The sequence below is a fragment of the Conger conger genome, chromosome 2 (genome assembly GCF_963514075.1).
Source record: "Conger conger chromosome 2, fConCon1.1, whole genome shotgun sequence".
In the NCBI taxonomy this organism is placed as follows: domain Eukaryota; kingdom Metazoa; phylum Chordata; class Actinopteri; order Anguilliformes; family Congridae; genus Conger; species Conger conger.
The window spans coordinates 88,819,387-88,888,035 of NC_083761.1; the positions used below are offsets into that span (position 1 = coordinate 88,819,387).

Genomic DNA, 68,649 nt, shown 5'->3' on the forward strand with positions numbered 1-68,649 from the left:
AGCATCAAATTAAACGTAAATAAAGCCAGTTGAACAGCTAGACTAGATGTGGCCATAAAGTAACAAAGTTACATTAACAATGCTAATCTGCGGCCGACATTATCTGGCGGAAGAATAGTTGCTTGGTAAAAACCATTTTATAAAAGCAATACGTCTCTTGAGGCAATGGTTTTGCCGCCACTCCGCATGAGCACAGTGTGATGCTTCTTCTCTCTGGTACCGTAATGGCGGAGCTCAAGCAGAGTGGGGGAGCCAAATACTGGGTATTCACAATGTATTTATTTCCTATATTCCCCACATCGACCATACGAGCCAGGTCTCACGGCTTCTATTCTACATTTACATATACGACTAGTGTCTACACGTCAAACATCACCGTTAGAAAACATAACAACATAACAATAAAAGAGAAAATATAGAATGTGTAATAGCTGTCCTCTTTGTAGGTAGGCGAACTGCCAACAACTTCGACTTACGCGCCAAGCGCGGGGCAGTGACGTTGCTCACACACGCAGCCCAAACGTCAACTCTTAAAGAGACATACCACATTTCTTGACCGTTACAACAGGTAGCCTACGTTTAGCGCTACTGGCGCAGGAGTAAGCAGAGCAGGGAGATGAGGGAGGACAGTCAGCACAGCGAAGAAAGACCGCCTCGCTAATTAGGCTACTTACCTTTTTTAAATAGAGCTGTTGTCCGATACTTCCAGATCAGCGTCTAACATGTATGAAACAAACTAAAGCCCATTTAGAGTTTATCCGCATTATGAATGTCGAACCGTTGAACCAGATGGTCTTTCTAGATATTGATAAATTCGGCAGTCATGGTATCCGCGCTAAAGAAGTAATCGGAGACTGAGAATTTGTGTACCAAACATATCTTTTAGAACAAAGTGCGCGCCCAAATTCAAACAGGATGACATGACTTCCATAGTCCCCTCCCCCAAGGAAAGGCGCCTTTTTAAGGTGTGGCGTCCAGATGTGTTGAAAAGAAACCATCCACACAGTAGTGTTTCCATAAAACATGAATACAACTTGTCGAATGAGGGGACATAACAGGCGGAGGGCAAGTAGGTAGGGTTGCCACATTTGATTTGTGAAAAACCGGAAAATTTGACGCGCGACGCGGGGCGTTAAACCACATTTGCAAATATACTTTGTTAACAGTTGTAGGACTCCCTATTGCCTCTCTTACCTCTATTTGTCCTGACGTAGATGCACTATATGGCAACCAGAGGGGGAATCAGGGAGATATAATTTAGTGAGACACAAGACCGTTGCAGTTTTAAGCACTCAAGGGTGCGTTTATTCATAAAAAGGAGGCTCAAACAAAAATAAAAAACATAGGTTCTTCCCCTCTTCTGAGGGTATTAAGGCACCGATGCATTTTATAAAATAAAAAATAAATAAATCAGAAGTATTAGGCGATTACCTCTAGGCTAGGAGCTAGCTGAACTTTCCGATGGTGGAGTCGTTGAAGTGAATGCACGCGCCAGACTGACAGCCCGTGCAGCAGTTGCTAGGTGATAAGGTAAGCTTTCGTATTTCTGCTACCAATTAGATAGAAATATAGGCATATGGCCAATCGTCTGTGTTTTACTCATTTTTACCTCTTTACAGACACGGGATTGGATGTCTAAACATAAAGAGGAAAAAACAGAATAGCAGTAGAAGTATTTGGTTTGATTTGGAACTCTGACATTTAGTAGTACAAAAAAACCTGTTCTATCGTAATTAGTTGTAAGTCGCGGCGGCCAATTTCACATAAATCGATGTTTATGTAAAAATATTTTAGGTTTTCAGCTTAATTATGTGGAACATTGCTATTGTTTGAGGGTTTCTGTTCCCAAAGGGAGTCGTTTACCTCATGCTATTGGGGGTTTTGGGCTGATATGTTGAATTCCCTTCTGTTACTCTGTAAATAGTAGCTACTGTCTTCTGTGAAAAGTGCTATACAAAAATAAATTAAATTGAAGATTGCACAATGTTACGACTGGACATAACAGGGATATGCTGACCATGGGAGGAGATGGTGTCCAGGGGATTTATAGGATTATGCTCTGTTGTTTTTACCTCTAATCTGTAGATTTTATTTTCATAAACGTCTTCCTAACTCATACAATGTGTCTCTTGTGGGTGTTGGACACAGGAGCAATGTGTGTAGGGTGAATGGTTCAAATAGTACCCTCCTACTCTTTCCTCTACATTACATTACAGTCATCTGGCAGACTCTTACCCAGAGCCACGTACAATAAAGTGCAAATCAAACCCTGGGATTCGATCAAGTAGGCAAGTCAACAGAAACACTGTTGACATTTTTTCCTGATGCAGCCAAGAGGTGGCCTGTTTATTTAATGTGGCAATGAGTAATTTAATGAGTAATACCAAGAGGAGGAGACCATTTGGAGATCTGTCTCTAAAAACCTCAGTCTTCTGATTGAAAAAGATCATGAAGTCATTGCTACCGTAATTGGAAGGATAGATTGCAGATTCTGATGAGTGTTTCTTTGTTAACTTGTTTACAGTGCTAAACAGAAATTTTGGCTTATATTTGCTTTGGTCAATTAGTTTAGAGAAAAAGGAAGATCGAGCAGATGAAAGAGCTTACTTGTACTTGTACTTGTACTTGACTGCTTCAGGGCACGGGTGGTATCACTGTACCAGGGAGTATAGTGCTTCCTATGACTTTTTTTCTTCTTCTTACCTTATCAAATGTGTTTCAAAGAGTAAGAGTTAACTGGTTAGTCAATTGTTCCAGTGATGCGTCACCTGCTATTTCTTTGCTGGAGAGGAAAGACTGGCAGCATATTCATAAACTGTGGAATGGCTTCAGGGGAACCAGCTTCACTTGACGGTGTGGGCTAGAGTTCAGTCAGCGTGGGCAGAGTTCAGTCAGCGTGGGCAGAGTTCAGTCAGCGTGGGCAGAGTTCAGTCAGCGTGGGCAGTTTATTCAGCGTGGGCAGTTCAGTCAGCGTGGGCAGTTTATTCAGCGTGGGCGCTGGGCAGGGTTTGATCAACGTTACGCCAAATGGCAAGACGTGCCAGGGAGTGGTGGCTGTAGCACTCTCCTAAGTCCCGGCCTTCTCCGTCTATAGGAGGCACTTCACACCTGACCCACCTGACCCTCGAACAGCTACCCCCTATTCTAGCTATCTTTGTCGCCGGCAATCTTAACCGACTGCGAACGACCCCCACCTGCCGTTACAGCGAGAGTGCCAAGCCCCAGTCTTCTGTCTCCTCAGTCTCCCACACTTGCAATCAGACACACCTGTATTCAATTCAGTTCAGTCATGTTCATTCATTGATTAGTGAGTCGCCCAGTCCATTCACATCACAGAACTATAAATCTAAACTATGGTTACAGTAATCAGTGGGCCCACACACATACTGTACAGAATACAGACTAAGACCACCTCTGATCTAATGTATGGTTCTCTCTGAACTCCCGCTCATGACTACTGTCTGTTCTAGCTCCACGGTGCTGGAGCCAGAACTCAAACTGGACCCAAACTCCTCACTGGCTTTGGTGTTGGATAAGGTATAATGCTCCGTTAGCCCAGCAGTAAGTTCATGCTTAACAGATACATTCAGCGCTAATATCAGAGAAGGAATTGCTGTACATATTCCATACAGAGCAGGGGAGACAGCGACAGGGAAGGTTACTTTTTCTCAGGGGAAACATGAGTTTGATAAGTTTTTTTAATTAAATAAATGAAACGATTTTTAAAAAATCAGTTTTTCATTTACATATGTAGGTACCCTTTATCCAATATAACATTTTGACTAAATATCTGAAACCATCCAGTGTCAAATATGCAATAATAGATGAAATCAGGAAGGAGTAAATACTCTCACAGCACTGTATATGCGTCTGAAATATGAGTGTGTGAACGTGTGTTTGTGTTTGTGCGTCAGGCTGTGTCAGATTGAACCAAACAGGCTGTTTTTGTTACGCCGGGGGGAACAGAAGAACCAAAAGCAGGCAGGGGTGCAGAAAAAATGGCAGGTTTAATTTCAAAAGCAGGGGCAGACAGAGTGGAGTCAAAAAACAGGCCAGAGTCAAAAACCAGGCGGTCAGTCCAACAAGGCAGAGGTACAGATATCCAAAACAACAAAAGAATAGTCCAGGGAAGCAGGCAGGGGTCAAAACTGGAAATCCAGACAAACAAGGGCAAGGACTCAGGAACAAGGAGGCTAGAACCGGGGGAAGGAATAAATGGCTCGGGACTCAAGAAACAGGACAAGTACAGAAACATTACACCATCGCAAGCTGCTTTTACAAAACAAAATCAAAATGGACAGTAATTAAAATGTAATTAGTAATTATGAAAGCATAAAAGTACAGTAAACTGATGTGGTCCTTTCTCCGTCTGCTTTCTACCAGTCTGAACAAAAGCAGAAAAATACAGAAGGGCAAACTCTTTGGTCCCCATTAAAATAAAGCATAGTAAACCCACATCATGTGATCACAGCATCCACAGGGACACTGCCCATAGCATCATGTGATCACAGCGTCCACAGGGACACTGCCCATAGCATCATGTGATCACAGCGTCCACAGGGACACTGCCCATAGCATCATGTGATCACAGCGTCCACAGGGACACTGCCCATAGCATCATGTGATCACAGCGTCCACAGGGACACTGCCCATAGCATCATGTGATCACAGCATCCACAGGGACACTGCCCATAGCATCATGTGATCACAGCGTCCACAGGGACACTGCCCATAGCATCATGTGATCACAGCATCCACAGGGACACTGCCCATAGCATCATGTGATCACAGCATCCACAGGGACACTGCCCATAGTATCATGTGATCACAGCATCCACAGGGACACTGCCCATAGCATCATGTGATCACAACGTCCACAGGGACACTGCCCATACCTGACTCCCAACACGGTAAAGAGCAGAAAAACAATCTCAGGTAAGATAATGTGCAAGATTTCCAGAGTGGTTTCTCTAGTGGCAAGTCATTCGCTTGAAAAGGGAAAAAAGGAGTCTCCTAAGGTCAACAAACATTTCGTTTTAACAAACCAGGATTACCTTCCAGAGCTATTCCCATGTTCAAATTCTCCACAGACAAATTTAGGGAAGGTAGGAACTATAGCCAGCTGGACAGCACAGACAGTCGAGCAAAACAGGCTCATGTGTAGAAGCAGGGCAATAATGTCCCATCATGCCTCAGAGCTGAGTCTGAAGAACAAGACTTTTACATTACATTACATTAATGGCATTTGGCAGATGTACAGTTGATTAGACTAAGCAGGAGACAATCCTCCCCTGGAGCAATGCAGCGTTAAGGGCCTTGCTCAAGGGCCCAACAGCTGTGCGGGTCTTATTGTGGCTACAATGGGGATCAAACCATCAAACTTGTATGTCACAGTCACGTTCCTTGACCACTACGATACAGACTTCCCCAAGAGCTCTTTCCAATCGCTCCTTGTGTAGCAGGCTTAACTCTGCTAGCTCACTAGTAAGTCAAATTCTGTCAGGATCAGTACATAACAGCAGATCTAAAACTGACTCCCCTCTTGCAGACAGACTCACTCACTGTGCCCAGGCATGAGCTGGTCGACTTCTGGAATTTCTTGCACATTAAGATTTTCTTTTACACCGAGAGCCACACACCCAGGAACCTATCCCAGCATGCACAGGGACAGCGAGTTGCCCTTATTCAGTTTAAACCCAGGGTAGAGGGGCTGGGTGAAGGTGCTGTGGAAAGTGTGCAGGAGGGTACGTGTGTCAGAGGAGACGCTGTAGAAGGACAGAGTGCCGGCCGGATAGTCCAGGTACACCCCTACTCTGCAGGAAGGGGGGGCAGTAGGTATGTCAGTGGAGATATTTATGTGAGCGGCAGAGTACTTCTGTTTAGAACAGCACAGACTCCAGGACTTGTCATTGTGTCCAAACTGCATTTCAGCACCCCGTCCTTTCCTGCCAAGCGTTTCATAGGCCACTGCGAGACAGGGCCATTTCCCACCCTTCTCCACCCTCCACTCTGCCTCCCAGTAGCAGCGCTCAGACAGCCCCTCCTGGCACAGCACCTGGAGATACATGCTAAATCGCTTTGGATGATCAGGATATGGCTGCTCATTCCCCCATGTCACCCTCCTGTTCCCCTCAGACAGAGACAGCTTTCTGTGTACAGAGCTGGGGTCCAGTGTGAGTGCAACAGCATCTGCAGTAAACAGAGGTTAGAGCAGACAGCATCAGTACTAGGATCCAACATGCAGAATAACTCATAATGAAGTTTAAATCACGTCCCTGTCCTTCCAATGCTCGCCAGTGCATGTGCTGTCTCCATGTCACAGGATTCAGGGCAGAGAGACTTACATTTCCTCAGTCCTGGTTTCAGCCTGATCTCTCCTCCATGGTCTACACTGTAGGGACAGAAGGACAAACAGACTGACTGAGGGCGGCCTGTAGCGTAGTGGTTAAGGTATCCGATTCAAGGCCCTAGTGTTGGCATTTCAGGCTGCTAAGGGGACTGCCCCACCTTGCATACAATCCTTGATCACTCCCTACTCCCCAGCTAGACCACTCCGGTCTGCCAGCTCTGGTCGCCTTATGGTTCCCTCTCTACGAGCACCTGGCGGTCGAGCTGCACGTTCACGCCTGTTTTGGTGGAATGACTTGCCTTTCACTGCAGAATGACAGCAGAATCCCTCCCCCTATTTCGACGCAGACTCAAAACACACCTTTTCAAACTCTACCTTAGTCCTCCCTCCTGATTTCCCCTGCCCCCCCCCCTTTCTGATATCCCTCTCCTCCTTGTCTACCCAAAAAAAAAAATAAAAAAAAATAAATGGCACTTATGATGACGAATATTCCAGCATTCCATGTGTATTTTCCTAGTTATGGATGTGATGCTTTGACTTGTGGTAGGACCTATGCACTTGTAAATTGCTTTGGATTAAAAGCGTCAGCCAAATGACAAAAATGTAAAAAATGTCAAAAATGGTAAATGACTGGGACAGGCAAGGTTGGTGGTTCTAATCCCGGTGTAGCCACAATAAGATCCTCACAGTGGTTGGACCCTTGAGCAAGGCCCTTAACCCTGCATTGCTCCAGGGGAGGATTGTCTCCTGCTTAGTCTAATCAACTGTTTCTTTGTTCTCAAAAAGTTTCAGCGAACTTATCCCTGGTTATGGGTATGCACTTTGTTGTATGTCGCTCTGGATAAGAGCATCTGCCAAATGCTAATAATGTAATGTAATGTTTACATTTACATTTACATTTTAGTCATTTGGCAGACGCTTTTAATCCAAAGCGACTTACAAGTGCATAGGTTCTACCACAAGTCAAAGCATCACATCCAGAACTAGGAAAATACACCTGGACTGCTGTTCTAAACATATAGTCGTCATCATAAGTGCAATTTTTTTTTTTTTTTTTTTTTGGGGGGGGGGGGGGGGGTTAGACAGGGATAGGGGTATCAGAAGGGGGGGGCGGGGTAAATCAGGAGGGAGGACTAAGGACTAATGTAACTGTACATCGCTCTGGATAAGAGCGTCTGCCAAATGTCAATAATGTAAATGTAATGAGAGGCTCAGCTCTGAGCCAATGGGAGTGCTTGCTCTGGACCAATGGGAGAGCTCCACACACTGGCAGGACTAGGTCTGAGCCAATGGGAGAGCTCCAAACACTGGGAGGACTCTCACTCCTGACTCCCCTGGGTGATTGTAGCCCAGGTGTGAGTGTGTGTGTACTTACAGCAGTGTGTGTGTACTTACAACAGTGTGTGAGTGTGTGTGTACTTACAGCTGTGTGTGAGTGTGTGTGTACTTACAGCAGTGTGAGTGTGTCCAGTTTAGCAGCAGACAGCGCTCTCACTCCTGAGTCTCCAGGGTGATTGTAGCTCAGGTCCAGCTTTCTCAGGTGTGAGGCGTTTGAACGCAGAGCTGAAGCCAGAGAATCACAGCCTCTCTCTGTGACTCCACAGCCTGACAGCCTGCAGAGAGGAAAGCAGGAGGTCTAAGGTGCTCATTTAAAGGTGAACCATTAATAGTCTCAAATAAATTAGTGTATGACGACTATGTGGCTACACTGCTCACCCCAGTCTCTGCAGTTTACAGTGTGGGTCCTCCAGTCCAGCAGAGAGCGCTCTCACTCCTGAGTCCTGCAGCTCGTTGTCTCTGAGCTCCAGATCACTCAGCTCTGAGTGAGGAGAACGCAGGACTGAGGCCAGAACATCACAGCAGCCCTCTGTGAGATAACACTCCCTGAGCCTGAGAGAACAGAGACAGACAGACAGACAGACAGACAGACAGAGACACACATAATGTTATTTACTAATATTTTCATACACTGTGCCCTCCAAAAGCATTGCCGTTTTTGTGGTGTATACACAAGAAATTGAAATTCAGATCAAACAAGTCATTCATTATCTAACATTAACAAACTTAGACGAGGGCGGCAGCATCGTAGCCTCTGACTCACTTCTCACCTTGTCCTGCAGCTACGTTAGAGAGCTGGCTGGGTTAGGTAGCAACAGAGCCAGCAGCTACGTTAGCGAGCTGGCTGGGTTAGGTAGCAACAGAGCCAGCAGCTGCGTGTTTTTACATAAAAAAGTCATTTATAGAACTATTAATTGAGTTTGAGTAATGTGTTGGATGGTCAAATGGTGCAGGGTAAAATGTGAGTTAAATGAGTTAATCTGGACTTGGAACATCACACCTTACCTCAAAGTCTGTAGTTTACAGTTTGTGCTCTTCAGTCCAGCACAGAGCAGCTCCACTCCTGAATCTCCCAGGTTGTTGTTGCTGAGGTCCAGCTCTCTGAGGGGGGAGGAGACTGACTGCAGGGCGGAGTCCACGAGTTTAAGAGATTTCTCTGTGAGATTACAGCCACTAAGTCTGGAGAAAAGCACAACAGTGCATCAGAATCTCAGCTCAGGGTTACGGTTTAATACCTTGTTTTCTATCGGACAACCAACTGTCTCCTATCACTTATTATGGGATGTTATCGGTCAGCAAAATGTTGGTGGCTGGTGGATGCACAATGGGATGTTTACATACCAGCAGAATATTGACCACAACTACCTCCAAATATAATGCAAGTTGAATTTGATTAATCTGATTTATTTTAGACCAAATATATCACGAATATTGATAAATGTTATTGATTGATGCTAAACATGAACAGTGTTATCTATGATAGACCGGGGTTGAGATTTCGATGGTAGATTATAGTAGTGAGCTCCGGGTTAATACTTACACAGCCTTCTTGCAGCACTTCACAGCTGGGACCAGTCGCCTTCGCCCCTCTTCTGAGGTGTTGTACCGTCTCAGGTCAAATGTATCCCACGCCTTTTCCGATCTGAGGAGTGTATAGGCCAGGATGGAGCAGTGCGCAGGTAAGAACTTTTGACTGGAATGCTCCAACTTTTCGGTTTCCATCAGAATTGAATCATCATTGAGTTCAGACAAACAATGAAACAGATTGATGCATCTTTCTGGAGAGGGATCTTTCTCTTTAAAGACCTTGATGTGCTGAACTGTTTTCTGGATGCTCTCAGAGTTGCTTCCAGTCTCTGGCAGTAGACCTGGGAGAAGGCGCTGATTGGAGTCCAGTGAGAGGCCCAGAAGGAATCGGAGAAAGAGGTCCAGATGTCCATTCTCACTCTCCAAAGCCTTCTTAATAGCTTTCTTGTGCAAATCATGGAGTGGCGCTAAAGTCTTTAGACCAAAAAAATTCTTCAATGCCCTGAAGTTCTTGCTGATGAAGGAATGAATCACATACAAAGCAGCCATGTACTCCTGCAGGCTCAGATGCACAAAGCAGTAGACTTTCTTCTGATGCAGCACAGGCTCCTCTTTAAAGATCTCTGTGCACACCCCAGAGTACACAGAAGCTTCTGTGACATCAATGCCACACTCTTGCAGGTCCTCCTCATAAAACATCAGATTGCCCTTCTTCAGGTGTTGAAAAGCTAGCTGCCCCAGTTTTAGGAGGATTTCTTTCTCTGACTTCTCAGATCTGTCCTCATATTTCTCATTCTTGAAGTCTGACTGAATGAGCAGGAAATGTGTGTACATTTCAGTCAGAGTTTTAGGGATTATTTCCCTGTCAGTTCCACCCAAAAGTCTCCCCAGAACAGCGGCAGACATCCAGCAGAAGACTGGTATATGGCACATGATGTGCAGACTCCTGGATGTCTTTATGTGTGAGATAATTCTACCAGCCAGATTCTGATCTGCGTATCTTTTCCTGAAATACACCTCTTTCTGTGCATCATTGAACCCTCTGACCTCTGTCAGTCGGTGGATGCATTTTGGAGGGATCTGATTGGCTGCTGCTGGTCGGGAGGTGATCCAGAGGAGAGCATAGGGAAGTAGATTCCCCTTAATGAGGTTTGTCAGTAGCACATCCACTGGGGATGTCTTCCTTGCATCAGACAGGATCTTATTGTGTCTGAAATTCAAGGGATGTTTGCTTTCATCCAGACCATCAAAGATGAACAAAACCTTGTAATTTTCAGGCTCAATGTTTTCAAACTCTTTCGTTCCAGGGTGAACGACGTGCAGAAGCTCAAGGAGACTGTGCTGCTCATGAAGTAAGTTCAGCTCCCGAAAAGGAAGGACAAACATGAAATCAATATCCTCATTAGCTTTTCCTTCCACCCAGTCAAGAATGAACTTCTGCACAGAGACCGTTTTTCCAATACCAGCGATGCCCTTGGTCATTACAGTTTTGATGGGTCTGCCTTGTCCAGCTAAGGGTCTAAAGATGTCGTTGCATTTAATTGCAGTGTCTTGTGTAGGCTGTGTCCTGGTTGCTGTTTCAATCTGCCACACCTCGTGTTCATTATTGACCCGTTCACAGTCCCCCTCTGTGATGCAGAGCTCTGTGTAAATGCTCTTGAGGAGGGCATGTTTTCCTGGCTTAGCAACCCCTTCATATATGCACTCATACTTCTGCTTCAGAATCAACTTCAGGTTCTTCTGGACACGTTGAGCACATTGGTCTGTAAAAACAGTCATTTAGACATTCATACGAGAAGCTGTTGCAGGACTCTCAATTATATTGTTTTGCAACCAGTCATAAATAGTGTAAAAATAAGTTACTTTTTTCTGTGTCCAGATCCTGGTGATTGGAGCTCAGGAATGCATCAACAGTCAGGGACGGCTGAGAAATAAATACAACAGATAAAGCACACCTGCCACTGAAGAATACAGAATCTAAAATAAGAAATGAGCAAAGAAAGAACATGAAGCATTAAGGTGAGTGAATATAAAACACAAAGCATTAAGGTGAGTGAATATAAAACACAAAGCATTAAGGTGAGTGAATATAAAACACAAAGCATTAAGGTGAGTGAATATAAAACACAAAGCATTAAGGTGAGTGAATATAAAACACAAAGCATTAAGGTGAGTGAATATAAAACACAAAGCATTAAGGTGAGTGAATATAAAACACAAAGCATTAAGGTGAGTGAATATAAAACACAAAGCATTATGGTGAGTGAGTGAATACAAGTATAGACTCAGGTGAGCATGAAGGCCTTACCTGTGCCCCTCCCTGCTGGGTCTCAGACACAGGCTCTGCATTCAAGCTCCTCTCGCGCTTCCTCTCAGGGCTGTAATCACCGGCTGCAGCTGCAGAGCTCAGATCCTCCCTGACAAGGCAAGGACTTCAAATACATTTTCATTTAAAATTATTACAATTATTATTTTTGTCCTGCAGGCCGCAGTGTCTGTAGGTATTCACTCCCAACTGTGCGTTACACCACCGGATTTCATCAATTGCTTCACCTGCTTGGTTCAGATAATAAGTGGAGTAGTTAAATCAGGTGGTGTAGCGCACGGTTGGAGTGAATGCCTGCAGACCCTGTGGGCCACAGGACCAGGAGTTGAGTAGAGCTGCCTTAAAGGGTAGATTCTGTAGAGGGTGTGACTGACAGGGTTGAATGGACACTTACCCTGATCGTTTCCTCACAGTCTGCCTTCTGACTTCAGCACCTGCAGAGAAAGGAGACGCGTTACAATAGGAAAGTCATCCACTCTGAGGAGGATGGTATACCCCTGAATGGGGCAGCAGTGGTCAGAGCGGTTTCTTTCACAGAGTCAAGCTCCACTGAACATGAGTGAAAGGATGTGTGGTATTTAAGGCTTATAGGCCAGTAAACAACGTGGAACCTGAGATGGATCCTGAGATGGATGCATCTTACCACTTTCCAGATTTCTCTCCAGTCTCTCAACGAGGTCATTTCTCGAAATCTTCCTTAAGATTTCCAGTGTGACCTGCACCATCTTGTTGCCATAGGAACTCTTCATCAAGGTGATGACACCTGTCACACCTTGGTCCTCCAGTCGACCCTGTGGGATGGGTCTACATCCTTCCAGCACCTCTTCATTCAGATACAACTTCAACTTTAAAAATTCTTCTTTTGTCAGGTCCTCCAGAATCTCCAAGACCTGGCCAGCCATCAGAGACACCTACTCTAAGAACAGGTGTGAACTCAGTCAGGTGTGTTCAATTGCTTCATTGCAACAGGGTATAAGAGGGCTTTCAGTATCTAGTCTTGATTCTTGGCTTTTGATTGCTTATGGAGTCTGTTATTGGGTTGACATGAGGACCTGAGTTGTGCCAATGAAAGTCAAGGAAGCCATTTTGAGCACCTGAGAAATAAGAAAGACAATCAGAGATATAGGCCAAAGAATAGGCTTACCAAAACAAACTGTTTGAAACATGATTAAGAAGCAAGAGAGCAATGGAGTATGTTTGGGACCATTGCCTTGTTGTGGGATGAAGCAACGTCCAATGAGTTTGGAGGCACTTGAGTTGAGCAATGGAAACATCCCTCTGTACATTTCAGAATTCATTCTGCTGCCCTATTCTGTGCAGCAGCACATGCCAGAACTATATCACCCCCACCATGTTTCACCGGTGTAGAGGGGGGAGGGGGCTTTGGTTCTTGGGCTGTTCTTGGGCTTGCTCATTCAAATGTAGGCATGTATCTATTTATATCTCAGTGCAAAATAAAGGAGTACCATTTTTAGGAATATAGTATAAACTAGTAGTCTGTATTGTAAATGGTACAAGTGTTTTTCTTAATTTAAGCCATTTCTCAGATCTCTGCACTACTCCCCTCTGGAGTTATAAAGCCTTAAATGGGTACTATTAAGCAAAAATTGGTTGAGATAGCCATATTTCGAATCTGCGTGAAGGGGTTAAAATATTTATATTGACAATGAATCCACCCCTGCTTTGAGTCTGTCTCCTCACACAAGCCACACCCTGTGGAAATAACCGCTCTGCTTCGATCGCGCATCTTATTTCACATTATAAAATGGGTCGTTTCGATCCTGGAAGCCGATTGGCTGAGACCGACATTTTACCATGGCAGTACAAATCAGAATGTTCGTAAAAAGAGGTTGCTTCCGCTAACTCAGAACGTTACTTCAACATCGACTGAACCAGAGCGTCGTAGAAACAGTTAGCTAGTCAACAATGGTGAAATCTGGTTGTGTTTGGGACTGCAATGCCAAATGTAATCTGGTACACAGTGGATTGGGCTTTTTCCGATTCTTAAAAGGGAGGATAACCCAGATCCTACAGTCCGTTTACAGGGCGGGCTCAGCTGCTTGGCAGTCAATGACAGCGAAACAGAGACGCCCTACATGAGTTTCAAAAGTGTCAGAAACATGGGGGGGGAAAGAAAACCGGAACTTCTAATTGTGTCCATCACAAACAGCTAACATTAGCCAATAAACACCAGATGCTCATCGGCAGCCTTACAGAGAAACACTGGGATGATAACTTTACAAACATGAAACATTAAAACCGACCTTGCCTGTTGTAAAACTAGTTAGGTAGCTTTGGTGGTAACGTTACAGTAATAGGGTTTCCAATAGCGCTAGCTAGTTTGCACTGGATATTCATGTTAATGATGTTGGTTAGCTAATGTTAGCTACACTTCACAGAACAAGGTGTTCTTCCTCTGTTTTATGACAAATCAATCACAAGTCAAAATCAGACTAAACCGCCAAACCATTAGAATTGAGCACGCTGGTTCCTCCAAAACTCTTAAAGTTTCAGGCCAAGTGCACCAATATGTATGCGGCCTATAATCAATGTATCACATGTATGCTGCCTATTACTCAAATAATCAATATGTAATCCAATGAACCTATATCATTAATTACAGATAAGCTTATGGAAACGCAAGAAACCACAGTGTCAACTGTAGAAAATGTAATTCAATGAACCTATGTCATTCATTACAGATGAGCTTATGGAAACACAAGAAACCACCATTAATCAAATGTTAAAGTATGATTAAGTAGGCCTATATATTTTCAAACTGATTAACTGCTCATTTGTGCTAGAAGTATAGTGACCCATATGTAACCTGAATTGATTAAAATAATGTGTATGCTTAAGAAAAGTTGTAAAGTACTGAATAACACCATGTTTTGCATGATTCACTTTTTTATGATTCCTCTGTTAGAAAACTGCTTGCAGGGCAGGATGCCTGGTGTTGTGGGGGTGGGCTATCGATGTCAAGGACAGTTCACGTATGAACCGTGCAGGACAGTAAGTCTTGTGTGGTGGGGGTGGGCTAACTTTGTCAAAGACAGTTTGCAGAACAGCTGTATGCCTGTACAATGCGGTAAGAACATTATTTTTAAATATAGCCTGTGATGCAAAATGTCATTTATTTTTGAATGTTTGATGTAACATGTCATGTCAATTATTTTTGATGAGAACAAAATTTGTGGAGGGCAGTTAGTATGCCTGCACAATGAGATAAGAGCAATTGCTTTCTTAAGATCAAGCTGACAAAACAAACGCCATGTTTAAAGAAAAGTTATTTTTAGAAAATAGCATACAAAGCGAAATTATCATTTGGGCGATTGCCACAATGATGAATCATTGGGGCAGGACAGAGAGCAGCTGGTATTTCTGAGGAGGAGTTATGTTGAAAGAAGTGTATAAAATGTGTGTGAAACCAACAATCGAGGTCCACTTCTGCAGAACTGGTCTGGCTTTGTGCATTTGTGCTAATAAAGTCTGATTTTCCTGAAGAGCTAGCTGCCGTGGTATCTTTTCCCTCGTGAAGTTGTTTTCGACAAATTAGAGATTGGACTTAGAATTCTGTCGTTTCCTAGACACGACACAATGTTAGGGGATATTTAATCAGGCAATCAATTAATCAGCAACTAAATGCATAAAGGCATGCAGTCTACAGTCTATAGCAATGCATGCCCATACCACGCTGTAAATTCAGCAACAATTGCTGGGAACATGATTTCACGGAAATGACTGTTCAATGCTAAAGATATGAGTTGATAGAGTAAATGTACACCCCCTTTTATTTGGTAACAATTTATAGTTTTTGAACAATTAGCTATGCAAGCAGCTGGTTGTGCACGGACAGTGTATAACAATTAAGTATGCCTATATATTTTCAAACTGATTAACTGCTCATTTGTGCTAGAAGTATAGTGACCCATATGTATAACTTAAAACAGGTTTTATAGAAATGCAAGTACTTCTTATATTTATAATATTATATCCAACTTTATTAATTTTAAAATTAAAATAAACGAGAAAATGACAATGACGATAATTTTATTCACAAATCAACTTTTACTTTGATACATGCTAACCGGAAGTCTCCGATTATTGGCATCACTCCGTCCGTTATTTTGCGGTTCTCTTCAGGCTGAAAAAATTGAACATTTCTTTCAGTTGCTGTACAATTAATGGCAGCATCAAATTAAACGTAAATAAAGCCAGTTGAACAGCTAGACTAGATGCGGCCATAAAGTAACAAAGTAACGTTAACAATGCTAATCTGCCGCCTACATTATCTGGCGGAAGAATAGTTGCTTGATAAAAATAATGATTTAGAAGATTAAGAAATATTCTGTCATCCATTAAGTGTTTACAAATGTTGTGACGATTTTATAAAAGCAATACGGCACTTGAGGCAATGGTTTTGCCGCCACTCCGCATAAGCACAGGTAGCCTACGTTTAGCGCTACTGGCGCAGGAGGAAGCAGAGCAGGGAGATGAGGGAGGACAGACAGACCACAGCGAAGAAAGACCGCCTCGCTAACTTGGCTACTTACCTTTCTTTAAATAGAGCTGTAGTCCGATACTTGCAGATCAGCGTCTAGCCTGTATGAAACAAACTAAAGCCCATTTAGAGTTTATCCGCATTATGAATGTCGAACCATTGAACCAGATATAGGTTTTTCTAGATATTGATGAATTCGGCAGAGTCATGGAATCCGCGCTAAAGAAGTAATCGGAGACTGAGAATTTGCGCGCCCAAATTCAAACAGGATGGGCGTAGATTTAGTGGGGGCAGGGTGGACATGTCCCCCTCAATATTTAGAAGAGGTGAATTTGTCCCCCCCCCCAAAACATAATGAATGATAACCTCCTTCCCAGTACAGGTAAAAATAACAGCACAGGGGGTGTAAACGCTTAGATATCCTTCTTACCTATTTTGCAATTATTTCATACACCCCTACTGGACCTTAACCTTGCTGGGTCTGCCGGCCACGCTGACTCGCAGTTGCTGTATGTCTACCGTTGCGGAAGCGTGATAGTCTGGTGTATGTAGCTATCACGCTTGTTTTACCTTCAGTGTTTCTGAATGAGAGTATCTGCGGATGAAACGCTAACGTTATCTAGTTTATAACTTGTGCCTGAAGTTATCTGAGGTGCGTTAAAGTTCAGCAAACAGATTTGCGGCGAACAATGAGGAAGCTGGACTGAGGGAAATGTGAAGATTTCGATTTGGAATGTTCTTAAAAGCCATCGAACAGTCACTATATGGGTAGCCTACCTGAATTATGTATTATCCTTTACATAAATAAAATAAATTTACACAATAAATTGATGCAGAAGAGGAGCAAATTGGTTCATAGAAATTCACCAGAATGCAGGAAATTAAGTGAGAGATGCTCAAAATGTCCTGGGGGAGAACACCCACACCCCCCACTTCATGTGCCCCCCTAATGTTGAAATGAAACCTAAACCCCTGCCAGGATGACATGACTTCCATAGTCCCCTCCCCCAAGGAAAGACGCCCATGTGTGTTCAAAAGAAACCATCCACACAGTAGTGTTTCCATAAAACATGAATACAACTTGTCGAATGAGGGGACATAACAGGCGGAGGCAAGTAGGTAGGGTTGCCACATTTGATCTGTGAAAAACCGGGACATTTGACGCGCGTCGCAGGGCGTTAAACCATATTTGCAAATATACTATGTTAACAGTTGTAGGACTCCCTATTGCCTCTCTTACCTCTATTTGTCCTGACGTAGATGCACTATATGGCAACCAGAGGGGGAATCAAGGAGATATAATTTAGTGAGACACAAGACCGTTGCAGTTTTAAGCACTCAAGGGTGCGTTTATTCATAAAAAGGCTCAAACAAAAATAAAAAACATAGGTTCTTCCCCTCTCCTGAGGGTATTAAGGCACCTATGCATTTTATAAAACCGACAAAATAAAAAAAATAAAAATCAGAAGTATTAGGCGATTACCTCTAGGCTAGTAGCTAGCTGAACTTTCCGATGGTGGAGTCGTTGAAGTGAATGCACGCGCCAGACTGACAGCCCGTGCAGCAGTTGCTAGGTGATAAGGTAAGCTTTCGTATTTCTGCTACCAATTAGATAGAAATATAGGCATATGGCCAATCGTCTGTGTTTTACAAATTTTTACCTGTTTACAGACACGGGATTGGATGTCTAAACATAATGAGGAAAAAACAGAATAGCAGTAGAAGTATTTGGTTTGATTTGGAACTCTGACATTTAGTAGTACAAAAAACCTGTTCTATCGTAATTAGTTAAAGTCGCGGCGGCCAATTTCACATAAATCGATGTTTATGTAAAAATATTTTAGGCTTTCAGCTTAATTATGTGGAACATTGCTATTGTTTGAGGGTTTCTGTTCCCAAAGGGAGTCGTTTACCTCATATGCTATTGGGGGTTTTGGCCTGATATGTTTAATTCCCTTCTGTTACTCTGTAAATAGTAGCTACTGTCTTCTGTGAAAAGTGCTATACAAAAATAAATTAAATTGAAGATTGCCCAATGTTTTGACTGGTTTCCTCACTTCTTTGAGGAGTACATAACGGGGATATGCTGACCATGGGAGGGGATGGTGTCCAGGGGATTTATAGGATTATGCTCTGTTGTTTTTACCTCTAATCTGTAGATTTTATTTTCATAAGCGTCTTCCTAACTCATACAATGTGTCTCTTGTGGGTGTTGGACACAGGAGCAATGTGTGTAGGGTGAATGGTTCAAGTAGTACCCTCCTACTCTTTCCTCTACATTATATTACAGTCATCTGGCAGACTCTCTTACCCAGAGCCACGTACAATAAAGTGCAAATCAAACCCTGGGATTGGATCAAGTAGGCAAGTCAACATTACATTACATTATTGGCATTTCGCAGACGCTCTTATCCAGAGCAACATACAGTTGATTAGACTAAGCAGGAGACAATCCTCCCCTGGAGCAATGCAGGGTTAAGGGCCTTGCTCAAGGGCCCAACGGCTGTGTGGATCTTATTGTGGCTCCACCAGGATTAGAACCACCGACCTTGCATGTCCCAGTCATGTACCTTAACCACTACGCTACAGGCCGCCCTACACTTTCCACTTCATATTAATTATTTTACTCAACTTTAACACATGGGTCACTTATGCACTTCTAACACAAACTTATCAGCAGTAAATCATTGAAAATATACAGACATACTAAACATTTGATTAATATTGATTAAAATGTATGTTGCATTCTTTCCATTCTTTGCTCTTATTTCAACAGTTTTCACTGGTTTCTTGCGTTTTCATAAGCTCAGCTCATAAGCCCCCCCCCCAGCTGGCTGCTTTATTCAACTCCGGTTACATATGGGTTCACTGTGTAATTCTAGCACAATTTAGCAGTTAATCAGTTTGAAACTATACAGGGTACATATCATACTTTAATATGGATATATTAATACACTTTTAGCACACATCGTCGAGAGTTTTGGAGGAACCAGCCTGCTCATCAAGGTGGAGTCTGATTTTGACTTGTGATTGTTTATCATGCTTTTAGGAGGGATATCTTTTGTTCTGTGAATTTTCCCCTACAGCATGTAAAAGACTGAGAATCTTTTCCCTTGTTGAAATTACGTCCCTGTCCTTCCAATGCTCGTCAGTGGATGTGCTGTCTCCATTTCACAGGATTCAGGGCAGAGAGACTTTTCCTCAGTCCTGGTTTCAGCCTGCTCTCTCCTCCATGGTCTACACTGTAGGGACAGAAAGACAAACAGACGGCCTGTAGTGTAGTGCTTAAGGTAAATGACTGGGACAGGCAAGGTTGGTGGTTCTAATCCCAGTGTAGCCACAATAAGATCCGCACAGCCATTGGGCCCTTGAGCAAGGCCCTTAACCCTGCATTGCTCCAGGGAAGGATTGTCTCCTGCTTAGTCTAATCAACTGTACATCTCTCTGGATAAGAGCGTCTGCCAAATGCCAATAATGTAAATGTAATGAGAGGCTCAGCTCTGAGCCAATGGGAGTGCTTGCTCTGGACCAATGGGAGAGCTCCACACACTGGCAGGACTAGCTCTGAGCCCTTCCTGTTCCCTACATACTCCCCTCTGTACTTACAGCAGTGTCCAGTCTAGCAGAGAGCACTCTCACTCCTGACTCCCCTGGGTGATTGTAGCCCAGGTGTGAGTGTGTGTGTGTGTGTGTGTGTGTGTGTGTGTGTGTGTGTGTGTGTGTGTACTTACAACAGTGTGTGAGTGTGTGTGTACTTACAGCAGTGTGAGTGTGTCCAGTTTAGCAGCAGACAGCGCTCTCACTCCTGAGTGTCCAGGGTGATTGTAGCTCAGGTCCAGCTCTCTCAGGTGTGAGGCGTTTGAACGCAGAGCTGAAGCCAGAGAATCACAGCCTCTCTCTGTGACTCCACAGCCTGACAGCCTGCAGAGAGGAAAGCAGGAGGTCTAAGGTGCTCATTTAAAGGTGAACCATTAATAGTCTCAAATAAATTAGTGTATGACAACTATGTGGCTACACTGCTCACCCCAGTCTCTGCAGTTTACAGTGTGGGTCCTCCAGTCCAGCAGAGAGCGCTCTCACTCCTGAGTCCTGCAGCTTGTTGTCTCTGAGCTCCAGATCACTCAGCTCTGAGTGAGGAGAACGCAGGACTGAGGCCAGAACATGACAGCAGCCCTCTGTGAGATTACACTCCCTGAGCCTGAGAGAACAGAGAGACACACACACACACACACACAATGTTATTTACTAATATTTTCTTGTGTAATATATACACTGTGCCCTCCAAAAGCATTGCCATTTTTGTGGTGTATACACAAGAAATTGAAATTCAGATCAAACAAGTCATTCATTATCTAACATTAACAAACTTAGACGAGGGCGGCAGCATCGTAGCCTCTGACTCACTTCTCACCTTGCCCTGCAGCTACGTTAGCGAGCTGGCTGGGTTAGGTAGCAACAGAGCCAGCAGCTACGTTAGAGAGCTGGCTGGGTTAGGTAGCAACAGAGCCAGCAGCTACGTTAGAGAGCTGGCTGGGTTAGGGAGCAACAGAGCCAGCAGCTACGTTAGAGAGCTGGCTGGGTTAGGTAGCAACAGAGCCAGCAGCTACGTTAGCGAGCTGGCTGGGTTAGGTAGCAACAGAGCCAGCAGCTACGTTAGAGAGCTGGCTAGGTTAGGGAGCAACAGAGCCAGCAGCTACGTTAGAGAGCTGGCTGGGTTAGGGAGCAACAGAGCCAGCAGCTACGTTAGAGAGCTGGCTGGGTTAGGTAGCAACAGAGCCAGCAGCTACATTAGAGAGCTGGCTGGGTTAGGTAGCAACAGAGCCAGCAGCTACGTTAAGAGCTGGCTGGGTTAGGGAGCAACAGAGCCAGCAGCTACGTTAAGAGCTGGCTGGGTTAGGGAGCAACAGAGCCAGCAGCTACGTTAGAGAGCTGGCTGGGTTAGGTAGCAACTGAGCCAGCAGCTACGTTAGAGAGCTGGCTGGGTTAGGTAGCAACAGAGCCAGCAGCTACGTTAGAGAGCTGGCTGGGTTAGGGAGCAACAGAGCCAGCAGCTACGTTAGAGAGCTGGCTGGGTTAGGTAGCAACAGAGCCAGCAGCTGCGTGTTTTTAAATAAAGAAGTCATTTATAGAACTATTAATTGAGTTTGAGTAATGTGTTGGATGGTCAAATGGTGAAGGGTAAAATGTGAGTTAAATGAGTTAATCTGGACTTGGAACATCACACCTTACCTCAAAGTCTGTAGTTTACAGTTTGTGCTCTTCAGTCCAGCACAGAGCAGCTCCACTCCTGAATCCCGCAGGTTGTTGTTGCTGAGATCCAGCTCTCTGAGGGGGGAGGAGACTGACTGCAGGGCGGAGTCCACAAGCTGAAGAGATTTCTCTGTGAGATTACAGCCCCTGAGTCTGAAGAAAAGCACAACAGTGCATCAGAATCTCAGCCCAGGGTTACTGTGGTTCTCCAGGGTTACTGTGGTTCTCAGATTTTTATCACGTTTCAGATTATGATGTTGTATAGAACAACCAACCAGCTACTACCACCTCATCCAACAGCAACCACAACAAACCGCCTCTTTTAAAGGAGCAGGAAACAAACTTCACCAGTCTCCGATCACTTATTATATTGTAAAACCTTTCCTTATAATTACTAGTTTCAAAGAGTACAAGGAGTTTCACAATACCCTGATATTATATTAATAGCCATTAAATATTAGAACGTTGGTGTTAGACATAAACAGTGATATCTATGGGAGACTCATCTAAAGGTGAACCATTAAAAGTCTCAAATAAATTAGTGTATGACGACTATGTGGCTACACTGCTCACCCCAGTCTCTGCAGTTTACAGTGTGGGTCCTCCAGTCCAGCAGAGAGCGCTCTCACTCCTGAATCCTGCAGCTTGTTGTCTCTGAGCTCCAGATCTCTCAGCTCTGAGTGAGGAGAACGCAGGACTGAGGCCAGAACATCACAGCAGCCCTCTGTGAGATTACACTCCCTGAGCCTGAGAGAACAGAGACAGACAGACAGACACACGCACACACACACACACAATGTTATTTACTAATATTTTCATACACTGTGCCCTCCAAAAGCATTGCCGTTTTTGTGGTGTATACACAAGAAATTGAAATTCAGATCAAACAAGTCATTCATTATCTAACATTAACAAACTTAAACGAGGGCGGCAGCATCGTAGCCTCTGACTCACTTCTCACCTTGCCCTGCAACTACGTTAGAGAGCTGGCTGGGTTATGGAGCAACAGAGTCAGCAGCTACGTTAGAGAGCTGGCTGGGTTAGGTAGCAACAGAGCCAGCAGCTACGTTAAGAGCTGGCTGGGTTAGGTAGCAACAGAGCCAGCAGCTACGTTAGAGAGCTGGCTGGGTTAGGTAGCAACAGAGTCAGCAGCTACGTTAGAGAGCTGGCTGGGTTAGGTAGCAACAGAGCCAGCAGCTACGTTAGAGAGCTGGCTGGGTTAGGGAGCAACAGAGTCAGCAGCTACGTTAAGAGCTGGCTGGGTTAGGTAGCAACAGAGCCAGCAGCTACGTTAGAGAGCTGGCTGGGTTAGGGAGCAACAGAGCCAGCAGCTACGTTAGAGAGCTGGCTGGGTTAGGTAGCAACAGAGCCAGCAGCTACGTTAGAGAGCTGGCTGGGTTAGGTAGCAACAGAGTCAGCAGCTACGTTAGAGAGCTGGCTGGGTTAGGTAGCAACAGAGCCAGCAGCTACGTTAGAGAGCTGGCTGGGTTAGGTAGCAACAGAGCCAGCAGCTGCGTGTTTTTAAATAAAGAAGTCATTTATAGAACTATTAATTGAGTTTGAGTAATGTGTTGGATGGTCAAATGGTGAAGGGTAAAATGTGAGTTAAATGAGTTAATCTGGACTTGGAACATCACACCTTACCTCAAAGTCTGTAGTTTACAGTTTGTGCTCTTCAGTCCAGCACAGAGCAGCTCCACTCCTGAATCTCGCAGGTTGTTGTTGCTGAGGTCCAGCTCTCTGAGGGGGGAGGAGACTGACTGCAGGGCGGAGCCCACGAGCTGAAGAGATTTCTCTGTGAGATTACAGCCACTGAGTCTGGAGAAAAGCACAACAGTGCATCAGAATCTCAGCCCAGGGTTACTGTGGTTCTCCAGGGTTACTGTGGTTCTCCAGGGTTACCGTGGTTCTCTGATTTTTTATCACGTTTCAGATTATGATGTTGCATAGAACAACCAACCAGCTACTACCACCTCATCCAACAGCAACCACAACAAACAGCCTCTTTTAAAGGAGCAGGAAACAAACTTCACCAGTCTCCTATCACTTATTTTATTGTAAAACCTTTCCTGATAATTACTAGTTTCAAAGAGTACAAGGAGTTTCACAATACCCTGATATTACATTAATATCCATTAAATATTAGAACGTTGGTGTTAGACATAAACAGTGATATCTATGGGAGACTGGGATGGAGATTTCTATGGCAGATCATTGTAGTGTGCTCCAGGTTAATACTTACACAGCCTTCTTGCAGCACTTCACAGCTGGGACCAGTCGCCTTCGCCCCTCCTCTGAGGTGTTGTACCGTTTATGGTCAAACTCTTCCAGCTCCTTCCCAGACACAAGGAGCAGGTGAGCCAGGGCAGAACAGTGCATAGGTGAGATCCTTTCACCCAACGGACTTCCTGAGCTCAAGTACTCATGGGTTTCCTTCATAATTGAATCATCGTTGAGTTCAGACAGACAGTGAATCAGATTGAGGCACCTTTCTGGAGAGGGATCTTTCTCTTTAAAGACCTTGATGTGCTGAACTGTTTTCTGGATGCTCTCAGAGTTGCTTCCAGTCTCTGGCAGTAGACCTGGGAGAAGGCGCTGATTGGAGTCCAGTGAGAGGCCCAGAAGGAATCGGAGGAAGAGGTCCAGGTGTCCATTCTTACTCTCCAAAGCCTTCTTAATAGCTTTCTTGTGCAAATCATGGAGAGTTGCTAAAGTCTTTTGACCAAAAAAAGGCTTCAATGCCCTGAAGTTCTTGCTGATGAAGGAATGAATCGCATACAAAGCAGCCATGTACTCCTGGAGGCTCAGATGCACAAAGCAGTAGACTTTCTTCTGATGCAGCACAGACTCCTCTTTCAAGATCTCTGTGAACAGCCCAGAGTAGACTGAAGCTTCTTTGACATCAATGCCACATCCTCTCAGGTCCTCTTCATGAAATATTGGTTTGTGCTTTTCTATGCATTGAAAAGCCAGCTGCCCCAGTTTGAGAAAGATTTCTTTAACTGACACCAGAGGTGTCTGTGGGTCTGTCTCATGGTATTGATATTTGTGATGCTTGATTTCAGCCTGAATTAAAAGGAAGTGTGAGTACATTGCAGTCAGTGATTCAGGGATTTCTCCCCTCTCAGTTTCCAAAGGTCGCTCCAGAACAGTGGCAGACATCCAGCAGAAGGCTGGTATATGGCACATGATGTGTAGACTCCTGGATTTCTTTATGTGAGAGATAATTCTACCAGCCTGACTCTGATCTGTGAATCTTTTCCTGAAATACTCTTCTTTCTGTGCATCATTGAACCCTCTGACCTCTGTCAGTCGGTGGATGCATTTTGGAGGGATCTGATTGGCTGCTGCTGGTCGGGAGGTGATCCAGAGGAGAGCAGAGGGAAGTAGAGACCTCTTAATGAGGTTTGTCAGTAGCACATCCACTGGGGATGTCTTCCTTGCATCAGACAGGATCGTATTGTGTCTGAAATTCAAGGGATGTTTGCTTTCATCCAGACCATCAAAGATGAACAAAACCTTGTAATTTTCAGGCTCAATGTTTTCAAACTCTTTCGTTCCAGGGTGAACGACGTGCAGAAGCTCAAGGAGACTGTGCTGCTCATGAAGTAAGTTCAGCTCCAAAAAAGGAAGGACAAACATGAAATCAATATCCTCATTAGCTTTTCCTTCTGCCCAGTCAAGAATGAACTTCTGCACAGAGACCGTTTTTCCAATACCAGCGATGCCCTTGGTCATTACAGTTTTGATGGGTCTGCCTTGTCCAGCTAAGGGTCTAAAGATGTCGTTGCATTTAATTGCAGTGTCTTGTGTAGGCTGTGTCCTGGTTGCTGTTTCAATCTGCCACACCTCGTGTTCATTATTGACCCGTTCACAGTCCCCCTCTGTGATGCAGAGCTCTGTGTAAATGCTCTTGAGGAGGGCATGTTTTCCTGGCTTAGCAACCCCTTCATATATGCACTCATACTTCTGCTTCAGAATCAACTTCAGGTTCTTCTGGACACGTTGAGCACATTGGTCTGTAAAAACAGTCATTTAGACATTCATACGAGAAGCTGTTGCAGGACTCTCAATTACATTGTTTTGCAACCAGTCATAAATAGTGTAAAAATAAGTTACTTTTTTCTGTGTCCAGATCCTGGTGATTGGAGCTCAGGGGTACATCAACAGTCAGGGACTGCTGAGAAATAAATACAACAGATAAAGCACACCTGCCATTGAAGAATACAGAATCTAAAATTAGAAATGAGCAAAGAAAGAACATGAAGCATTAAGGTGAGTGAATATAAAACACAAAGCATTACGGTGAGTGAGTGAATACAAGTATAGACTCAGGTGAGCGTGAAGGCCTTACCTGTGCCCCTCCCTGCTGGGTCTCAGACACAGGCTTCCTCTCAGGGCTGTAATCACCAGCTGCAGCTGGATCCTGAGATGGATGCATCTTACCACTTTCCAGTCTCTCAACGAGGTCATTTCTCGAAATTTTCTTTAAGATCTCCAGTGTGACCTGCACCATCTTGTTATGATAGGAACTCTTCATCAAGATGACGACACCTGTCACACCTTGGTCCTCCAGTCGACCCTGTGGGATGGGTCCACATCCTTCCAGCACCTCTTCATTCAGATACAACTTCAACTTTAAAAATTCTTCTTTTGTCAGGTCCTCCAGAATCTCCAAGACCTGGCCAGCCATCAGAGACACCTACTCTAAGAACAGGTGTGAACTCAGTCAGGTGTGTTCAATTTCGTCACTGCTGCAGGGTATAAGAGGGCTTTCAGTATCTAGTCTTGGTTCTTGGCTTTTGATTGCTTATGGAGTCTGTTATTGGGTTGACATGAGGACCTGAGTTGTGCCAATGAAAGTCAAGGAAGCCATTATGAGCACCTGAGAAATAAGAAAGACAATCAGATACATAGGCCAAAGAATAGGCTTACCAACTGTTTGAATGGTAAATGGCAGGCATTTATATAGCTCCTTTATCCAAAGCGCTGTACAATTGATGCTTCTCCATTCACTCATTCATACACACACTCACACACCAACAGCGATTGGCTGCCATGCAATGCCCCGACCAGCTCGTCAGGAGCATTTGGGGGTTAGGTGTCTTGCTCAGGGACACTTTGACACAGCCCGGGTGGGGGATCAAACCGGCAACCCTCCGACTGCCAGACGACTGCTCTTACTGCCTGAGCCATGTCGCCCCGACATTGAAACATGATTAAGAAGCAAGAGAGCACTGGAGTATGTTTGGGACCATTGCCTTGTTGTGGGATGAAGCAACGTCCAATGAGTTTGGAGGCACTTGAGTTGAGCAATGGAAACATCCCTCTGTACATTTCAGAATTCATTCTGCTGCCCTATTCTGTGCAGCAGCACATGCCAGAACTATATCACCCCCACCATGTTTCACCAGTGGGGGGGGCTTTGGTTCTTGGGCTGTTCTTGGGCTTGCTCATTCAAATGTAGGCATGTATCTATTTATATCTCAGTGCAAAATAAAGGAGTACCATTTTTCATAATTTAGGAATATAGTATAAACTAGTAGTCTGTATTGTAAATGGTACAAGTGTTGTGCTTAATTTAAGCCATTTCTCAGATCTCTGCACTACTCCCCTCTGGAGTGATAAAGCATTAAATGGGTACTATTACATTACTATTACTATTTACAATGACCGACATTTTACCATGACGGTACAAATCAGAATGTTCGTAAAAAGAGGTCGCTTTCGCTAACTCAGAACGTTACTTCAACATCGTCTGAACCAGAGCGTCGTAGAAACAGTTAGCTAGTTAACAATGGTGAAATCTGGTTGTTTGGGACTGCAATGCCAAATGTAATCTGCCACACAGTGGATTGGGCTTTTTCCGATTCTTAAAAGGGAGGATAACCCAGATGCTACAGTCCGTTTACAGGGCGGGCTCAGCTGCTTGGCCACATGAATTAGGTTTGAAAGAGCCAGGGCTGGGAATTTAGCCAGGACACCGGGGAACCCATTACTCTTGGCGAAGTGTCATGGGATCTTTAATAACCACAGCGAGTCAGGACCTCGTCGTATAAATAATATAAATAAAACAATTTCGTTAATTTCTCTTATATTACATTTATATTCCAACACTGACTTGGTTAAATGACACAGAAAACACTGCCTGCTATTCATATTCCTCAACATCAGTAGGCAGCAGAGCCGTTAGCCACCCGGAAGTAAGTTAGTTGCTGTTGTGACGTCATGTTGGCTTGTCCAGTAACAGTAAATCAAACGGCCAGCTTACAAGCAATATAACTCCAGCTCCGTGAAGCTAACAACAATTAGACTTCCTGTACAGAACTTCCTGTCTAAAATTCATGATTTTTCTTCTCCTTTTTTAAACGTAACGATAAATAATTAGGTAGGTAGATAGACCTGTAAACCAGATTGTTAATGCAAATATTCAATCAGGTAATCAATTAATCAGCAATTAAATGCATAAAGGCATGCAGTCTACAGTCTATAGCAATGCATGCCCATACCACGCTGTAAATACAGCAACAATTGCTGGGAACATGATTTCACAGAAATGACTGTACAATGCTAAAGATATGAGTCGATAGAGTAAATGTATACCCCCTTTTATTTGGTAACAATTTATAGTTTTTAAACAATTAGCTATGCAATCAGCTGGTTGTGAACTGACAGTGTGTAACAATGCAGCAACAAGTGCTGGCAAACAGGTTTTACAGAAATGCAAGTACAATCTATTTTTTATTTATTTTTTCTCCCAATTTGTTAGCCTATTTTACCCCGTCCGATTTAATTAGAGTTAGTGTTAGATACACCGTCCACACCCGCCTCCTGGCAGGCCGAGGAAGAGCGACACGCCTTCTTCAAGACGTCTCATCTCTCTTGCTCGTGTCCGTGATTCCAAGGCGCCCGAGGTGCTTTATTGCGCGGCGATCAGCTAACCCTGCCAAGTCCCTCTCTCTGGAGCGGCGAGCCAATTATGCTGCTCGACGTGAATCGAACCCCGGTGTGCAACTGCAGTTTCTGTTTCACTAAACCGGTCTAAACCTGTTGCGCCACTGCCTCCCTAAATGCGCGTAGTCTTATATTTCATGCAATTACATCACAATTATATCCAACTATTAATTTAAAAAAATAAACGACAAAATTACAGTTCATACATCATTTTATTCATAACGATGCTAATCTGCGGCCTAAATTATCTGGCGGAAGAATAGTTGCTTGATAAAAATAATGATTTAGAAAATTAAGAAATATTCTGTCATCCATTAATTGTTTACAAATGTTGTGACCATTTTATAAAAGCAATACGGCACTTGAGGCAATGGTTTTGCCGCCACTCTGCATGAGCACAGGTAGCCTACGTTTAGCGCTACTGGCGCAGGAGTAAGCAGAGCAGGGAGCACAGCGAAGAAAGACCGCCTCGCTAATTAGCTACTTACCTTTTTTTAATAGAGCTGTTGTCCGATACTTCCAGATCAGCGTCTAGCCTGTATGAAACAAACTAAAGTAGCAATCAGAGACTGAGAATTTGTGTACCAAACGTATCTTATAGAACAAAGTGCACCACCAATTTGAGTTCAAGCAGGATGAAATAACTTCAGGAAGTCTGATGTGTTTTTATACAGTCTATGGTCCCCTCCTCCAATGAAAGGCGCCTTTTTAAGGTGTGACGTCCAGGTGTGTTAAAAAGAAACCACCCACACAGAAGTGTTTCCATAGAACATGAGTAGAACATGTCGAATGAGGGCACATAACAGGCGGAGGGCAAGTAGGTAGGGTTGCCACATTTGATCTGTGAAAAACCGGGACATTTGACACACGACGCGGGGCGTTAAACCATATTTGCAAATATACTATGTTAACAGTTGTAGGACTCCCTATTGCCTCTCTTACCTCTATTTGTCCTGACGTAGATGCAGTATACGGCAACCAGAGGGGGAATCAGGGAGATATAATTTAGTGAGACACAAGACCGTTGCAGTTTTAAGCACTCAAGGGTGCGTTATCTTTTTTTTTCTTACCCTATCAAATGTGTTTCAAAGAGTAAGAGTTAACTGGTTAGTCAATTGTTCCGGTGATGCGTCACCTGCTATTCCTTTGCTGGAGAGGAAAGACTGGCAGCATATTTATAAACTGTGGAATGGCTTTCGAGGAACCGGTTTCACTGGCCAAGCCCGTTTTTTGTCTCCTCAGTCTCTCACACTTGCAATCAGACAAACCTGTATTCAATTCAGTTCAGTCATGTTCATTCATTGATTAGTGAGTCGCCCAGTCCATCACAGAACTATAAATCTAAACTATGGTTACAGTAATGAGTGGGCCCACACACATACTGTACAGAATACAGACTAAGACCACCTCTGATCTAATGTATGGTTCTCTCTGAACTCCCGCTCATGACTACTGTCTGTTCTAGCTCCACGGTGATGGAGCCAGAACTCAAACTGGACCCAAACTCCTCACTGGCTTTGGCGTTGGATAAGGTATAATGCTCTGTTAGCCTAGCAGTAAGTTCATGCTTAACAGATACATTCAGCGCTAATATCAGAGAAGGAATTGCTGTACATATTCCATACAGAGCAGGGGAGACAGCGACAGGGAAGGTTAAGGGGTAATAACTTTTTCTCAGGGGAAACATGAGTTTGATAAGTTTTTTTAATTAAATAAATGAAACGATTTTTAAAAAATCAGTTTTTCATTTACATATGTAGGTACCCTTTATCCAATATAACATTTTGACTAAATATCTGAAACCATCCAGTGTCAAATATGCAATAATAGATGAAATCAGGAAGGAGTAAATACTCTCACAGCACTGTATATGCGTCTGAAATATGAGTGTGTGAACGTGTGCTTGTGTTTGTGCGTCAGGCTGTGTCAGATTGAACCAAACAGGCTGTTTTTGTTACGCCGGGGGGAACAGAAGAACCAAAAGCAGGCAGGGGTGCAGAAAAAATGGCAGGTTTAATTTCAAAAGCAGGGGCAGACAGAGTGGAGTCAAAAAACAGGCCAGAGTCAAAAACCAGGCGGTCAGTCCAACAAGGCAGAGGTACAGATATCCAAAACAACAAAAGAATAGTCCAGGGAAGCAGGCAGGGGTCAAAACTGGAAATCCAGACAAACAAGGGCAAGGACTCAGGAACAAGGAGGCTAGAACCGGGGGAAGGAATAAATGGCTCGGGACTCAAGAAACAGGACAAGTACAGAAACATTACACCATCGCAAGCTGCTTTTACAAAACAAAATCAAAATGGACAGTAATTAAAATGTAATTAGTAATTATGAAAGCATAAAAGTACAGTAAACTGATGTGGTCCTTTCTCCGTCTGCTTTCTACCAGTCTGAACAAAAGCAGAAAAATACAGAAGGGCAAACTCTTTGGTCCCCATTAAAATAAAGCATAGTAAACCCACATCATGTGATCACAGCGTCCACAGGGACACTGTCCACAGCATCATGTGATCACAGCGTCCACAGGGACACTGCCCATAGCATCATGTGATCACAGCATCCACAGGGACACTGCCCATAGCATCATGTGATCACAGCATCCACAGGGACACTGCCCATAGCATCATGTGATCACAGCATCCACAGGGACACTGCCCATAGCATCATGTGATCACAGCGTCCACAGGGACACTGCCCACAGCATCATGTGATCACAGTGTCCACAGGGACACTGCCCATAGCATCATGTGATCACAGTGTCCACAGGGACACTGCCCATACCTGGCTCCCAACACGGTAAAGAGCAGAAAAACAATCTCAAGTAAGATAATGTGCAAGATTTCCAGAGTGGTTTCTCTAGTGGCAAGTCATTCGCTTGAAAAGGGAAAAAAGGAGTCTCCTAAGGTCAACAAATGTTTCGCTTTTAACAAACCAGGATTACCTTCCAGAGCTATTCCCAAATTCAAATTCTCCACAGACAAATTTAGAGAAGGTAGGAGCTATAGCCAGCTGGACAGCACAGACAGTCGAGCAAAGCAGGTTCATGTGGAGAAGCAGGGCAATAATGTCCCATCATGCCTCAGAGCTGAGTCTGAAGAACAAGACTTTTACATTACATTACATTAATGGCATTTGGCAGACGCTCTTATCTAGAGTGATGTACAGTTGATTAGACTAAGCAGGAGACAATCCTCCCCTGGAGGAATCTTTTTTTTTTTTTTTGCCCTTGCTGATTTAAAAAGGCTGGGGGTTCAAATCCCCTTGAGTCATCTGGTATTTCTCCAGTTTTTAAAGTCAAGTTTTAAGCCAGTGGTTTAAAAATGATTTCACTTTCTTGAGAACCCTTGGGAATATGCCATCAGGGCCCGCTGCCTCTGCACTCCGTCATATAGCTTTATTCCTCCACTTTCTTAGCTTACCTTTCCGTACCTCTGGAATGAATTGTGTACACTGCACATCAAGTACAACCATTTTGAACCTGCCCCACTTTTCAATCACAGTTCTGCAATTCAGAAGTTTCACCCAGTCTGCATTACTCAAATTTCATCACTTTTGAAGTTGACACGTCTAAAACTCCTGTACTTGGATGCGTTAAAAAAAAAAATGAAAAAAAAAAAAAAATCCCAATCCTGGAATGATCACTCCATTACCTCTATACTGCAAATTCTGTCAGGATCAGTACATAACAGCAGATCTAAAACTGACTCCCCTCTTGCAGACAGACTCACTCACTGTGCCGAGGCATGAGCTGGTCGACTTCTGGAATTTCTAGCACATTAAGATTTTCTTTTACACCGAGAGCCACACACCCAGGAACCTATCCCAGCATGCACAGGGACAGCGAGTTGCCCTTACTCAGTCTAAAGCCAGGGTAGAGGGGCTGGGTGAAGGTGCTGTGGAAAGTGTGCAGGAGGGTACGTGTGTCAGAGGAGACGCTGTAGAAGGACAGAGTGCCGGCCGGATAGTCCAGGTACACCCCTACTCTGCAGGAAGGGGGGGCAGTAGGTATGTCAGTGGAGATATTTCTGTGAGCGGCAGAGTACTTCTGTTTAGAACAGCACAGACTCCAGGACTTGTCATTGTGTCCAAACTGCATTTCAGCACCCCGTCCTTTCCTGCCAAGCGTTTCATAGGCCACTGCGAGACAGGGCCATTTCCCACCCTTCTCCACCTCCCACTCTGCCTCCCAGTAGCAGCGCTCAGACAGCCCCTCCTGGCACAGCACCTGGTGATACATGCTAAATCGCTTTGGATGATCAGGACATGGCTGCTCATTCCCCCATGTCACCCTCCTGTTCCCCTCAGACAGAGACAGCTTTCTGTGTACAGAGCTGGGGTCCAGTGTGAGTGCAACAGCATCTGCAGTAAACAGAGGTTAGAGCAGACAGCATCAATACTAGGATCCAATATGCAGAATAACTCATAATGAAGTTTAAATCACGTCCCTGTCCTTCCAATGCTCGCCAGTGCATGCGCTGTCTCCATGTCACAGGATTCAGGGCAGAGAGACTTACATTTCCTCAGTCCTGGTTTCAGCCTGATCTCTCCTCCATGGTCTACACTGTAGGGACAGAAGGACAAACAGACTGACTGAGAGGCTCAGCTCTGAGCCAATGGAGAGAGCTCCACACACTGGTTTGACTAGCCAATGGGAGAGCTCCACACACTGGCAGGACTAGCTCTGAGCCAATGGGAGAGCTCCACACACTGGCAGGACTTCCTCTGAGCCAATGGGAGAGCTCCACACACTGGCAGGACTAGCTCTGAGCCAATGGGAGAGCTCCACACAGACAGGACTAGCTCTGAGCCCTTCCTGTTCCCTACATACTCCCCTCTATACTTACAGTATCTTCAGTCGACACCTGGAGTCCTCCAGTTGTGCAGCAGACAGCGCTCTCACTCCTGAGTCTCCAGGGTGATTGTAGCTCAGGTCCAGCTCTCTCAGGTGTGAGGCGTTTGAACGCAGAGCTGAAGCCAGAGAATCACAGCCTCTCTCTGTGACTCCACAGCCTGACAGCCTGCAGAGAGGAAAGACAGCTCATCATCATCACTGGATAAAAAGCAAGAGAAATTATCTGACTCTCAGAGCTTAAGGTGCTAATCTGGTAAATGGTTGGCATTTACAGGTGCATCTCAAAAAATGTGAATATAGTGGAAAAGTTAATTTTCCGTAATTTAATTCAAAGTGAAACTTTCATATATTCTACATTCATTACACAAAGTAAAATATTTCAAGCCTTTTTTTGTTGATTACGGCTTACAGACAAAAATCCAGTATCTCAAAATATTAGAATATTACCTAAGACCAATCAAAAAAAGGATTTATAATACAGAAATGTCGACCTTCTGAAAAGTATGTTCATTTATGCATTCAATACTTGGGTCGGACAATCATGGGGAAGACTGCCGACTTGACAGTTGTCCAGAAGACACTCAATGACACCCTCCACAAGGAGGGTAAGCCACAGAAGGTAATTGCTGAAAGGGCTGGCTGTTCGCAGAGGCTGTATCAAAGAATATTCATGGGAAGTTGACTGTAAGGGAAAAGTGTGGTAGGAAAAGGTGCACAAGCTACAGGGATGACCGCAGCCTTGAGAGGACTGTCAAGCAAAGCCGATTCAAGAACTTGAGGGACCTTCACAAGGAGTGGACTGAGGCTGGAGTCAGAGCATCAAGAGCCACCACGCACAGACGGGTCCAGGAAATGGGCTACAAGTGTTGCATTCCTAGTGTCAAGCCACTCCTGAACCAGAGACTACTTCAGAAGCATCTTACCTGGGCTAAGGAGAAAAAGAACGGGACCATTGCTCAGAGGTCCAAAGTCCTCTTTTCAGATTCAAGTAAAAAAAAGAATTTCAGGTGAAAGTTTTGCATTTCATTTGGAAATCAAGGTCGCAGAGTCTGGAGGAAGAGTGCAGAGGCACAGAGTCTGGAGGAAGAGTGTGGGCGGCCTGTAGCGTAGTGGTTAAGGTACATGACTGGGACACGCAAGGTCGGCGTTCTAATCCCGGTGTAGCCACAGTAAGATCCGCACAGCCGTTGGGCCCTTGAGCAAGGCCCTTAACCCTGCATTGCTCCAGGGGAGGATTATCTCCTGCTTAGTCTAATCAACTGTACGTTGCTCTGGATAAGAGCGTCTGCCAAATGCCAATAATGTAAAAGAGTGGAGAGGCACAGATTCCAAGTTGTTTGAAGTCCAGTGGGAAGTGTGAAGTCTACCAGGAGATTTTAGAGCACTTCATGCCTCTGTCTGCTGACAAGCTTCATGGAGATGCTGATTTCCTTTTCCAGCAGGACTTGGCACCTGCCCACAGTGCCAAAACTTCTAGTAACTGGTTTGCTGACCATGTTATTACTGTGCTTGACTGACCAGCCAACTCACCTGACCGGAACCCCATAGAGAATCTGGAGTGCCACAGGCTGACTGCCTCCATGCCACGCCGCATTGATGCAGTAATTCATGCAAAAGGAGCCCCGACAAAGTATTGAGTGCATAAATGAACATACTTTTCAGAAGGTCGACATTTGTGTATTATAAATCCTTTTTTTGATTGGTCTTATGGAATATTCTAATATTTTGAGATACTGGATTTTTTATTTTCATGAGCTGTAAATTGTAATCATCAAGATTAAAAAAAAAAAAAAAAAAGCCTCGAAATATTTCACTTCATGTGTAATGAATCATGTGTATCCCCGGTTATGGGTATGCACTTTGCAGTGCGTCACTCTGGATAAGAGCGTCTGCCACATGCCATTACTGTATTGTAATGTTCAGGGACTCTGCCACACCCGGGGCGGGATCAAACCGGTAACCTTCGACGGCCAGACGACTGCTCTTACGTCCTGAGGCAATGTCGCCCCATCGAAAGGAGAACTATTGATTTAACTTCCTAAAATGATAATGTCAGGCATTTTGCAGTGGTTTCCCCATTTCATTTGACATGTTGCCTCTGCAGCAAGAATGCCACCAGCCAGGAAAAAATAGGCTCCGACAGTAGGTTCCAGTTGTGTGACAGTAGGTTCTGACATTAGGTGCCAGCTGTGTGACAGAAGGTTCCTGTTGTGTGACAGAAGGTACCAGCTGTGTGACAGAAGGTTCTGACATTAGGTGCCAGCTGTGTGACAGTAGGTTCTGACATTAGGTTCCAGCTGTGTGACAGTAGGTTCTGACAGTAGGTTCCAGCTGTGTGACAGTAGGTTCCAGCTGTGTGACAGTAGGTTCCAGCTGTGTGACAGTAGGTTCCAGCTGTGTGACAGTAGGTTCCAGCTGTGTGACAGTAGGTTCCAGCTGTGTGACAGAAGGTACCAGCTGTGTGACAGTAGGTTCTGACAGTAGGTTCCAGCTGTGTGACAGTAGGTTCCAGCTGTGTGACAGTAGGTTCCAGCTGTGTGACAGTAGGTTCCAGCTGTGTGACAGTAGGTGCCAGCTGTGTGACAGTAGGTTCCAGCTGTGTGACAGAAGGTTCCAGCTGTGTGACAGTAGGTTCCAGCTGTGTGACAGTAGGTTCTGACAGTAGGTCCCAGCTGTGTGACAGTAGGTACCAGCTGTGTGACAGTAGGTGCCAGCTGTGTGACAGTAGGTTCCAGCTGTGTGACAGTAGGTTCCAGCTGTGTGACAGTAGGTTCCAGCTGTGTGACAGTAGGTTCCAGCTGTGTGACAGAAGGTACCAGCTGTGTGACAGAAGGTACCAGCTGTGTGACAGTAGGTTCCAGCTGTGTGACAGTAGGTTCCAGCTGTGTGACAGTAGGTTCCAGCTGTGTGACAGTAGGTACCAGCTGTGTGACAGTAGGTACCAGCTGTGTGACAGTAGGTGCCAGCTGTGTGACAGTAGGTACCAGCTGTGTGACAGTAGGTTCCAGCTGTGTGACAGTAGGTTCCAGCTGTGTGACAGTAGGTACCAGCTGTGTGACAGTAGGTTCTGACATTAGGTTCCAGCTGTGTGACAGTAGGTTCCAGCTGTGTGACAGTAGGTACCAGCTGTGTGACAGTAGGTACCAGCTGTGTGACAGTAGGTCCCAGCTGTGTGACAGTAGGTTCCAGCTGTGTGACAGTAGGTCCCAGCTGTGTGACAGTAGGTTCCAGCTGTGTGACAGTAGGTTCCAGCTGTGTGACAGTAGGTACCAGCTGTGTGACAGTAGGTTCTGACATTAGGTTCCAGCTGTGTGACAGTAGGTACCAGCTGTGTGACAGTAGGTGCCAGCTGTGTGACAGAAGGTGCCAGCTGTGTGACAGTAGGTTCTGACATTAGGTTCCAGCTGTGTGACAGTAGGTGCCAGCTGTGTGACAGTAGGTCCCAGCTGTGTGACAGTAGGTTCCAGCTGTGTGACAGTAGGTACCAGCTGTGTGACAGTAGGTACCAGCTGTGTGACAGTAGGTACCAGCTGTGTGACAGTAGGTTCCAGCTGTGTGACAGTAGGTACCAGCTGTGTGACATTAGGTTCTGACAGTAGGTCCCAGCTGTGTGACAGTAGGTACCAGCTGTGTGACAGTAGGTTCCAGCTGTGTGACAGTAGGTACCAGCTGTGTGACAGTAGGTCCCAGCTGTGTGACAGTAGGTTCCAGCTGTGTGACAGTAGGTTCCAGCTGTGTGACAGTAGGTACCAGCTGTGTGACAGTAGGTTCCAGCTGTGTGACAGTAGGTGCCAGCTGTGTGACAGTAGGTGCCAGCTGTGTGACAGTAGGTTCCAGCTGTGTGACAGTAGGTGCCAGCTGTGTGACAGTAGGTACCAGCTGTGTCTCAGTAGGTCCCAGCTGTGTGACAGCAGGTGCCAGCTGTGTGACAGTAGGTTCCAGCTGTGTGACAGAAGGTCCCAGCTGTGTGACAGTAGGTTCCAGCTGTGTGACAGAAGGTACCAGCTGTGTGCCTTCAGTAACACATTAACAGTACATCACCAGTTACTCTTCCTCTTATTTTATATCAAAGCTAGTCTCAACAATGTATTCTCACTATTCAGCCCTGACTGCTGATGGACTCCTGGTGGCTGTAAATTAATTCCCATTGTCATCAGGAGTGGCGTGGGAAAGGGGGGGCAGGGGAGGAGTGTTTACACTGCGAGTGCATATGAAGTCATGACCGAATTTGTAAAAAAGCAACTATTTTGTCAACGTAATAAAACCATCCCACTCACCAAGCTATTTGTGAAAGTCATCGATGGGGATAACCAGCACAATACCTTTTTTAAAATATTTTTGGTATTCAACGGAATTCCAAAATGGATATGACAACACAATACGGATATTCCCCGTATGCATTTTTGTTGCAGCCACATGATTGGCTGATTAAATTTGCATTAACAAGCTGGTGTACAGGTCTAACTAATAAACTCACTGAGTGTAGATATTTCAGAAAGAAATATGTTGTGGATATTATAATAATTATGGATATACGCCTCACCCAAGTCGCCGCAGTTTACAGTGTGGGTCCTCCAGTCCAGCAGAGAGCGCTCTCACTCCTGAGTCCTGCAGCTCGTTGTCTCTGAGCTCCAGATCTCTCAGCTCTGAGTGAGGAGAACGCAGGACTGAGGCCAGAACATGACAGCAGCCCTCTGTGAGGTTACACTCCCTGAGCCTGAGAGAACAGAGACACACACACGCACACACAAACACACTGTTTACTAATATTTTCATGTACTGTGCCCTCCAAAAGCATTGCCGTTTTTGTGGTGTATACACAAGAAATGTAAATTCAGATAATCCATCCATCCATACACATGTCCCTGAATGCCGGAGTCAGTAAAAATACAACTATGATGACATGCACCTTTACCTTGGACCATGTCTGAGTCTATAGCAGCACTCAGGGACATGTGTGTGGTCATGATGTGGTCAGCCGGTGGGGAACCAACTCGGCCAAAGTCAGAAAGTCAGAAAGCTGGCTTGGTAATGTAGCAGCAAAGCTCCAAACAGTGCTCTCATTTCTATGTACTGCGCTGTTTCAATGTAACTTAAATAAATAATCACGAATAAACATGGAAATGCCTGTTTTTTGATAATTTAGTCATTTATGGAACAATTCATTTTAACAGGTCCAAGGCTAATGATGCTAAATGACCATTTATTTTATAGTGGCCATAGAGCCATAGAGGCGGGTTCATTGGCTCACCATTCAGCCATTTTTTGATGCATCAACTATTGCTTCACAATTTAGTTAGGGACTATTCCACCAAATCTCACAGCAAACAGATATACTAAGTTCAAGAAGACTTGGGAAAATTCTAAATAGCACAAAATCGTATATAATCAAAATGTGTTTGGTGTGAGCAGGGGGATCTAAAGGTCTTAGTCTCTAGGACAAACGGTTCAAAAGTTACAGCTTTTCAAATTCTATTGTGCCACTACTAGGCCAATTGGTGTCATTGTAATAGAATCTCACACATCCTTAACATGCCTAGTTTCACCAGACCCTTTGGGAAATATAAGCTTTCAAAGTGAAGACAAAAATAAAATAAAAACAGAATACAATATTCTAGCACCATGTGCGTGGACCACAATAAAAAAAGATTCAAAAGAAAACAATACAATTATTTAGAATAGTAACAAAAGACATAGTAAAAATAAAGGAATTTAAAATGACTTAAAATTAACATTTTACATTTAAACATTTAAAACATTGCTTTAACACTCACACTCAGTCAGGCTTAGCAAATTATCACCACTTTTAATTAATTTAGGGACACTAAAGTATTCTGTTTCAGAATTTGCTGTGAGTCATTCCAGGTATCCGGGGCACAGAATCTGAAAGCAGTTTTTCCTACATTTGAGCTGAACCAAGTGACAGCCAGCCTGAGAGTGTGTCCTCTGGATACCATTTCACCAGAAGCACTGAAAGCATAGTGGTAGTTATTGTAGAAGTGCTTTATAAATAAAGAGATACCAATGGATATTTCTCCTAACAGAAAGTGATGGCCAGCTACATTTTTGGCACAGCTCTTCAGTGATGGGTGCAAAACGCATCCGTGATAAACCTGGGGCAGAATGGCAAGCAGCATCCAGAAACTTTAAATATGAGACAGGCGTATCCTATATATAACATGCCCCCAGTCCAGGACCAGGGTTTCCACTAGGCATCAAATTACCAAAACAATAAATAATTCTGTCATCAGCAAACAAGTGGAACTTTGCTGCAGCCCGCCTGATCACCAGTCAGCCCAGGTCGGCTCATGTCACCCCGCTTCTCATTGGCCTCCACTGGCTTCCTATTGCCGCACGCATCCGTTTCAAGGCCCTAGTGTTGGCATTTCAGGCTGCTAAGGGGACTGCCCCACCTTACATACAATCCCTGATCATTCCCTACTCCCCAGCTAGACCACTCCGGTCTGCCAGCTCTGGTCGCCTTACGGTTCCCTCTATACGTGCACCTGGCGGTCGAGCTGCACGTTCACGCCTGTTTTCCGTTCTGGTTCCTCAGTGGTGGAATGACTTGCCTACCACGATCAGAACAGCAGAATCCCTCCCCCTATTTCGACGCAGACTCAAAACCCACCTTTTCAAACTCTACCTTAGTCCTCCCTCCTGATTTCCCCTGCCCCTCCTTTCTGATATCCCTATCCTTGTCTAACCACCCCCCCCCCCGCTAAAAAAAAAAAAAAAAAAATGCACTTCTGATGACAACTATGTTTAGAACAGCATTTCCTGTGTATTTTGCTAGTTTCTGGATGTGATGCTCTGACTTATGGTAGAACCTATGCACTTGTAAGTCGCTTTGGATTAAAAGCGTCTGCCAAATGACTAAAATGTACAGAAGTTATAGAAGATAAACTATCATTAATATACAGTGAAAACAACACTGGTCCTAGGACAAAACCTTGAGGAACTCGTCTTGACACGTTCAGATCGTATGCTTCCTAAAACCACACACTGATCTATGAGAGGTAGTTCTTAACCAACTTGAGAGCTTTGGTATCAAGGGCAATTAAGGAGTTTTTGTAAAAGCATGGAATAATCAACTGTGTGAGTTGTAGGGTCAAGTATTGCTCGGAAAACATAGAGTTGGAGCATCACACCTTACCTCAAAGTCTGTAGTTTACAGTTTGTGCTCTTCAGTCCAGCACAGAGCAGCTCCACTCCTGAATCTTGCAGGTTGTTGTTGCTGAGGTCCAGCACTCGGAGGGGGGAGGAGACTGACTGCAGGGCGGAGTCCACGAGCTGAAGAGATTTCTCTGTGAGATTACAGCCCCTAAGTCTGGAGAAAAGCACAATAGTGCATTAGAATCTCAGCTCAGGGTTACGGTTTACTACCTTGTTTTCTATCGGACAACCAACCGTCTCCTATCACTTATTATGGGATGTTATCGGTCAGCAAAATGTTGGTGGCTGGTGGATGCACAATGGGATGTTTACATACCAGCAGAATATTGACCACAACTACCTCCAAATATAATGCAAGTTGAATTTGATTAATCTGATTTATTTTAGACCAAATATATCACGAATATTGATCAATGTTATTGATTGATGCTAAATATAAACAGTGTTATCTATGATAGACCGGGGTTGAGATTTCGATGGTAGATTATAGTAGTGAGCTCCAGGTTAATACTTACACAGCCTTCTTGCAGCACTTCACAGCTGGGACCAGTCGCCTTCGCCCCTCCTCTGAGGTGTTGTACCGTTTCAGGTTAAATGTATCCCACGCCTTTTCTGATCTGAGGAGTATATAGGCCAGGATGGAGCAGTGCGCAGGTAAGAACTTTTGACCAGAAAGGAAGAACTCTTTGGTTTCCTTCATAATTGAATAATCATTGAGTTCAGACAAACAATGAAACAGATTGATGCATCTTTCTGGAGAGGGATCTTCCTCTTTAAAGTCCTTGATGTGCTGAACTGTTTTCTGGATGCTCTCGGAGTTGCTTCCAGTCTGTGGCAGTAGACCTGGGAGAAGGCGCTGATTGGAGTCCAGTGAGAGGCCCAGAAGGAATCGGAGGAAGAGGTCCAGGTGTCCATTCTTACTCTCCAAAGCCTTCTTGTGCAAATCATTGAGAGTGGTGAAAGTCTTTTGACCAAAAAAAGGCTTCAATGCCGTGAAGTTCTTGCTGATGAAGGAATGAATCACATACAAAGCAGCCATGTACTCCTGGAGGCTCAGATGCACAAAGCAGTAGACTTTCTTCTGATGCAGCACTGACTCCTCTTTCAAGATCTCTGTGCACACCCCAGAGTAGACCGAAGCTTCTTTGACATCAATGCCACATCCTCTCAGGTCCTCTTCATAAAATATTGGATTGGACTTTTCCATGCATTGAAAAGCCAGCTGCCCCAGTTTGAGAAAGATTTCTTTAACTGACTCCAGAAGTTTCTGTGGGTCTGTCTCATGGCTCTCCTGATATTTGTGATGCTTGATTTTGGCCTGAATGAGCAGGAAGTGTGTGTACATTCCAGTCAGAGTTTTGGGGATTCTACTCCTGCCCGTTCCATCCAAAAGTCGCTCCAGAACAGAGGCAGACATCCAGCAGAAGGCTGGTATATGGCACATGATGTGTAGACTCCTGGATGTCTTTATGTGAGAGATAATTCTGCCAGCCTGATTCTGATCTGTGAATCTTTTCCTGAAATACTCTTCTTTCTGTTCATCATTGAACCCTCTGACCTCTGTCACCCTGTCAATGAATTCTGGAGGGATCTGATTGGCTGCTGCTGGTCGGGAGGTGATCCAGAGGAGAGCAGAGGGAAGTAGATTCCCCTTAATGAGGTTGGTCAGTAGCACATCCACTGAGGATTTTTTTCTTACATCAGACAATCTCTTCCGGCTCCAGGTATTGACTTGACAACTTTCATCCAGACCATCAAAAATGAACAAAACCTTGTAATCTTCAGACTCAATGTTTTCAAACCCTTTCATTTCAGGGTGAAACTCCTGCAGAAGCTCAAGGAGACTGTGCTGCTCATCATTAAGTAAGTTCAGCTCCCGAAAAGGAAGGACAAACATGAACTCAATATCCTCATTAGCTTTTCCTTCTGCCCAGTCAATAATGAACTTCTGCACAGAGACCGTTTTTCCAATACCAGCGATGCCCTTGGTCACCACAGTTCTGATGGGTATGTCTTGTCCAGCTAAGGGTCTAAAGATGTTGTTGCAGTTAATTGCAGTGTCTTGTGTAGGCTGTGTCCTGGTTGCTGTTTCAATCTGCCACACCTCATGTTCATTATTGACCCGTTCACAGTCCCCCTCTGTGATGTAGAGCTCTGTGTAAATACTCTTAAGGGTGCGTTTTCCTGGCTTGGCAACCCCTTCATACATGCACTCAAACTTCTTCTTCAGACGAGACTTCAGTTTCTCCTGAACTCTTTTTTCTGCAAAACAAATTGACATTTTTCTGAAGTGGTATGGCCTGTAGTGTTCAAAACAACAGTGGTCTGTCTGTATTTTGTGTACGTCTGCGGGTTGTGTTCTGAAAGGAGGAGAAAAGCTTCATCATAAGTAAAAGTACGTAATGGAATACATTTTTAAGGCTCTGGCTCCAGGTACCAAACTTAGAAACTTGGAAAGTAGAAAATACTGTGTGCATGCGTGTTTGTGCATGTGCATGTCTCTCTGTATCGTACACATTCCCAGATGGGTGATATTGCCCCTTTCGACCTTTCTTACATTTTACATTTACATTTTTGTCATTTGGCAGACGCTTTTAATCCAAAGCGACTTACAAGTGCATAGGTTCTACCACAAGTCAAAGCATCACATCCAGAACTAGGAAAATACACATGGAATGCTGTTCTAAACATAGTCGTCATCATAAGTGCCTTTTTTTTTTTTTGGGGGGGGGGGGGGGTAGACAAGGATAGGGATATCAGAAAGGAGGGGTGGGGGAAATCAGGAGGGAAGACTAAGGTAGAGTTTGAAAAGGTAGGTTTTTCCCCTAACAGGGAAGAACTGTGGCCAACTCAAAACGTAAGATAGATACATTTTAAATGCTGGCTCCAAATTTAGAGTAGCTCTCAGTAGACGTAGTGAATGTAGAGCTTGTTGCTTGCTTTTTCAGTATTCATGATGTGTTAGCCAAAGCAAATCATTCCCGTTGTGAAATCTCACTATATGCTTATGCATCAACCAAAATTATATACAGTGCATCCGGTATTCACCCTTCACTTTTCCCACATTTTATGTTACAGCCTTATTCCAAAATTGAATAAATTCTTTTTTTTCCTCAAAATTCTACACACAACACTCCATAATGACAACATGAAATAATTTTTATTTTTTTATTTTAGCAAATTTATTTAAAATAAAAAACAAAGAAATCACATGTACATAAGTATTCACAGCCTTTGCTCAATACTTTGTTGATGCACCTTTGGCAGCAATTACAGCCTCAAGTCTTTTTGAATATGATGCCACAAGCTTGGCACACCTATCATGGGCAGTTTCGCACATTCCTCTTTGCAGCACCTCTCAAGCTCCATCAGGTTGGATGGGGAGCATCGGTGCACAGCCATTTTCAGATGTCTCCAGAGATGTTCAATCGGATTCAAGTCTGGGCTCTGGCTGGGCCAGTAGATTGAGTTGAGTTGAGCTGCCTTAAAGGGTAGATTCTGTAGAGGGTGTGACTGACAGGGTTGAATGGACACTTACCCTGATCGTTTCCTCACAGTCTGCCTTCTGACTTCAGCACCTGCAGAGAAAGGAGACACGTTACAATATGACAGTCATCCACTCTAAGGAGGATGGTATACCCCTGAATGGGGCAGCAGTGGTCAGAGCGGTTTCTTTCACAGTCAAGCTCCACTGAACATTAGTGAAAGGATGTGTGGCATTTAAGGCTCAGACCAGTGAACAATGTGCTCTACAGAGTAATAGGATATATTTCTACTTATTTTCTTAAAAATGGATCCTGAGATGGATGCATCTTACCACTTTCCAGATTTCTCTCCAGTCTCTCAGCGAGGTCATTTCTCGGAATTTTCTTTAAGATCTCCAGTGTGACCTCCACCATCTTCTCACCATAGAAACTCTTCATCGCCCTGATAACAGCTGTCACACTTTCGCACTCCAGATGACCCCATGGGATGGGTCTACATTCTTCCAGCACCACTCCATTCAGATAAAATTTGAACTTTTTAAATTCTTCTTTTGACAGCTCCTCCAGAATCTCTGAGAGTTGCTCATCCATCAGAGACACCTACTCTAAGAACAGGTGTTAACTCAGTCAGGTGTCTTGAATTGCTTCATTGCAAAAGGGTATAAGAGGAGTTTCAGTATCTAGTCTTGATTCTTGGCTTTTGATTGCTTATGGAGTCTGTTATTGGGTTGACATGAGGACATGAGTTGTGCCAATGAAAGTCAAGGAAGCCATTATGAGCACCTGAGAAATAAGAAAGACAATCAGAGACATAGGCCAAAGAATAGGCTTACCAAAACAAACTGTTTGAAACATGATTAAGAAGTAAGAGAGCAATGGAGTATGTTTGGGACCATTGCCTTGTTGTGGGATGAAGCAACGTCCAATGAGTTTGGAGGCACTTGAGTTGAGCAATGGAAACATCCCTCTGTACATTTCAGAATTCATTCTGCTGCCCTATTCTGTGTAGCAGCACATGCCAGAACTATATCACCCCCACCTTGTTTCACCAGTGCAAAATAAAGGAGTACCATTTTTCATAATAGCTTTATTTACATTTAATTTGATGCTGCCATTAATTGTACAGCAACTGAATTTTTTCAGTATCAGTTGAACAGCTAGACTAGATGTGGCCATAAAGTAACAAAGTTACATTAACAATGCTAATCTGCGGCCTACATTATCTGGCGGAAGAATAGTTGCTTGGTAAAAAACATTTTATAAAAGCAATACGGCACTTGAGGCAATGGTTTTGCCGCCACTCCGCATGAGCACAGGTAGCCTACGTTTAGCGCTACTGGCGCAGGAGGAAGCAGAGCAGGGAGATGAGGGAGGACAGACAGACCACAGCGAAGAAAGACCGCCTCGCTAATTTGGCTACTTACCTTTTTTAAATAGAGCTGTTGTCCGATACTTCCAGATCAGCGTCTAACATGTATGAAACAAACTAAAGCCCATTTAGAGTTTATCCGCATTATGAATGTCGAACCGTTGAACCAGATGGTCTTTCTAGATATTGATAAATTCGGCAGTCATGGTATCCGCGCTAAAGAAGTAATCGGAGACTGAGAATTTGTATACCAAACATATCTTTTAGAACAAAGTGCGCACCCAAATTCAAACAGGATGACATGACTTCCATAGTCCCCTCCCCCAAGGAAAGGCGCCTTTTTAAGGTGTGGCGTCCAGATGTGTTAAAAAGAAACCATCCACACAGAAGTGTTTCCATAAAACATGAATACAACTTGTCGAATGAGGGGACATAACAGGCGGAGGGCAAGTAGGTTGGGTTGCCACATTTGATTTGTGAAAAACCGGAAAATTTGACGCGCGACGCGGGGCGTTAAACCACATTTGCAAATATACTTTGTTAACAGTTGTAGGACTCCCTATTGCCTCTCTTACCTCTATTTGGCCGCACGTAGATGCACTATATGGCAACCAGAGGGGGGAATCAGGGAGATATAATTTAGAGTGAGACACAAGACCGTTGCAGTTTTAAGCACTCAAGGGTGCGTTTATTCATAAAAAGGAGGCTCAAACAAAAATAAAAAACATAGGTTCTTCCCCTCTTCTGAGGGTATTAAGGCACCGATGCATTTTATAAAATAAAAAATAAATAAATCAGAAGTATTAGGCGATTACCTCTAGGCTAGGAGCTAGGTGAACTTTCCGATGGTGGAGTCGTTGAAGTGAATGCACGCGCCAGACTGACAGCCCGTGCAGCAGTTGCTAGGTGATAAGGTAAGCTTTCGTATTTCTGCTACCAATTAGATAGAAATATAGGCATATGGCCAATCGTCTGTGTTTTACTCATTTTTACCTGTTTACAGACACGGGATTGGATGTCTAAACATAAAAAGGAAAAAACAGAATAGCAGTAGAAGTATTTGGTTTGATTTGGAACTCTGACATTTAGTAGTACAAAAAAACCTGTTCTATCGTAATTAGTTGTAAGTCGCGGCAGCCAATTTCACATAAATCGATGTTTATGTAAAAATATTTTAGGTTTTCAGCTTAATTATGTGGAACATTGCTATTGTTTGAGGGTTTCTGTTCCCAAAGGGAGTCGTTTACCTCATGCTATTGGGGGTTTTGGGCTGATATGTTGAATTCCCTTCTGTTACTCTGTAAATAGTAGCTACTGTCTTCTGTGAAAAGTGCTATACAAAAATAAATTAAATTGAAGATTGCACAATGTTACGACTGGACATAACAGGGATATGCTGACCATGGGAGGAGATGGTGTCCAGGGGATTTATAGGATTATGCTCTGTTGTTTTTACCTCTAATCTGTAGATTTAGAGGTAAAAACGTCTAACTAACTCATACAATGTGTCTCTTGTGGGTGTTGGACACAGGAGCAATGTGTGTAGGGTGAATGGTTCAAATAGTACCCTCCTACTCTTTCCTCTACATTACATTACAGTCATCTGGCAGACTCTCACCCAGAGCGACATACAATGAAGTGCAAATCAAACCCTGGGATTGGATCAAGTAGGCAAGTCAGAACAGAAACACTGTTGACATTTTTTCCTGATGCAGCCAAGAGGTGGCCTGTTTATTTAATGTGGCAATGAGTAATTTAATGAGTAATACCAAGACCATTTGGAGATCTGTCTCTAAAAACCTCAGTCTTCTGATTGAAAAAGATCATGAAGTCATTGCTACCGTAATTGGAAGGATAGATTGCAGATTCTGATGAGTGTTTCTTTGTTAACTTGTTTACAGTGCTAAACAGAAATTTTGGCTTATATTTGCTTTGGTCAATTAGTTTAGAGAAAAAGGAAGATCGAGCAGATGAAAGAGCTTCCTTGTACTGAAGGAGGCTATCTTTCCATGCAAGATGAAAACCTTCTCGCTCAGTTTTCACTCCAGTCTTCTTGTGGACTGCTTCAGGGCACGGGTGGTATCACTGTACCAGGGAGTATAGTGCTTCCTATGACATTTTTTCTTCTTCTTACCCTATCAAATGTGTTTCAAAGAGTAAGAGTTAACTGGTTAGTCAATTGTTCCGGTGATGCGTCACCTGCTATTTCTTTGCTGGCGAGGAAAGACTGGCAGCATATTCATAAACTGTGGAATGGCTTCAGGGGAACCAGCTTCACTTGACGGTGTGGGCTAGAGTTCAGTCAGCTTGGGCAGAGTTAATTCAGCGTGGGCAGAGTTCAGTCAGCATGGGCAGAGTTCAGTCAGCGTGGTCAGTTTATTCAGCGTGATCAATGTTACTCCAAATGGCAAGAGGTGCCAGGGAGTGGTGGCTGTAGCACTCTCCTAAGTCCCGGCCTTCTCCGTCTATAGGAGGCACTTCACACCTGACCCACCTGACCCACCTGACACTCGAACAGCTACCCCCTATTCTAGCTATCTTTGTCGCCGGCAATCTTAACCGACTGCGAACGACCCCCACCTGCCGTTCCAGCGAGAGTGCCAAGCCCCAGTCTTCTGTCTCCTCAGTCTCCCACACTTGCAATCAGACACACCTGTATTCAATTCAGTTCAGTCATGTTCATTCATTGATTAGTGAGTCGCCCAGTCCATCACAGAACTATAAATCTAAACTATGGTTACAGTAATCAGTGGGCCCACACACATACTGTACAGAATACAGACTAAGACCACCTCTGATCTAATGTATGGTTCTCTCTGAACTCCCGCTCATGACTACTGTCTGTTCTAGCTCCACGGTGCTGGAGCCAGAACTCAAACTGGACCCAAACTCCTCACTGGCTTTGGTGTTGGATAAGGTATAATGCTCCGTTAGCCCAGCAGTAAGTTCATGCTTAACAGATACATTCAGCGCTAATATCAGAGAAGGAATTGCTGTACATATTCCATACAGAGCAGGGGAGACAGCGACAGGGAAGGTTAAGGGGTAATTACTTTTTCTCAGGGGAAACATGAGTTTGATAAGTTTTTTTTTATTAAATAAATGAACCGATTTTTTAAAAATCAGTTTTGCATTTACATACGTAGGTACCTTTGATCTAATATAACATTTTGTCTAAATATCTGAAACCATCCAGTGTCAAATATGCAATAATAGATGAAATCAGGAAGGAGTAAATACTCTCACAGCACTGTATATGTGTCTGAAATATGAGTGTGTGAACGTGTGTCTGTGTTTGTGCGTCAGGCTGTGTCAGATTCTTTTTTTTTTTTTTTAAGATATTTTTTAGGCCTTTTTCAGCTTTATTGGACAGTATATAGTATAGAGAGACAGGAAGAATGGGAGCGAGAGAGAGGGGAAGACATGCGACAAATGTCGGACGCTCGGATTCGAACCGCCGACGTCGCGGCTCGCAATGAGCATGCGGTCAGTGCTCTACAGGCTGCGCCACCGAGACACCCAGGCTGTGATCACATGATGCTATGGGCAGTGTCCCTGTGGACGCTGTGATCACATGATGCTATGGGCAGTGTCCCTGTGGACGCTGTGATCACATGATGCTATGGGCAGTGTCCCTGTGGATGCTGTGATCACATGATGCTATGGGCAGTGTCCCTGTGGATGCTGTGATCACATGATGCTATGGGCCCAGGTGGAGAAGCAGGGCAATAATGTCCCATCATGCCTCAGAGCTGAGTCTGAAGAACAAGACTTTTACATTACATTACATTAATGGCATTTGGAAGACGCTCTTATCCAGAGCGATGTACAGTTGATTAGACTAAGCAGGAAACAATTTTTTTTTTGCCCTTGATTTAAAAAGGCTGGGGGTTCAAATCCCCCGAGTCATCTGGTATTTCTCCACTTTTTAAAGTCTGTCTAAAAATAGTGCAATAGTTGCCAGTGGTTTAAAAATGATTTCACTTTCTTGAGAACCCTTGGGAATATGCCATCAGGGCCCGCTGCCTCTGCACTCCGTCATATAGCTTTATTCCTCCACTTTCTTAGCTTACCTTTCCGTACCTCTGGAATGAATTGTGTACACTGCACATCAAGTACAACCATTTTGAACCTGCCCCACTTTTCAATCACAGTTCTGCAATTCAGAAGTTTCACCCAGTCTGCATTACTCAAATTTCATCACTTTTGAAGTTGACACGTCTAAAACTCCTGTACTTGGATGCGTTAAAAAATAAAAAAAAATAAAAAAATAAAATCCCAATCCGGGAATGATCACTCCATTACCTCTATACTGCAAATTCTGTCAGGATCAGTACATAACAGCAGATCTAAAACTGATTCCCCTCTTGCAGACAGACTCACTCACTGTGCCGAGGCATGAGCTGGTCGACTTCTGGAATTTCTTTTACACCGAGAGCCACACACCCAGGAACCTATCCCAGCATGCACAGGGACAGCGAGTTGCCCTTATTCAGTTTAAAGCCAGGGTAGAGGGGCTGGGTGAAGGTGGTGCTACTCTGCAGGAAGGGGGGGCAGGTATGACTGTACTATTCTCTTTGTGCCAGGCAGAGTGCTTGGCCTTAGTACACTGCAGACTCCAGGATTTTTCATTGTATCCAATCTTCCCAGTGTCTGCTTTCCTGCTGATTCCTTTATAAGCAGCTCCCATCCAAGCTCCTCCCCACCTCTTCTCTCCCTCTCCCTCCACCCTCCACTCTGCCTCCCAGTAGCAGCGCTCAGACAGCCTCTCCTGGCACAGCAGTAAACAGAGGTTAGAGCAGACAGCATCAGTACTAGGATCCAATATGCAGAATAACTCATAATGAAGTTTAAATCACGTCCCTGTCCTTCCAATGCTCGCCAGTGCATGTGCTGTCTCCATTTCACAGGATTCAGGGCAGAGAGACTTACATTTCCTCAGTCCTGGTTTCAGCCTGATCTCTCCTCCATGGTCTACACTGTAGGGACAGAAGGACAAACAGACTGACTGAGAGGCTCAGCTCTGAGCCAATGGAGAGAGCTCCACACACTGGTTTGACTAGCCAATGGGAGAGCGCCACACAGTGGGAGGACTAGGTCTGAGCCAATGGGAGTGCTCCACACACTAGCAGGACTAGCTCTGGTAAATGGTAAGTAGTTATATAGCGCCTTTATCCAAAGCGCTGTACAATTGATTCTTCTCATTCACCCATTCATACACACACTCACACACCAATGGCGACTGGCTGCCATGCAAGGCACCGACCAGCTTGTCAGGAGCATTTGGGGGTTAGGCGTCTTGCTCAGGGACACTCCGACACAGCCCGGGCAGGGGATCGAACCGGCAACCCTCCGACTGCCAGACAACTGCTCTTACTGCCTGAGCCATGTCACCCCCGGGGAGTGCTCTACACACTAGCAGGACTAACTGTGAGCCCAGTGGGAGGACTTAATCAGAAGAGCACACATGGCAGAATCTTCAGCATTTCAGTGGTTTTTCTACCAACATAGAGGAAGTGAAAAATAGAAGTGGGAGTTTTCCCAGAATGCACTGGGAGTGTTCATAGCATTCCTGTTCCCTACATACTCCCCCCCTCTGTACTTACAGCAGTGTCTCCAGTCTACACCTGGGGTCTTCCAGTCTAGCAGAGAGCGCTCGTACTCCCAAGTCCCCAGGGTGATTGTAGCTCAGGTCCATCTCTCTCAGGTGTGAGGGATTTGAACACAGTGCTGAAGCCAGAGAATCACAGCCTCTCTGTGTGACTCCACAGCCTGACAGCCTGCAGAGTGAAGGAAAAAATAGAGATGTCTATCTTGGTGAAAAACAATTTATTTTTATTATTTCCATTCCTATGTTTAAAATATAAAATCTAAATTTCTGTGAATCACAAATAAAATACATATATATGTTTAAATAAACATCTTTAAAAATGTTTATTTAATAATTCTATGTGCCTAGAGAAGGTAGGCAGTTGACACTGTCAATCAAAAAAGGACAAAGTTTTGTTGACAGCAGACATTTAAAATGTTTTAATTATAATTAGATGCTTATTTCATGGCCTAATTTCATTCATTCTAATGTCTGCCATTGGGCTTCAATGATTCAACACAGCCTCTACAGCAAACAAACTTAAACACAACATATTCCAAATAGCACATGTGCAAAGCACAGCTTCCAAACACCTCCGGCTTCATGCTTGTTGTGAAGAAGCATGACACCCTGACAGATCTCAGGAAAAGTTCCATTCTGAAATTGTTCTTTAACTTCCATTTCTTCATTATGTTTCAGAGAGTAGACATTCTAAGCTGGAATCATCAAGTGGCTCCGTATCCACCCACCTACCCTATAACCACGGTAATACACAGATGGACAGACAGACAAACCCTACCCTATAACCATGGTAATACACAGATGGACAGACAGACAAACCCTACCCTATAACCATGGTAATACACAGATGGACAGACAGACAAACCCTACCCTATAACCATGATAATACACAGATGGACAGACAGACAAACCCTACCCTATAACCATGATAATACACAGATGGACAGACAGACAAACCCTACCCTATAACCACGGTAATACACAGATGGACAGACAGACAAACCCTACCCTATAACCATGGTAATACACAGATGGACAGACAGACAAACCCTACCCTATAACCATGGTAATACACAGATGGACAGACAGACAAACCCTACCCTGTAACCATGGTAATACACAGATGGACAGACAGACAAACCCTACCCTATAACCATGGTAATACACAGATGGACAGACAGACAAACCCTACCCTATAACCATGGTAATACACAGATGGACAGACAGACAAACCCTACCCTATAACCATGGTAATACACAGATGGACAGACAGACAAACCCTACCCTGTAACCATGGTAATACACAGATGGACAGACAGACAAACCCTACCCTATAACCATGGTAATACACAGATGGACAGACAGACAAACCCTACCCTGTAACCATGGTAATACACAGATGGACAGACAGACAAACCCTACCCTATAACCATGGTAATACACAGATGGACAGACAGACAAACCCTACCCTGTAACCATGATAATACACAGATGGACAGACAGACAAACCCTACCCTATAACCATGGTAATACACAGATGGACAGACAGACAAACCCTACCCTGTAACCATGGTAATACACAGATGGACAGACAGACAAACCCTACCCTATAACCATGGTAATACACAGATGGACAGACAGACAAACCCTACCCTGTAACCATGGTAATACACAGATGGACAGACAGACAAACCCTACCCTATAACCATGGTAATACACAGATGGACAGACAGACAAACCCTACCCTGTAACCATGGTAATACACAGATGGACAGACAGACAAACAAACAGACTTGACAGGACATGACAAGACCAAGTAGATGGACAAACAGACAGACATGACAAGACATTATAAAACCCAGCAGATGGATGGACAGACAGATAAACATGACAGGACATAACAAGACCAAGCATTGCATATAATGAGTTGTATGAAGTATAAAGGTCGTTTATGTTCTGATGCAGGAGATATGAGATCAGAAAGTAAGATGATGAAAGGAAGATAAGATTCTGGTGAGGGTTTTCTAATGTGTATGTATGTGTGTGTTTTTGGATTGGTAGGCAGAGGTATGGAGATACTGGAATGCTGCAGCTCAAAGTAAGATACATTCATTTGATAACTTCTTGCCAGAAGAGTTGAGTTGGTGGCAGAGCCAGGTGGAGTGGAAATAGTTATCTGGGGTATTTAGTGTGCAGTGTGAGCATAAGTGTGTGTCGGAGTCTGTGAGGCCCATCTCATACATCTTGTGTTAAGTGATATGCGCTCTGTGGATTACCTTCTACTGTATTAGTTGCAAGTTATTATTGTTAGTCATTGTGAAGGTGTTCCAGCAGATTTGGGTCCAGAATTCGGTTTTGGCAGCAAATGACAAGTCTTTTTTCCATGCTTTGATCGGGATGGAATTTGTTGAGTCCATGGTGGATTAGTTTGTATAATTTTGAATTTTCCTTGGGTTGGATATTTTGTTGATTTATTCTACTAATGGGGATGGGAGTAAATTGTTATTTGATATATTGATTTTAGATCAATATATCGTCTGGACCAAATGCTGAAAAGTAATGAATTTTTATTCTAGTAGAGGTGGTGGAGGTGTGTGATACCGCTTTGTTTCCAAGTGTTGAAGATAAGTGTTTTTTGTTGAGTCATTGTGCAATATTGGAGTGTATCTACACAGTTTTATTGTAGATTTGAAGATTTTGTTGATTTTCCATAAGAAGATCCAAAAGAAGAGTCCAAAAAGCAGGCAGGGGTTGTAAACAGGAATCCCGATACAAAAATTTACAAAACAAGACAGAATGCCACAAGGGCAAAGGGCTAGGGAACAAGGAGGCTAGAACTGGGGGAAGGAATTCAAGGGCTCGGGACTCAAAAAACAGGACAAGATGAATTAGCAAGGTGCAACTGAAAAGGACAGGTATAAATACACAGGGGAATGAGACAAACTAGGTGGGGCATGGGAGTGAGGGCGGTCTAACAAATAAAAATCAGGTGAGACACATGAAAGGGTAATAGGACAATAATGCGGACTGGATTCACAAAGACACACATGTAATACAAACGGCTCCGGACTAGGGAGTAGACAATTGCACAGAATCAGGAGATGTAGAGATACGGAGAGACAGATGCGAACACTTCGCTGAAAGTAAGCATGTAATCAGTGATAGAGTAGGGAGGCGGAGTTGCAGAACAGAATTGAAACTGGACATGCGTTAGTAAGTAAATTACAAACACCCAAAACTAGTGAATGTTACTTCGTTAGTTTGACGAACATATTAGTGTGTTAGTATAATTAGTACTGTCCAAATTCTATGGTAGTTGGGATTAGTATATCAGTGCTATCTACAAACATGAAATGGAGAGAAAGCAGGAAGTAAGAAATGCAAGATTGGAAGGAAGGTTGAACCCCGGAACTACCGTAAACACCCGAATAGTGGGGCACGCAGACAGGGGAGTGACTCAGGCTCGTAAACATTCAGACTCAGACATCACAGGGGAAGACGAGTTAACACTAAATTACAAGAATAATGATAATAAACAATGATAAACAAACAGACAGAACTCAGGAACATAACAATGAGCTGATCAACCTGCAAGGCCAAGCTGGTCTAGCTGAGTATAATAGCAATAATAATAACTTTATTTGTATAGCACTTTTTGAGCATACAACACAAAGTGCTTTACAGCAGTGAAAAACAAATACAATACAAATAGACACAATGCCATAAGAAACAACAAGATCTTAAGATCAAATGAAAATATAAAACTAATATATTTACCAATATTTACATTAGTGTATACGGTATTAATGTGTCTCAGGCATTTTTATAGATAGCTACTATAATAATCAGTGTATTATGACTACATGATTACACTCCTACCCCAGTCTCTGCAGTTTACAGTGTGGGTCCTCCAGTCCAGCAGAGAGCGCTCTCACTCCTGAGTCCTGCAGCTCGTTGTCTCTGAGCTCCAGATCTCTCAGCTCTGAGTGAGGAGAACGCAGGACTGAGGCCAGAACATCACAGCAGCCCTCTGTGAGGTTACACTCCCTGAGCCTGAGAGAACAGAGACACAGAGACACAGACACACAAACTATTTACTAACATTTTCATGGACTGTGCCCTCCAAAAGCATTGCTGTTTTTGTGGTGTATACACAAGAAATATAAATTCAGATAATCCATCCATCCATACACATGTCCCTGAATGCCGGAGTCAGTAAAAATACAACTATGATGACATGCACCTTTACCTTGGACCATGTCTGAGTCTATAGCAGCACTCAGGGACATGTGTGTGGTCATGATGTGGTCAGCCGGTGGGGAACCAACTCGGCCAAAGTCAGAAAGCTGGCTTGGTAATGTAGCAGCAAAGCTCCAAACAGTGCTCTCATTTCTATGTACTGCGCTGTTTCAATGTAACTTGTCAAAAAATTAATAATCACTGTAATGAACATGGAAATGCCTGTTTTTTGATAATTTAGTCATTTATGGAACAATTCATTTTAACAGGTCCAAGGCTAATGATGCTAAATGACCATTTATTTTATAGTGGCCATAGAGCCATAGAGGCGGGTTCATTGGCTCACCATTCAGCCATTTTTTGATGCATCAACTATTGCTTCACAATTTAGTTAGGGGCTATTCCACCAAATCTCACAGCAAACAGATATACTAAGTTCAAGAAGACTTGGGAAAATTCAAAATCATATATAATCAAAATGTGTTTGGTGTGAGCAGGGGGATCTAAAGGTCTTAGTCTCTAGGACAAATGGTTCAAAAGTTACAGCTTTTCAAATTCTATTATGCCACTACTAGGCCAATTGGTGTCATTGTAATAGAATCTCACACATCCTTAACATGCCTAGTTTCACCAGACCCTTTGGGAAATATAAGCTTTCAAAGTGAAGACAAAAATAAATTAAAAAACAGAATACAATAGGGTTTTAACACCATGTGCGTGGACCCCTAATAAGTAAAATTAAAAAAAGATTCAAAAGAAAACAAAGCAATCATTTAAAATAGTAACAAGACAAAGTAAAAATAAAGGAATTTAAAATGACTTAAAATTAACATTTTAAAACATTGACTTAACACTCTCACTCAGTCAGGCTTAGCAAATTATCACCACTTTTAATTAATTTAGGGACTCTAAAGTATTCCGTTTCAGAATTTGCTGTGAGTCGTTCCAGGTATCGCACAGAATCTGAAAGCAGTTTTTCCTACATTTGAGCTGAACCAAGTGACGGCCAGTCCTGAGAGTGTGTCCTATGGATACCATTTCACCAGAAGCACTGAAAGCATAGTGGTAGTTATTGTAGAAGTGCTTTATAAATAAAGAGATACCAATGGATATTTCTCCTAACAGAAAGTGATGGCCAGCTACATTTTTGGCACAGCTCTTCAGTGATGGGTGCAAAACGCATCCGTGATAAACCTGGGGCAGAATGGCAAGCAGCATCCAGAAACTTTAAATATGAGACGGGCGTATCCTATATATAACATCCCCCCAGTCCAGGACCAGGATTTTCACGAGGCATCAAATTACCAAAACAATAAATAATTCTGTCATCAGCAAACAAGTGGAACTTTACAGAAGTTAGAGAAGATAAATTATCATTAATATACAGTGTAAACAACACTGGTCCTAGGATAAAACCTTAAGGAACTCGTCGTGACACGTTCAGATCGTATGCTTCCTAAAACCACACACTGATCTATGAGAGGTAGTTCTTAACCAACTTGAGAGCTTCGGTATCAAGGGCAATTAAGGAGTTTTGGTAAAAGCATGGAATAATCAACTGTGTGAGTTGTAGGGTCAAGTTCTGCTCGGAAAACGTAGAGTTAACCTGGACTTGGAACATCACACCTTACCTCAAAGTCTGTAGTTTACAGTTTGTGCTCTTCAGTCCAGCACAGAGCAGCTCCACTCCTGAATCTCGCAGGTTGTTGTTGCTGAGGTCCAGCTCTCTGAGGGGGGAGGAGACTGACTGCAGGGCGGAGTCCACGAGCTGAAGAGATTTCTCTGTGAGATTACAGCCACTGAGTCTGGAGAAAAGCACAACAGTGCATCAGAATCTCAGCTCAGGGTTACGGTTTAATACCTTGTTTTCTATCGGACAACCAACCGTCTCCTATCACTTATTATGGGATGTTATCGGTCAGCAAAATGTTGGTGGCTGGTGGATGCACAATGGGATGTTTACATACCAGCAGAATGTTGACCACAACTACCTCCAAATATAATGCAAGTTGAATTTGATTAATCTGATTTATTTTAGACCAAATATATCACGAATATTGAAAAATGTTATTTATTGATGCTAAACATAAACAGTGTTATCTATGATAGACCGGGGTTGAGATTTCGATGGTAGATTATAGTAGTGAGCTCCAGGTTAATACTTACACAGCCTTCTGGAAGCACCTCACAGCTGGGACCAGTCGCCTTCGCCCCTCTTCTGAGGTGTTGTACTGTCTCAGGTTAAATGTATCCCATGCCTTTTCTGATTTGAGGAGTCCATAGGCCAGGATGGAGCAATGCACAGGTAAGAACTTTTGACCAGAAAGTAATAACTTGTTGGTTTCAATCACAAGTGAATAATCATTGAGTTCAGACAGACAGTGTAACAGATTGATGCATCTTTCTGGAGAGGGATCTTCCTCTTTAAAGTCCTTGATGTGCTGAACTGTTTTCTGGATGCTCTCGGAGTTGCTTCCAGTCTGTGGCAGTAGACCTGGGAGAAGGCGCTGATTGGAGTCCAGTGAGAGGCCCAGAAGGAATCGGAGGAAGAGGTCCAGGTGTCCATTCTTACTCTCCAAAGCCTTCTTAATAGCGTTCTTGTGCAAATCATGGAGAGTGGCAAAAGTCTTTTGACCAAAAAAAGGCTTCAATGCCTTGCAGTTCTTGCTGATGAAGGAATGAATCACATACAAAGCAGCCATGTACTCCTGGAGGCTCAGATGCACAAAGCAGTAGACTTTCTTCTGATGCAGCACAGACTCCTCTTTAAAGATCTCTGTGCACACCCCAGAGTAGACTGAAGCTTCTTTGACATCAATGCCACATCCTCTCAGGTCCTCTTCATAAAATATTGGATTGGACTTTTCCATGCATTGAAAAGCCAGCTGCCCCAGTTTGAGAAAGATTTCTTTAACTGACTCCAGAAGTTTCAGTGGGTCTGTCTCATGGCTCTCCTGATATTTGTGATGCTTGATTTTGGCCTGAATGAGCAGGAAGTGTGTGTACATTCCAGTCAGAGTTTTGGGGATTCTACTCCTGCCCGTTCCACCCAAAAGTTGCTCCAGAACAGTGGCAGACATCCAGCAGAAGGCTGGTATATGGCACATGATGTGTAGACTCCTGGATTTCTTTATGTGAGAGATAATTCTGCCAGCCTGATTCTGATCTGTGAATCTTTTCCTGAAATACTCTTCTTTCTGTTCATCATTGAACCCTCTGACCTCTGTCACCCTGTCAATGAATTCTGGAGGGATCTGATTGGCTGCTGCTGGTCGGGAGGTGATCCAGAGGAGAGCAGAGGGAAGTAGATTCCCCTTAATGAGGTTGGTCAGTAGCACATCCACCGAGGATTTTTTTCTTACATCAGACAGTATCTTCCGGCTCCAGATATTGACATGACAACTTTCATCCAGACCATCAAAAATGAACAAAACCTTGTAATCTTCAGACTCAATGTTTTCAAACCCTTTCATTTCAGGGTGAAATACCTGCAGAAGCTCAAGGAGACTGTGCTGCTCATCATTAAGTAAGTTCAGCTCCCGAAAAGGAAGGACAAACATGAACTCAATATCCTCATTAGCTTTTCCTTCTGCCCAGTCAAGAATGAACTTCTGCACAGAGACCGTTTTTCCAATACCAGCGATGCCCTTGGTCACCACGGTTCTGATGGGTATGTCTTGTCCAGCTAAGGGTCTAAAGATGTTGTTGCAGTTAATTGCAGTGTCTTGTGTAGACTGTGACCTGGTTGCTGTTTCAATCTGCCACACCTCATGTTCATTATTGACCCGTTCACAGTCCCCCTCTGTGATGTAGAGCTCTGTGTAAATACTCTTAAGGGTGCGTTTTCCTGGCTTGGCAACCCCTTCATATATGCACTCAAACTTCTTCTTCAGACGAGACTTCAGCTTCTCCTGAACTCTTGGAGCACATTTTTCTGCACAACAAATGGACATTTTTCTGAAGTGGTATGGCCTATAGTGATCTAAACAACAGTGGTGTGTCTGTATTTTGTGTACAAAAGCGTTTTCGGGTGTCTGCTGGTTGTGTACTGAAGGGTGGAGAAAAGCTTTATCATTAGTAAAAGTACGTAATGGAATCCATTTTTAAGCCTCTGGCTCCAGGTACCAAACTTAGATACTTGGAAAGTAGAAAATACTGTGTGCATGCATGTTTTGTGCGTCTGCATAACTATGCTTATGCATCAACCAGAATTATATATATGTTACAAGTACGAGTAAAAGCAGTTCTACGTTACATCGCTGTTGTATCATCAGAGTGAAAATAACTTACTTGTGTCCTGGTGATTGGAGGTCAGGGCTGAAGCATCAGTCATGGACTGCAGGCAGGTAAACCACAGCGGACACAAAATAATGTGGAAAGAGACTACTATTATTAAATCGAGTTCAGAAACAGATTAGGTGCATGCATTAATACAGGTACAGACTCAGGTGAGCGTGAAGGCCTTACCTGTGCCCCTCCCTGCTGGGTCTCAGACACAGGCTCTGCATTCAAGCTCCTCTCGCGCTTCCTCTCAGGGCTGTAATCACCGGCTGCAGCTGCAGAGCTCAGATCCTCCCTGACAAGGCAAGGACTTCAAATACATTTTCATTTAAAATTATTACAATTATTATTTTCTATTTTTGTCCTACAGGCCGCAGTGTCTGTAGGTATTCACTCCAACTGTGCGCTACACCACCTGATTTCATCAATTGCTTCACCTGCTTGGTTCAGATAATAAGCGGAGTAGTTAAATCAGGTGGTGTAGCGCACGGTTGGAATGAATGCCTGCAGACCCTGTGGGCCACAGGACCAGGAGTTGAGTAGAGCTGCCTTAAAGGGTAGATTCTGTAGAGGGTGTGACTGACAGGGTTGAATGGACACTTACCCTGATCGTTTCCTCACAGTCTGCCTTCTGACTTCAGCACCTGCAGAGAAAGGAGACACGTTACAATATGAAAGTCATCCACTCTGAGGAGGATGGTATATCCCTGAATGGGGCAGCAGTGGTCAGAGCGGTTTATTTAACAGAGTCAAGCTCCACTGAACATTAGTGAAAGGATGTGTGGCATTTAAGGCTTATAGGCCAGTAAACAACGTGGAACCTGAGATGGATCCTGAGATGGATGCATCTTACCACTTTCCAGTCTCTCAACGAGGTCATTTCTCGAAATTTTCTTTAAGATCTCCAGTGTGACCTGCACCATCTTGTTACCATAGGAACTCTTCATCAAGGTGACGACACCCGTCACACATTTGTCCTCCAGTTGACCCTGTGGGATGGGTCTACATCCTTCCAGCACCTCTTCATTCAGATACAACTTCAACTTTAAAAATTCTTCTTTTGTCAGCTCCTCCAGAATCTCCAAGACCTGGCCAGCCATCAGAGACACCTACTCTAAGAACAGGTGTTAACTGCTGCAGGGTATAAGAGGAGTTTCAGTATCTAGTCTTGATTCTTGGCTTTTGATTGCTTATGGAGTCCATTATTGGGTTGACATGAGGACCTGAGTTGTGCCAATGAAAGTCAGGGAAGCCATTATGAGCACCTGAGAAATAAGAAAGACAATCAGAGACATAGGCCAAAGAATAGGCTTACCAAAAAAACTGTTTGAAACATGATTAAGAAGCAAGAGAGCAATGGAGTACGTTTGGGACCATTGCCTTGTTGTGGGATGAAGCAACGTCCAATGAGTTTGGAGGCACTTGAGTTGAGCAGTGGAAACATCCCTCTGTACATTTCAGAATTCATTCTGCTGCCCTATTCTGTGCAGCACATGCACATGCCAGAACTACAGTTAGGTCCGGAAATATTTGGACAGTGACACAATTTTCATAATTTTGGCCCTGTACGCTACCACAATGGATTTGAAATTAAATAATCGAGATGCAATTGAAGTGCAGACTTTCAGCTTTAATTTGAGGGTATTTACATCATATTTGAAGGAAGGGTTTAGGAATTGCAACAATTTTCATACGTAGTCCCTTCATTTCAAGGGACCTAAAGTAATTGGACAAATGAATATAATCATAAATAAAATGTTCATTCTTAATACTTTGTTGAGAATCCTTTGCAGGCGATGACTGCCTGAAGTCTGGAACCCATGGACATCACCAAACGTTGGGTTTCCTCCTTTGTGATGCTTTGCCAGGCCTTGACTGCAGCGGTCTTCAGTTGTTGTTTGTTTGCAGGTCTTTCTGCCTTAAGTCTTAAGCAAGTGGAATGCATGCTCAATCGGATTGAGATCAGGTGATTGACTCGGCCATTGTAGAATATTCCACTTCTTTACCTTGAAAAACTCCTGGGTTGCTTTCGCAGTATGTTTTGCGTCATTGTCCATCTGTACTGTGAAGCGCCGTCCAATCAACTTTGCTGAATTTGGCTGAATGAGAGCAGACAGAATGTTCCTATGGACTTCAGAATTCATGCGGCTGCTTCCGTCTTCGGTCATATCATCAATAAACACTAGAGACCCAGTGCCATTGGAAGCCATGCATGCCATCACACTGCCTCCACCATGTTTTACAGATGATATAGTGTGCATCGGATCATGAGCCGTTCCAAGCCTTCTCCATACTTTTCTCTTCCCATCATTCTGGTACAGGTTGATCTTAGTTTCATCTGTCCAAAGAATGCTGTTCCAGAACTGGGCTGGCTTTTTTAGATGTGTTCTGGCAAACTCTAATCTGGCCTTTCTATTCTTGTGGCTTATGAATGGTTTGCACCTTGTGGTGAACCCTCTGTATTTGCTCTCGTGAAGTCTTCTCTTTATGGCAGACTTGGATAATGATACGCCTACTTCCTGGAGAGTCTTCTTCACTTCACTAGATGTTGTGAAAGGGTTCTTCTTTACCATGGAAAGGATCCTGCGATCATCAACCGCTATTATCTTCCGTGGACGTCCAGGCCTTTTTGTGTTGCCGAGTTCACCAGTGCGTTCCTTTTTTCTCAGAAAGTACCAAACTGTTGATTTGGCCACTCCTGATGTTTCTGCTATCTCTCTGATGGATTTTTTCGTTTTTCGCAGCCTAAGGATGGCCTGTTTCACTTGCATTGAGAGCTCCTTTGACCGCATGTTGTGGATTCACAGCAACAGCTTCCAAATGAAAATGCCACACCTGAAATCAACTCCAGACCTTTTACCTGCTTAATTGATGATGAAATAACAAGGGAATAGCCCACACCTGCTCATGAAACAGCTTTTGAGTCAATTGTCCAATTACTTTAGGTCCCTTGAAATGAGGGGACCATGTATGAAAATTGCTGCAATTCCTAAACCCTTCCTCCAATTTTGATGTAAATACCCTCAAATTTTAGCTGAAAGTCTGCACTTCAATTGCATCTCGATTATTTAATTTCAAATCCATTGTGGTAGCGTACAGGGCCAGAATTATGAAAATTGTGTCACTGTCCAAATATTTCCTGGGATGATAACATTAAATCCGACCTTGCCTGTTGTAAAACTAGTTAGGCAGCTTTGGTGGTAACATTACAGTAATAGGGTTTCCAATAGCGCTAGCTAGTTTCCACTGGATATTCATGTTAATGATGTTGGCTAGCTAATGTTAGCTACAATGTTAGGGGGGTGCTGGCAGATAACATTAACATTAAATTAGCGAGATATATAAAATGTCATTCTCTAGCGCTTTCCTAGGCACTCGAAGCGCTTTACAGTGATGAGGGGGAAACTCGCCTCAACCACCAACAATGTGCAGCACCCACCTGGGTGATGCCCGGCTGCCATTTAGCAGCAGAACGCTCACCACACACCAGCTGAAGTGGAGAGGGAGAGATTTTTAGCCAATTAAATCTGGGGATGATTACGTGGCAGGCTTGAAAGAGCCAGGGTTGGGAATTTAGCCAGGACACCGGGGAACCCACTACTCTTGGCGAAGAGTGTCATGGGATCTGGTAAATGTTGGCATTTATATAGCGTCTTTATCCAAAGCGCTGTACAATTGATGCTTCTCATTCTCCCATTCATACACACACTCACACACCGACGGCGGTTGGCTGCCATGCAAGGCACCGACCAGCTTGTCAGGAGCATTTGGTTGTTAGGTGTCTTGCTCAGGGAGACTTCGACACAGCCCGGGCGGGGGATCGAACCGTTAACCCTCCGACTGCTCTTACTGCCTGAGCCATGTCGGATCTTTAATAACCACAGCGAGTCAGGACCTCGTCGTATAAATAATGTAAATAAAACTATTTCGTTCATTTCTCTCTTATTACTTTTATATTCCAACACTGAGTTGGTTAAATGACACAGAAAACACTGCCTGCTGTTCATATTCCTCAACATCAGTAGGCAGCAGAGCCGTTAGCCACCCGGAAGTAAGTTAGTTGTGACGTCATGCTGGCTTGTCCTATACAGTAACAGTAAATCAAACGGCCTGTTTACAAGCAATATCACTCCAGCTCCGTGAAGCCAACAACAATTAGACTTACTGTACAGAACTTACTCATTTTTCTTCCTTTTTTTAAATGTAACGTTAAATAATTTGAAGGTAGATAGACCTGTAAACCAGCTTGTTATTGCAAATATTTAATCAGGCAATCAATTAATCAACAACTAAATGCATAAAGGCATGCAGTCGATGGTGTATAGCAATGCATGCCCATACCACGCTGTAAATACAGCAACAATTGCTGGGAACATGATTTCACAGAAATGACTGTACAATGCTAAAGATATGAGTAGATAGAGTAAATGTATGCCCCCTTTTATTTGGTAAATATTTATAGTTTTTGAACAATTAGCTATGCAATCAGCTGGTTGTGAACCGACAGTGTACAACAATGCAGCAACAAGTGCTGGCAAACAGGTTTTACAGAAATGTGTGTACAATCTTATATTTTCTGCAATTACATCAATTATATCCACATAGCTGCCACACGCATTTGCCTGTTTTCACACGCACATGCAAATGCGTGTCTCTTGCCTAAAGCGTGAGAGTTGGCAGCTATGTATCCAACTGTATATATATATTTTTTTTAAATAAACGAGAAAATAGCAGTTCACAAATCAACTTTTACTTTGATACATGCTAACCGGAAGCCTCCGATTGTTGGCATCACTCCGTCCGTTATTTTGCGGTTCTCTTCAGGCTAAACAAATTGAACATTTTTTTACAGTTGCTGTACAATTAATGGCAGCATCAAATTAAACGTAAATAAAGCCAGCTAGCTAGACTAGATGCGGCCATAAAGTAACAAAGTAACGTTAACAATGCTAATCTGCGGCCTACATTATCTGGCGGAAGAATAGTTGCTTGATAAAAAAATATGATTTAGAAAATTGAGAAATATTCTCTCATCCATTAATTGTTGAGAAATGTTGTGACGATTTTATAAAAGGAATACGGCACTTGAGGCAATGGTTTTGCCGCCACTCCGCATGAGCACAGGTAGCCTACGTTTAGCGCTACTGACGCATGAGTAAGCAGGGCAGGGAGCACAGCGAAGAAAGACCGCCTCGCTAATTAGCTACTTACCTTTTTTAAATAGAGCTGTAGTCCGATACTTCCAGATCAGCGTCTAGCCTGTATGAAACAAACTAAAGCCCATTTAGAGTTTATCCGCATTATGAATGTCGAACCATTGAACTAGATCTTGGTCTTTCTAGATATTGATAAATTCGGCAGTCATGGTATCCGCGCTAAAGAGACTGATAATTCGTATACCAAACATATCTTTTAGAACAAAGTACGCGCCCAAATTTAAACAGGATCACATGACTTCCATAGTCCCCTCCCCCAAGGAAAGGCGCCTTTTAAGGTGTGACGTCCAGGTGTGTTAAAAAGAAACCATCCACACAGAAGTGTTTCCATAAAACAAGATTACACCTTGTCGAATGAGGGGACATAACAGGCGGAGGCAAGTAGGTAGGGTTGCCACATTTGATTTGTGAAAAACCGGGACATTTGACGCGCGACGCGATGCGTTAAACCATATTTGCAAATATACTATGTTAACAGTTGTAGGACTCCCTATTGCCTCTTACCTCTATTTGTCCTGACGTAGGTGCAATATATTGCAACCAGAGGGGGAATCAGGGAGATATAATTTACAGTGAGACACAAGCCCGTTGCAGTTTTAAGCACTCAAGGGTGCGTTTATTCATAAAAAGGAGGCTCAAACAAAAATAAAAAACATAGGTTCTTCCCCTCTCCTGAGGGTATTAAGGCACCTATGCATTTTATAAGATGAATAAAAAATAAATCAGAAGTATTAGGCGATTACCTCTAGGCTAGGAGCTAGCTGAACTTTCCGATGGTGGAGTCGTTGAAGTGAATGCACGCGCCAGACTGACAGCCCGTGCAGCAGTTGCTAGGTGATAAGGTAAGCTTTCGTATTTCTGCTACCAATTAGATAGAAATATAGGCATATGGCCAATCGTCTGTGTTTTACTCATTTTTACCTGTTTACAGACACGGGATTGGATGTCTAAACATAAAGAGGAAAAAACTGAATAGCAGTAGAAGTATTTGGTTTGATTTGGAACTCTGACATTTAGTAGTACAAAAAAACCTGTTCTATCGTAATTAGTTGTAAGTCGCGGCGGCCAATTTCACATAAATCGATGTTTATGTAAAGATATTTTAGGCTTTCAGCTTAATTATGTGGAACATTGCTATTGTTTGAGGGTTTTTGTTCTCAAAGGGAGTCGTTTACCTCATATGCTATTGGGGGTTTTGGGCTGATAGGTTTAATTCCCTTTTGTTACTCTGTAAATAGTAGCTACTGTCTTCTGTGAAAAGTGCTATACAAAAATAAATTAAATTGAAGATTGCACAATGTTACGACTGGTTTCCTCACTTCTTTGAGGAGAACATAACAGGGATATGCTGACCATGGGAGGGGATGGTGTCCAGGGGATTTATAGGATTATGCTCTGTTGTTTTTACCTCTAATCTGTAGATTTTATTTTCATAAGCGTCTTCCTAACTCATACAATGTGTCTCTTGTGGGTGTTGGACACAGGAGCAATGTGTGTAGGGTGAATGGTTCAAGTAGTACCCTCCTACTCTTTCCTCTACATTATATTACAGTCATCTGGCAGACTCTCTTACCCGGAGCCACGTACAATGAATTGCAAATCAAACCCTGGGATTGGATCAAGTAGGCAAGTCAACAGAAACACTGTTGAGATTTTTTCCTGATGCAGCCAAGAGGTGGCCTGTTTATTTAATGTGGCAACGAGTAATTTAATGAGTAATACCAAGAGGAGGAGACCATTTGGAGATCTGTCTCTAAAAACCTCAGTCTTCTGATTGAAAAAGATCATGAAGTCATTGCTACCGTAATTGGAAGGATAGATTGCAGATTGTGATGAATGTTTCTTTGTTAACTTGTTTACAGTGCTAAACAGAAATTTTGGCTTATATTTGCTTTGGTCAATTAGTTTAGAGAAAAAGGAAGATCGAGCAGATGAAAGAGCTTACTTGTACTGAAGGAGGCTATCTTTCCATTTAAGACTAAATACTTCTAGCTCGGTTTTCACTCCAGTCTTCTTGTGGACTGCATCACTGTACCAGGGAGTATAGTGCTTCCTATGACTTTGTTTTCTTCTTCTTACCCTATCAAATGTGTTTCAAAGAGTAAGAGTTAACTGGTTAGTCAATTGTTCCAGTGATGCTTCACCTGCTATTCCTTTGCTGGAGAGGAAAGACTGGCAGCATATTCATAAACTGTGGAATGGCTTCAGGGGAACCGGCTTCACTTGACGGTGTGGGCTAGAGTTCAGTCAGCGTGGGCAGAGTTCAGTCAGCGTGGGCAGTTCAGTCAGCGTGGGCAGTTTATTCAGCGTGGGCGCTGGGCAGGATTTGATCAACGTTACGCCAAATGGCAAGAGGTGCCAGGGAGTGGTGGCTGTAGCACTCTCCTAAGTCCCGGCCTTCTCCGTCTATAGGAGGCACTTCACACCTGACCCACCTGACCCACCTGACACTCGAACAGCTACCCCCTATTCTAGCTATTTGTCGCCGGCAATCTTAACCGACTGCGAACGACCCCCACCTGCCGTTCCAGCGAGAGTGCCAAGCCCCAGTCTTCTGTCTCCTCAGTCTCCCACACTTGCAATCAGACACACCTGTATTCAATTCAGTTCAGTCATGTTCAATCATTGATTAGTGAGTCGCCCAGTCCATTCACATCACAGAACTATAAATCTAAACAATGGTTACAGTAATGAGTGGGCCCACACACATACTGTACAGAATACAGACTAAGACCACCTCTGATCTAATGTATGGTTCTCTCTGAACTCCCGCTCATGACTACTGTCTGTTCTAGCTCCACGGTGATGGAGCCAGAACTCAAACTGGACCCAAACTCCTCACTGGCTTTGGTGTTGGATAAGGTATAATGCTCTGTTAGCCTAGCAGTAAGTTCATGCTTAACAGATACATTCAGCGCTAATATCAGAGAAGGAATTGCTGTACATATTCCATACAGAGCAGGGGAGACAGCGACAGGGAAGGTTACTTTTTCTCAGGGGAAACATGAGTTTGATAAGTTTTTTTAATTAAATAAATGAAACGATTTTTTAAAAATCAGTTTTTCATTTACATATGTAGGTACCCTTTATCCAATATAACATTTTGACTAAATATCTGAAACCATCCAGTGTCAAATATGCAATAATAGATGAAATCAGGAAGGAGTAAATACTCTCACAGCACTGTATATGCGTCTGAAATATGAGTGTGTGAACGTGTGTTTGTGTTTGTGCGTCAGGCTGTGTCAGATTGAACCAAACAGGCTGTTTTTGTTACGCCGGGGGGAACAGAAGAACCAAAAGCAGGCAGGGGTGCAGAAAAAATGGCAGGTTTAATTTCAAAAGCAGGGGCAGACAGAGTGGAGTCAAAAAACAGGCCAGAGTCAAAAACCAGGCGGTCAGTCCAACAAAGCAGAGGTACAGATATCCAAAACAACAAAAGAATAGTCCAGGGAAGCAGGCAGGGGTCAAAACTGGAAATCCAGACAAACAAGGGCAAGGACTCAGGAACAAGGAGGCTAGAATCGGGGGAAGGAATAAATGGCTCGGGACTCAAGAAACAGGACAAGTACAGAAACATTACACCATCGCAAGCTGCTTTTACAAAACAAAATCAAAATGGACAGTAATTAAAATGTAATTAGTAATTATGAAAGCATAAAAGTACAGTAAACCGATGTGGTCCTTTCTCCGTCTGCTTTCTACCAGTCTGAACAAAAGCAGAAAAATACAGAAGGGCAAACTCTTTGGTCCCCATTAAAATAAAGCATAGTAAACCCACATCATGTGATCACAGCATCCACAGGGACACTGCCCATAGCATCATGTGATCACAGCGTCCACAGGGACACTGTCCACAGCATCATGTGATCACAGCGTCCACAGGGACACTGCCCATAGCATCATGTGATCACAGCGTCCACAGGGACACTGCCCATAGCATCATGTGATCACAGCATCCACAGGGACACTGCCCATAGCATCATGTGATCACAGCATCCACAGGGACACTGCCCATAGCATCATGTGATCACAGCATCCACAGGGACACTGCCCATAGCATCATGTGATCACAGCATCCACAGGGACACTGCCCATAGCATCATGTGATCACAGCGTCCACAGGGACACTGCCCATAGCATCATGTGATCACAGCATCCACAGGGACACTGCC

The 68,649-nt window shown here is 43.7% G+C and overlaps 4 protein-coding genes across 7 annotated transcripts; all 4 read right to left on the bottom strand.

Moving 5' to 3' along the window:
* Positions 1 to 4,707: 4,707 nt before the first annotated feature.
* Positions 4,708 to 16,299, bottom strand: LOC133121972 (NACHT, LRR and PYD domains-containing protein 3-like). Its single transcript, XM_061231588.1, has 11 exons — positions 16,094 to 16,299; positions 12,184 to 12,634; positions 11,935 to 11,974; positions 11,523 to 11,631; positions 11,078 to 11,138; positions 9,228 to 10,977; positions 8,693 to 8,866; positions 8,066 to 8,239; positions 7,801 to 7,962; positions 6,345 to 6,391; positions 4,708 to 6,189 (listed from the first exon to the last, which is right to left on the bottom strand). Exons 2-11 carry the CDS (start codon positions 12,440 to 12,442, stop codon positions 5,648 to 5,650), a joined length of 3,318 nt encoding a protein of 1,105 aa, XP_061087572.1. The 5' UTR covers positions 12,443 to 12,634; positions 16,094 to 16,299; the 3' UTR covers positions 4,708 to 5,647.
* A 1,064-nt stretch (positions 16,300 to 17,363) lies between these two features.
* Positions 17,364 to 28,870, bottom strand: LOC133121975 (NACHT, LRR and PYD domains-containing protein 12-like). Of its 4 annotated transcripts, none has more exons than XM_061231592.1 (10): positions 28,734 to 28,870; positions 25,646 to 26,176; positions 25,411 to 25,468; positions 23,534 to 25,310; positions 22,936 to 23,109; positions 21,865 to 22,038; positions 21,271 to 21,444; positions 20,066 to 20,239; positions 19,801 to 19,962; positions 17,364 to 19,283 (listed from the first exon to the last, which is right to left on the bottom strand). In XM_061231592.1, exons 2-10 carry the CDS (start codon positions 25,982 to 25,984, stop codon positions 19,190 to 19,192), a joined length of 3,126 nt encoding a protein of 1,041 aa, XP_061087576.1. In that variant the 5' UTR covers positions 25,985 to 26,176; positions 28,734 to 28,870; the 3' UTR covers positions 17,364 to 19,189. The 4 variants fall into 4 exon arrangements, with proteins under 4 accessions (XP_061087576.1, XP_061087575.1, XP_061087578.1 ...); XM_061231591.1 differs by having other exon boundaries at positions 25,411 to 25,471; XM_061231594.1 differs by lacking the exon at positions 28,734 to 28,870 and having other exon boundaries at positions 25,411 to 25,502; positions 25,646 to 25,914.
* A 1,369-nt stretch (positions 28,871 to 30,239) lies between these two features.
* Positions 30,240 to 44,537, bottom strand: LOC133121973 (NACHT, LRR and PYD domains-containing protein 12-like). Its single transcript, XM_061231589.1, has 7 exons — positions 44,084 to 44,537; positions 40,789 to 42,528; positions 40,254 to 40,427; positions 37,641 to 37,814; positions 33,090 to 33,263; positions 32,760 to 32,806; positions 30,240 to 32,604 (listed from the first exon to the last, which is right to left on the bottom strand). The coding sequence occupies exons 1-7, from the start codon at positions 44,347 to 44,349 to the stop codon at positions 32,063 to 32,065; spliced, it is 3,117 nt and encodes a 1,038-aa protein (XP_061087573.1). The 5' UTR covers positions 44,350 to 44,537; the 3' UTR covers positions 30,240 to 32,062.
* Positions 44,538 to 49,581: 5,044 nt separating this feature from the next.
* On the bottom strand, positions 49,582 to 60,385 carry LOC133121453 (protein NLRC3-like). Its single transcript, XM_061230618.1, has 9 exons — positions 60,112 to 60,385; positions 59,863 to 59,902; positions 59,445 to 59,553; positions 59,268 to 59,313; positions 57,144 to 58,911; positions 54,618 to 54,791; positions 50,734 to 50,907; positions 50,010 to 50,106; positions 49,582 to 49,665 (listed from the first exon to the last, which is right to left on the bottom strand). Exons 1-9 carry the CDS (start codon positions 60,356 to 60,358, stop codon positions 49,582 to 49,584), a joined length of 2,739 nt encoding a protein of 912 aa, XP_061086602.1. The 5' UTR covers positions 60,359 to 60,385.
* Between the last annotated feature and the right edge of the window lie 8,264 nt (positions 60,386 to 68,649).

Excerpts from the sequence above, each read along its gene's own strand:
- LOC133121972 (XM_061231588.1), bottom strand. The coding sequence starts at position 12,442 with ATGGCTGGCCAGGTCTTGGAGATTCTGGAGGACCTGACAAAAGAAGAA. Across the intron at positions 10,978-11,077 it reads GGATCTGGACACAGAAAAAA|ACCAATGTGCTCAACGTGTC; the intron begins GTAACTTATTTT and ends CTGTTTTTACAG. Across the intron at positions 6,190-6,344 it reads GAAACCAGGACTGAGGAAAT|ATGCTGTTGCACTCACACTG; the intron begins GTAAGTCTCTCT and ends TGTTTACTGCAG.
- LOC133121973 (XM_061231589.1), bottom strand. The coding sequence starts at position 44,349 with ATGGATGAGCAACTCTCAGAGATTCTGGAGGAGCTGTCAAAAGAAGAA. Across the intron at positions 40,428-40,788 it reads AAGTGCTGCAAGAAGGCTGT|ACTTAGGGGCTGTAATCTCA; the intron begins GTAAGTATTAAC and ends GCTTTTCTCCAG. Across the intron at positions 37,815-40,253 it reads TGTAAACTACAGACTTTGAG|GCTCAGGGAGTGTAACCTCA; the intron begins GTAAGGTGTGAT and ends CTGTTCTCTCAG.
- LOC133121975 (XM_061231591.1), bottom strand. The coding sequence starts at position 25,984 with ATGGCTGGCCAGGTCTTGGAGATTCTGGAGGACCTGACAAAAGAAGAA. Across the intron at positions 25,472-25,645 it reads CCCAGCAGGGAGGGGCACAG|CAGTCCCTGACTGTTGATGT; the intron begins GTAAGGCCTTCA and ends TTTATTTCTCAG. Across the intron at positions 19,963-20,065 it reads TGTAAACTGCAGAGACTGGG|GCTGTCAGGCTGTGGAGTCA; the intron begins GTGAGCAGTGTA and ends TCCTCTCTGCAG.
- LOC133121453 (XM_061230618.1), bottom strand. The coding sequence starts at position 60,358 with ATGGCTGGCCAGGTCTTGGAGATTCTGGAGGAGCTGACAAAAGAAGAA. Across the intron at positions 58,912-59,267 it reads CTCCAATCACCAGGACACAA|AAAAATGTGCTCCAAGAGTT; the intron begins GTAAGTTATTTT and ends TTTGTTGTGCAG. Across the intron at positions 49,666-50,009 it reads TGGAGACAGCACATGCACTG|AGTAGCACCACCTTCACCCA; the intron begins GCGAGCATTGGA and ends CCCTTCCTGCAG.